The 71,687-nt window shown below is 45.9% G+C and overlaps 3 protein-coding genes and 1 long non-coding RNA gene across 6 annotated transcripts; 3 read left to right on the forward strand and 1 right to left on the reverse strand.

Moving 5' to 3' along the window:
* The first annotated feature begins 16,513 nt into the window (after positions 1–16,513).
* On the forward strand, positions 16,514–20,959 carry LOC123044978 (probable LRR receptor-like serine/threonine-protein kinase At2g16250). Its single transcript, XM_044467885.1, has 4 exons — positions 16,514–18,265; positions 19,164–19,292; positions 19,926–19,948; positions 20,053–20,959. Exons 1-4 carry the CDS (start codon positions 16,713–16,715, stop codon positions 20,619–20,621), a joined length of 2,274 nt encoding a protein of 757 aa, XP_044323820.1. The 5' UTR covers positions 16,514–16,712; the 3' UTR covers positions 20,622–20,959.
* Positions 20,960–21,074: 115 nt separating this feature from the next.
* Positions 21,075–25,130, forward strand: LOC123044979 (transcription termination factor MTERF2, chloroplastic). The gene is made up of 6 exons (XM_044467886.1): positions 21,075–21,679; positions 22,247–22,652; positions 23,628–23,843; positions 24,135–24,242; positions 24,385–24,659; positions 24,743–25,130. Exons 1-6 carry the CDS (start codon positions 21,129–21,131, stop codon positions 25,005–25,007), a joined length of 1,821 nt encoding a protein of 606 aa, XP_044323821.1. The 5' UTR covers positions 21,075–21,128; the 3' UTR covers positions 25,008–25,130.
* Positions 25,131–26,937: 1,807 nt separating this feature from the next.
* On the reverse strand, positions 26,938–46,401 carry LOC123044980 (succinate dehydrogenase [ubiquinone] flavoprotein subunit, mitochondrial). 3 transcript variants are annotated; one of them, XM_044467889.1, is made up of 17 exons: positions 46,195–46,401; positions 45,787–45,942; positions 34,859–34,946; positions 34,637–34,672; positions 33,323–33,433; positions 33,104–33,244; positions 31,372–31,457; positions 31,185–31,280; positions 31,030–31,093; positions 30,706–30,849; positions 30,423–30,610; positions 30,163–30,337; positions 29,923–30,093; positions 29,606–29,675; positions 29,394–29,514; positions 29,275–29,312; positions 26,938–27,253 (listed from the first exon to the last, which is right to left on the reverse strand). In XM_044467889.1, exons 1-17 carry the CDS (start codon positions 46,267–46,269, stop codon positions 27,151–27,153), a joined length of 1,863 nt encoding a protein of 620 aa, XP_044323824.1. In that variant the 5' UTR covers positions 46,270–46,401; the 3' UTR covers positions 26,938–27,150. The 3 variants fall into 3 exon arrangements, with proteins under 3 accessions (XP_044323824.1, XP_044323822.1, XP_044323823.1); XM_044467887.1 differs by lacking the exons at positions 33,323–33,433; positions 34,637–34,672 and having other exon boundaries at positions 46,195–46,400; XM_044467888.1 differs by lacking the exons at positions 33,104–33,244; positions 33,323–33,433; positions 34,637–34,672 and having other exon boundaries at positions 46,195–46,400.
* LOC123044981 (uncharacterized) lies at positions 27,262–29,476 on the forward strand. Its single transcript, XR_006420861.1, has 2 exons — positions 27,262–27,609; positions 27,711–29,476. It is a non-coding gene; the product is annotated as an uncharacterized lncRNA (long non-coding RNA).
* Positions 46,402–71,687: the final 25,286 nt, after the last annotated feature.

A 71,687-nucleotide genomic window follows, 5' to 3' on the forward strand; every position in this document is an offset into this window, starting at 1 on the left:
ATTTCAAACCATAAAATTCCTTAGACATATCATCAAGTTCTTTATTCATGTAGTCCATAAAGCTTTTTTATTCTTTAAGCTCGTTTCTAAAGAAATTATTATGCTCAAATTGTAAAGTCATAAAGCTTCTAACGTTGTTTTCGATTTCTTCCATCCTTCTAAGGTGAGGATCAACATTTTTAGGCAAGGCCATCAGGGCAAACAGGCACACAAGAAGCAAGCGAAAAAGAGGTGAAGGGTAAAAAGAGGGCGAATAAAACGGCAAGGGTGAAGTGGGGGAGAGAAAAACAAGAGGCAAATGGCAAATAATGTAATGCGAGGGATAAGTGTTTGTGATGGGTACTTGGTATGTCTTGACTTGTCCGTAGACTCCCCAGCAACGGTGCTAGAAATCCTTCTTGCTACCTCTTGAGCATGTGTTGGTTTTCCCTTGAAGAGGAAAGGGTGATGCAGCAAAGTAGCGTAAGTATTTCCCTCAGTTTTTGAGAACCAAGGTATCAATCCAGTAGGATGCTACACTCAAATCCCTCATACCTGCACAAACAAATAAGAACCTTGCAACCAACGCGATAAAGGAGTTGTCAATCCCTTCACGGCCACTTGCAAAAGTGAGATCTGATAGAGATAATAAGATAAATATTTTTGGTATTTTTATGATATAGATTGGAAAGTAAAGATTGCAAAATAAAATAGATGGAAACTTATATGATGGAAAATAGACCCGGGGGCCATAGGTCAAGATAGCATAAGTATTACGGTGGGTGAACAAATTACCGTCGAGAAATTGATAGAAAAGTGCATAGTTATGAGAATATCTAGGCATGATCATGTATATAGGCAACACGTCCGCGACAAGTCGATCGAAACGATTTTGCATTTACTACTATTACTCCACATATCGACCGCTATCCAGCATGCATCTAGAGTATTAAGTTCATAAGAACAGAGTAATGCATTAGGCAAGATGACATGATGCAGAGGGATAAACTCAAGCAATATGATATAAACCCCATTTTTTTATCCTCGATGGCAACAATACAATACGTGCCTTGCTGCCCCTGCTATCATTGGGAAAGGACACCGCAAGATTGAACCCAAAGCTAAGCACTTCTCCCGTTGCAAGAAAGATCAATCTAGTAGGCCAAACCAAACTAATAATTCGAAGAGACTTGCAAAGATAACAAATCATGCATAAAACAATTCAGAGGAGATTCAAATATTGTTCATAGATAATCTTGATCATAAACCCACAATTCATCAGATCTCGACAAACACACCGCAAAAAGAATTACATCGAATAGATCTCTAAGAAGATCGAGGAGAACTTTGTATTGAGATCCAAAGAGAAAGAAGAAGCCATCTAGCTAATAACTATGGAACCGAAGGTCTGAGGTAAACTAGTCACACATCATCGGAGAGGCTTTTGTGTTGATGTAGAAGCCCTCCGTGATCAACCCCCCCTCCGGTGGAGCGCCGGAAAAGGCCCCAAGATGGGATCTCGCGGGTACAGAAGGTTGCGGCGGTGGAAATAGGGTTTTGTGGTGCTCTCGGATGTTTTCAGGGTATATGCGTATATATAGGCGAAAGAAGTCGGTCAGGGGAGCCACGAGGGGCCCACGAAGGTGGGAGGGGCACCTACCCCCTGGGTGTGCCTCCCTGCCTCATGGCCGCCTCGTTGCTTCCTTGATGTCCACTCAGTGTCTCCTAGATTGCGTTTGTTGGGGAACGTAGTAATTTCAAAAAAATTCCTACGTCCACGCAAGATCATGGTGATGGCATAGCAACGAGAGGGGAGAGTGTTGTCCACGTACCCTCGTAGACCATAAGCGGAAGCGTTAGCACAACGCTGTTGATGTAGTCGTACGTCTTCACGATCCGACCGATCCAAGCACCGAACGTACGACACCTCCGAGTTCAGCACACGTTCAGCTCGATGACGATCCCCGGGCTCCGATCCAGCAAAGCTTCGGGGATGAGTTCCGTCAGCACGACGGCATGGTGATGATGATGATGCTCTACCGGCGCAGGGCTTCGCCTAAACTCTGCGACGATATGACCGAGGTGGAATATGGTGGAGGGGGCACCGCACACGGCTAAGGAACGATCCGTAGATCAACTTGTGTGTCATGGGGTGCCCCCCTGCCCCCGTATATAAAGGAGCAAGGGGAGGGCCGACCAAGGAGGAGGAGGCGCGCCCAAGGGGGAAGTCCTACTCCCACCGGGAGTAGGACTCCTCCTTTCCTAGTAGGAGTAGGAGAGAAGGAAGGGGAAGAGAGAAGGGAAGGAAGGAGGGGGTGCGGCCCCTCCCCTTAGTCCAATTCGGACTAGGCCTTGGGGGGGGGGGGCGCGCGGCCTGCCCTAGGCAGCCCCTATCTCTTTCCCGTATGGCCCAATAAGGCCCAATACTTCTCCCCGGCGAATTCCCGTAACTCTCCGGTACTCCGATAAATACCCGAATCACTCGGAACCTTTCCGAACTCCGAATATAGTCGTTCAATATATCGATCTTTACATCTCGACCATTTCGAGACTCCTCGTCATGTCCCCGATCTCATCCGGGACTCCGAACTCCTTAGGTACATCAAAACTCATAAACTCATAATATAACTGTCATCGAAACCTTAAGCATGCAGACCCTACAGGTTTGAGAACTATGTAGACATGACCTAGAACTATTCTTGGTCAATAACCAATAGCGGAACCTGGATGCCCATATTGGCTCCTACATATTCTACGAAGATCTTTATCGGTCAAACCGCATAACAACATACGTTGTTCCCTTTGTCATCGGTATGTTACTTGCCCGAGATTTGATCGTCGGTATCCAATACCTAGTTCAATCTCGTTACCGGCAAATCTCTTTACCCGTTCCGTAATGCATCATCCCGTAACCAACTCATTTGGTCACATTGCTTGCAAGGCTTATAATGATGTGCATTACCGAGAGGGCCCAGAGATACCTCTCCGACAATCGGAGTGACAAAACCTAATCTCGAAATACGCCAACTCAACATGTACCTTCGGAGACACCTGTAGTACTCCTTTATAATCACCCAGTTACGTTGTGACGTTTGGTAGTACCCAAAGTGTTCCTCCGGTAAACGGGAGTTGCATAATCTCATAGTTATAGGAACATGTATAAGTCATGAAGAAAGCAGTAGCAACATACTAAACGATCAAGTGCTAAGGCTAACGGAATGGGTCAAGTCAATCACATCGTTCTCCTAATGATGTGATCCTGTTAATAAAATGACAACTCTTTTGTCCATGGTTAGGAAACATAACCATCTTTAATAAACGAGCTAGTCAAGTAGAGGCATACTAGTGACACTATGTTTGTCTATGTATTCACACATGTATTATGTTTCCGGTTAATACAATTCTAGCATGAATGATAAACACTTACCATGATATAAGGAAATAAATAATAACTTTATTATTGCCTCTAGGGCATATTTCCTTCAGTCTCCCACTTGCACTAGAGTCAATAATCTAGTTCACATCATCATGTGATTCAACACCAATATTCACATCTGTATGTGATTAACACCCATAGTTCACATCTTCATGTGACCAACACCCAAAGGGTTTACTAGAGTCAATAATCTAGTTCACATAGCTATGTGGCTAATACCCAAAGAGTACTAAGGTGTGATCATGTTTTGCTCGTGAGAGAAGCTTAGTCAACGGGTCTGTCACATTCAGAGCCGTAGTATTTTGCAAATATTCTATGTCTACAATGCTCTATATGAAGCTACTCTAGCTAATTGCTCCCACTTTCAATATGTATCCAGATTGAGACTTAGAGTCATCTGGATCAATGTAAAAGTTTGCATTGATGTAACTTTTACGACGAACTCTTTTATCACCTCCATAATCGAGAAACATCTCCTTATTCCACTAAGGATAATTTTGACCAATGTCCAGTGATCTACTCTTAGATCAAAATTGTATTCATTTGTCAAACTCAGAGCAAGGTATACAATAGGTCTGGTTCACAGCATAGCATACTTTATAGAACCTATGACTGAGGCATAGGGAATGACTTTTCATTCTCTTTCTATTTTCTGCCATGGTCGGGTCTTGAGTCTTACTCAACTTCACACCTTTGCATCACAGGCAAGAACTCCTTCTTTGACTGTTCCATTTTGAACTATTTCAAAATCTTATCAAGGTATGTACTCATTGAAAAATCTTATCAAGCGTTTTGATCTATCTATATAGATCTTGATGCTCAATGTGTAAGCAGCTTCACCGAGGTCTTTCTTTGAAAAACTCTTATTCAAGTATCCTTTCATGCTATCCAGAATTTCCATATCATTTCCAATTAACAATATGTCATCCACATATAATATTAGAAATGCTACAGAGCTCCCACTCACTTTCTTGTAAATACAGGCTTCTTCAAAAGTCTGTATAAAACCATATGCTTTGATCAACTCATCAAAGCATATATTCCAACTTCGAGATGCTTGCACCAGTCCATAGATGGATCGCTGGAGCTTGCACAATTTGTTAGCACCTTTAGGATTGACAAAACCTTCTGGTTGCATCATATACAACTCTTCTTTAAGAAAACCATTAAGGAATGCAGTTTTATTTATCCATTTGCCAAATTTCATAAAATGCGGCAATTGCTAACATGATTCAGACAGACTTAAGCTTCGATCCGAGTGAGAAAAACTCATCGTATTTAACACCTTGATCTTGTTGAAAACATTTCACAACAAGTCGAGCTTAGTAGATAGTAACACTACTATCAGTGTCCGTATTCCTCTTGAAGATCCATTTATTTAACATGGCTTGCTGATCATTTGAGCAAGTCAATCAAAGTCCATACTTTGTTCTCATACATGGATCATATCTCAGATTTTTATGGCCTCAAGCCATTTCGTGGAATCTGGGCTCATCATCGCTTCCTCATAGTTCGTAGGTTCATCATGGTCTAGTAACATGACTTCCAGAACATGATTACCGTACCACTCTGGTGCGGATCTTACTCTGGAAGACCTACGAGGTTTGGCAGCAACTTGGTCTGAAGTTTCATGATCATCATCATTAACTTTCCTCACTAATTGGTGTAGTAATCACTGGAACTGATTTCTGTGATGAACTACTTTCCAATAAGGGAGAAGGTACAATTACCTCATCAAGTTCTACTTTCCTCCCACTCACTTCTTTTGAGAGAAACTCCTTCTCTAGAAAGGATCCATCTTAGCAACGAATAACTTGCCTTCGGATCTGTGATAGAAGGTGTACCCAATAGTTTCCTTTGGGTATTCTATGAAGACGCACTTCTCCGATTTGGGTTTGAGCTTATCAGGTTGAAAACCTTTTTCATATAAGCATCACAACTCCAAACTTTAAGAAACGACAGCTTAGGTTTACTGCTAAACCATAGTTCATACGGTGTCGTATCAATGGATTTAGATGGTGCCGTTTTAACGTGAATGCAGCTGTCTCTAATGCACAACCCCAAAACGATAGTGGTAAAACCGATAAGAGACATCATAGATTGCACTATATCCAATAAAGTACTGTTATGACGTTCGGACACACCATTAAGCTGTGGTGTTCCAGGTGGCATGAGTTTGTGAAACTATTCCACATTGTTTTAATTGAAGACCAAACTCGTAACTCAAATATTCGTCTCCGCGATCAGATCGCAGAAACTTTATTTTCTTGTTATGATGATTCTTCCACTTCACTCTGAAATTCTTTGAACCTTTCAACTATTTCAGACTTATGTTTCATCAAGTAGATATACCCATATCTGCTCAAATCATCTTGTGAAGGTCAGAAAATAATGATACTTGCCACGAGCATCAACACTCATTGGATCGCATACATCAATATGTATTATTTCCAATAAGTCAGTAGCTCGTTCCATTGTTCCGGAGAATGGAGTTTTAGTCATCTTGCCCAATATGCACGGTTCGCAAGCATCAAATGATTCATAACCAAGTGATTCCGAAAATCCATCTTTATGGAGTTTCTTCATGCGCTTTACACCGATATGACCCAAACGGCAGTGCCACAAATAAGTTGCACTATCATTATTAACTTTGCATCTTTTTGGCTTCAATATTATGAATATGTGTATTACTACGATCGAGATCCAACAAACCATTTTCGTTGGTGTGTATGACCATAGAAGGTTCTATTCATGTAAACAGAACAACAATTATTCTCTAACTTAAATGAATAACCGTATTGCAATAAACATGATCAAATCATATTCATGCTCAACGCAAACACCAAATAACACTTATTTAGGTTCAACACTAATCCCGAAAGTATAGGGAGTGTGCGATGATGATCATATCAATCTTGGAACCACTTCCAACATACATCGTCACTTCACCCTTAACTAGTCTCTGTTTATTCTGCAATCCCGTTTCGAGTTACTAATCTTAGCAACTGAACTAGTATCAAATACTGAGGGGTTGCTATAAACACTAGTAAAGTACACATCAATATCAAATATACTTATGTTCACTTTGCCATCCTTCTTATCCGCCAATCACTTGGGGTAGTTCCGCTTCCAGTGACCAGTCCCTTTGCAGTAGAAGCACTTAGTCTCAGGCTTAGGACCAGATTTGGGCTTCTTCACTTGAGAAGCAACTTGCTTTCCATTCTTCTTGAAGTTCCCTTTCTTCCCTTTGCCCTTTTCTTGAAACTAGTGGTCTTGTCAACCATCAACACTTGATATTTTTCTTGATTTCTACCTTCGTCGATTTCAGCATCACGAAGAGCTTGGGAATCATTTCCGTTCTCCCTTGCATATTATAGTTCATCACGAAGTTCTACTAACTTGGTGATGGTGACTAGAGAATTCTGTCAATCACTATCTTATCTGGAAGATTAACTCCCACTTGATTCAAGCGATTGTAGTACCCAGACAATCTGAGCACATGCTCACTAGTTGAGCGATTCTCCTCCATCTTTTAGCTATAGAACTTGTTGGAGACTTCATATCTCTCAACTCGGGTATTTGCATGAAATATTAACTTCAACTCCTGGAACATCTCATACGGTCCATGACGTTCAAAACGTTTTTGAAGTCCCGATTCTAAGCCATAAAGCATGGTGCACAAAACTATCAAGTAGTCATCATATTGAGCTAGCTAAACGTTCATAACGTCTGCATCTGCTCCTGCAATAGGTCTGTCACCTAGCGGTGCATTAAGGACATAATTCTTCTGTGCAGCAATGAGGATAAACCTCAGATCACGGATCCAATCCGCATCATTGCTACTAACATCTTTCAACACAATTTTCTCTAGGAACATATAAAAATAAACACATGAAAGCAACAACGCAAGCTATTGATCTACAACATAATTTGCAAAATACTACCAGGACTAAGTTCATGATAAATTAAAGTTCAATTAATCATATTACTTAAGAACTCCCACTTAGAAAGACATCCCTCTAATCCTCTAAGTGATTACGTGATCCATATCAACTAAACCATGTCCGATCATCACGTGAGATGGAGTAGTTTCAATGGTGAACATCACTATGTTGATCATATCTACTATATGATTCACGTTCGACCTTTCGGTCTCCGTGTTCCGAGGCCATATCTGTATATGCTAGGCTCGTCAAGTATGACCTGAGTATTCCGCGTGTGCAACAGTTTTGCACCCGTTGTATTTGAACGTAGAGCCTATCACACCCGATCATCACGTGGTGTCTCAGCATGAAGAACTTTCGCAACGGTGCATACTCAGGGAGAACACTTCTTGATTATTAGTGAGAGATCATCTTAAAATGCCACCGTCAATCAAAGCAAGATAAGATGCATAAAGGATAAACATCACATGCAATCAATATAAGTGATATGATATGGCCATCATCTTCTTGTGCTTGTGATCTCCATCTTTGAAGCACCATCGTGATCACCATCGTCACCGGCACGACACCTTGATCTCCATCGTAGCATCGTTGTTGTTACGCCATCTATTGCTTCTACGACTATCGCTACCGCTTAGAGATAAAGTAAAGCAATTATAGGGCGTTTGCATTTCATACAATAAAGCGACAACCATATGGCTCCAGCCAGTTGCCGATAACTTCGGTTACAAAACATGATCATCTCATACAATAAAATATAGCATCACGTCTTGACCATATCACATCACAACATGCCCTGCAAAAACAAGTTAGACGTCCTCTACTTTGTTGTTGCAAATTTTACGTGGCTGCTACGGGCTTAGCAAGAACCGTTCTTACCTACGCATCAAAACCACAACGATAGTTCGTCAAGTTAGTGTTGTTTTAACCTTCGCAAGGACCGGGCGTAGCCACACTCGATTCAGCTAAAGTGAGAGAGACAGACACCCGCCAGCCACCTTTAAGCACAAGTGCTCGTAATGGTGAAACCAGTCTCGCGTAAGCGTACGCGTAATGTCGGTCCGGGCCACTTCATCTCACAATACCGCCGAACCAAAGTATGACATGCTGGTAAGCAGTATGACTTGTATCGCCCACAACTCACTTGTGTTCTACTCATGCATATAACATCAACGCATAAAACCTAGGCTCGGATGCCACTGTTGGGGAACGTAGTAATTTCAAAAAATTTCCTACGTACACGCAAGATCATGGTGATGGCATAGCAACGAGAGGGGAGAGTGTTGTCCACGTGCCCTCGTAGACCGTAAGCGGAAGCGTTAGCACAACGCGGTTGATGTAGTCGTACGTCTTCACGATCCGACCGATCCAAGCACCGAACGTACGGCACCTCCGAGTTCAGCACATGTTCAGCTCGATGACGATCCCCGGGCTCCGATCCAGCAAAGCTTCGGGGATGAGTTCTGTCAGCACGACGGCGTGATAACGATGATGATGCTCTACCGGCGCAGGGCTTCGCCTAAACTCTGCGACGATATGACCGAGGTGGAATATGGTGGAGGGGGGCACCGCACACGGCTAAGGAACGATCCGTAGATCAACTTGTGTGTCATGGGATGTCCCCCTGCCCCCGTATATAAAGGAGCAAGGGGAGGGCCGGCCAAGGAGGAGGAGGCGCGCCCAAGGGGGAAGTCCTACTCCCACCGGGAGTAGGACTCCTCCTTTCCTAGTAGGAGAGGAGAGAAGGAAGGGGAAGAGAGAAGGGAAGGAAGGAGGGGGTGCGGCCCCTCCCCTTAGTCCAATTCGGACTAGGCCTTGGGGGGGCGCGCGGCCTGCCCTAGGCAGCCCCTCTCTCTTTCCCGTATGGCCCAATAAGGCCCAATACTTCTCCCCGGCGAATTCCCATAACTCTCCGGTACTCCGATAAATAGCCGAATCACTCGGAACCTTTCCGAACTCCGAATATAGTCGTCCAATATATCGATCTTTACGTCTCGACCATTTCGAGACTCCTCGTCATGTCCCCGGTCTCATCCGGGACTCCAAACTCCTTCGGTACATCAAAACTCATAAACTCATAATATAACTGTCATCGAAACCTTAAGCGTGCGGACCCTACGGGTTTGAGAACTATGTAGACATGACCTAAAACTATTCTTGGTTAATAACCAATAGCGGAACCTGGATGCCCATATTGGCTCCTACATATTCTACGAAGATCTTTATCGGTCAAACCGCATAACAACATACGTTGTTCCCTTTGTCATCGGTATGTTACTTGCCCGAGATTTGATCGTCGGTATCCAATACCTAGTTCAATCTCGTTACCGGCAAGTCTCTTTACTCGTTCCGTAATGCATCATCCCGTAACCAACTCATTTGGTCACATTGCTTGCAAGGCTTATAATGATGTGCATTACCGAGAGGGCCCAGAGATACCTCTCCGACAATCGGAGTGACAAAACCTAATCTCGAAATACGCCAACTCAACATGTACCTTCGGAGACACCTGTAGTACTCCTTTATAATCACCCAGTTACGTTGTGACGTTTGGTAGTACCCAAAGTGTTCCTCCGGTAAACGGGAGTTGCATAATCTCATAGTTATAGGAACATGTATAAGTCATGAAGAAAGCAGTAGCAACATACTAAACGATCAAGTGCTAAGGCTAACGGAATGGGTCAAGTCAATCACATCGTTCTCCTAATGATGTGATCCCGTTAATAAAATGACAACTCTTTTGTCCATGGTTAGGAAACATAACGATCTTTGATAAACGAGCTAGTCAAGTAGAGGCATACTAGTGACACTATGTTTGTCTATGTATTCACACATGTATTATGTTTCCGGTTAATACAATTCTAGCATGAATGATAAACACTTATCATGATATAAGGAAATAAATAATAACTTTATTATTGCCTCTAGGGCATATTTCCTTCAGCGTTTGTTCCAAAAATGACTCTCCCGAAGGTTTCATTCCATTTGGACTCCGTTTGATATTCCTTTTATGCGAAACACTGAAATAGGCAAAAAAACAGCAATTTGGAATGGGCCTCCGATTAATAGGTTAGTCCTAAAAATAGTATAAAAGTGTATAATAAATCCCATTAAACATCCAAAACAGATAATATAATAGCATGGAACAATAAAAAATTATAGATACGTTGGAGACGTATCACATACGTTGGGCAATTGGTAGAAAAGCACATAATTATGACGTATTCATGGCAATGATTATGTATATGTGCATCACGTCCATGACAAGTAGAACGACTCCTTCCTGCATCTACTACTATCACTCCACCAATCGACCACTATCCAGCATGCACCTATGGTATTAAGTTCATGACAAACAGAGTAATGCCTTAAGCAAGATGACATGATGTAGACAAAGTAAACTCAAGCAATATGATTAAACCCCGTCATTTTACCCTTAATAGCAATAATACAATATGTGCATCATTACCCCTTCTCTCATTGGGCGAGGACGCCGCAAGATTGAACCCATTACAAAGCACCTCTCCCACTGAAGATAAATCAATCTAGTTGGCCAAACCAAACTGATAGGTCGGAGAGAAATACAAATCTATAACGATCATGCATAATAAATTTCGGAAAAGACTCAATTACTTTCACTGAATAATCTGATCATAAACCTACAATTCATCGGATCCCAACAAACACACCGCAAAAGAGGATTACATCGGATAGAACTCCAAGAAGATCGAGGAGAACATTGTATTGAAGATCAAAGATAGAGGAGAATCCATCTAGCTACTAGCTATAGACCCGTAGGTCTGTGGTGAACTACTCACGCATCATCGAAAGGCAGCAAGGATGATGTAGAAGCCCTCCATGAATGACCCCCCCGGCAAAGTACCAGAAAATGCCTCTAGATGGGATCACGGAAGAACAGAAGCTTGCGGCGGTGAAAAAGTGTTTCAGGTGGCTATTTGTTGGTTTGAGAATATTTGCAAATTAATAGAGGTGGAATTAGGTCAAACGGAGCTACATGGGGCCCACAAGCTCAAGGGCGTGCCCTGTGAGGTCGTGGCTCTCCCATAGGTCTTCTGGCCTCCTCCCGAACCTTCTAGGGTCCCTTCTGGTCCAGAAAAAATCACCGTAAAATTTCATCTCGTTTGGACTTTGTTTGTTATTGATTTTCTGAAAAGCCAAAAACAAGCAAAAAACCAGATAACACTGGGCATCGGGTTAATGGGTTAGCCCTAAAAAATGATATAAAATAACATAAAAATGCATACAAAGCATCCAAGATTGATAATATAATAGCATGAAATAATAAAAAATTATAGATACATTAGAGACGTATCATGGAATACCTCGTGCGAGTTATACAAGAGATTAGATGGGAATGAGAGCCCCCCTGTCCTCCCAGGCCTCTCACCGTGTCGACTCCTGATCTGGTGGGCCGGGCTGAGGACCCTGATACGTCTCCAACGTATCTATAATTTTTGATTGCTCCATGCTACTTTATCTACTGTTTTGGGCAATATTGGGCTTTATTATCCACTTTTATATTATTTTTGGGACTAACCTATTAACTGGAGGCCCAGCCTAGATTTGCTGTTTTATGCCTATTTTAGTGTTTCGAGGAAAAGGAATATCAGACGGAGTCAAAACGGTACAAAATCAACTGGAGAAGTTATTTTTGGAAGGAAAGCCACCCGATGGACTTGGAGTGCACGTCAGGGAAGAAGGGAGGTGCCCACGAGGGTGGGGGCGTGCCCCCCTGCCTCATGGCCCCCCTTCGGTCCACCGACGTACTTCTTTCACCCATATATACCTACGTACCCTAAAACTTCCAGAACAAAAGATAGATCGGGAGTTCCACCGTCGCAAGCCTCTGTAGCCACCAAAAACCTCTCGGGAGCCCTTCCCGGCACCCTGCCGGAGGGAGGATCCTTCACCAGTGGCCATCTTCATCATCCCGACGCTATCCATGACGAGGAGGGAGTAGTTCACCCTCGGGACTGAGGGTATGTACCAGTAGCTATGTGTTTGATCTCTCTCTCTCTCTCTCTCTCTCTCTCTCTCTCTCTCTCTCTCTCTCTCTCGTGTTCTCTCTCGTGTTTCCTCTATGGCACGATCTTGATGTATCCCGAGCTTTGCTATTGTAGTTGGATCTTATGATGTTTCTCCCCCTCTACTCTCTTGTGATGAATTGAGTTTCCCATTTGAAGTTATCTTATCGGATTGAGTCTTTTATGAGAACACTTGATGTATGTTTTGTCGTGCTTATCTGTGGTGACAATGGGATATCATGTGCCACTTGATGTATGTTTTGGTGACCAACTTGCGGGTTCCGCCCATGAACCTATGCATAGGGGTTGGCACACGTTCTTGACTCTCCGGTAGAAACTTTGGGGCACTCTTTGAAGTACTTTGTGTTGGTTGGATGAATCTGAGATTGTGTGATGCATATCGTATAATCATGCCCACGGATACTTGAGGTGACAATGGAGTATCTAGGTGACATTAGGGTTTTGGTTGATTTGTGTCTTAAGGTGTTATTCTAGTACGAACTCTTTTATAGATTGATCCGAAAGAATAACTTTGAGGTGGTTTCGTACCCTACCATAATCTCTACATTTGTTCTCCGCTACTAGTGGCTTTGGAGTGACTCTTTGTTGCATGTTGAGGGCTTGTTATATGATCTATCTATATTATTACTGTTGAGAGAACTTGCACTAGGAAAGTATGAACCCCAGGCCTTGTTTCCTATCATTGCAATACCGTTTACGCTCACTTTTATCATTAGTTACCTTGCTGTTTTTATTATTTCAGATTACAAATACCTTTATCTACCATCCATATTGCACTTGTATCACCATCTCTTTGCTGAACTAGTGCACCTATACAATTTACCATTGTATTGGGTGTGTTGGGGACACAAGAGACTCTTTGTTATTTGGTTGCAGGGTTGTTTGAGAGAGACCATCTTCATCCTACGCCTCCTATGGATTGATAAACCTTAGGTCATCCACTTGAGGGAAATTTGCTACTGTCCTACAAACTTGTGCACTTGCAGGCCCAACAACGTCTACAAAAAGAAGGTTGTGTAGTAGACATCAGACCCCCCTTGTCGGTTTGATCCTGGGACACTTTGGGTGGCCCATGGAGATCTACAAGAAAAATCAAGAAGCCTTGTCGTTCAAGACAAGGACTCCTTATCCATGGAGGATTCTCCTCCACCAACATAGCCGACTAGGACTCCTGTAATCCTAGGCCTCCAACATTCTTATATAAGTCGACACTGGGCTAGTCGATAGGACACGATCTCACGGTAGATCACCTATACTTTGTACTCCATTCGAAATCAATACAACCACAAGAAAGACGTAGGGTTTTATCTCCATGGAGAGCCCGAACCTAGGTAAAAACTCATGCCATATTACCATCGTGTCAAGAGCTCAGGACCCCCTATCGGAGATCAGCCGAATTCGACTCCGTCAACTGACAGTCAGGTATTGGTTATGACTTTGAGTGAAACCTCTTCACACAAAACTTGGCATTCAAGGCATTGTCAATTGTCAAGTTGTGAAGGATGTAATTTAAACCTCTTCAAACAAAAGCAATATCAAGCAAATTCTAAATGAATATATGAGATCTAGTGGGCGAATGTTAGAATTAATGGCCTTGGCCCGCGTGTATTTTCAGAAAATTCCTAAATTAATCTCAAAGATCCATGAATAAATGCAAAGGATGGTGTAAATGTTTAGTCTCATACTGCTAGTGGAGGAGGTGTGAGACCTCTTCATATGGTGGGTTCTTCCCACACTAAGTGATTGGTATGAGGATAGGAAAGATGACAACACATGCACACACTAGCCTCGCCTCGTCGGGCATGGGCACACCCACATGACGGGACAAAGGCCGCTAACGTGCGACATGTGCGTGAATGTTCCGCCAAAATATGACCATGGCTTGGGAGGAGCGCAACTTATTTTTGTCGTGTTGTTTTATTTTTAGTTTCTTGGTAGACAATTTGATTGTTTCTTGACCCGTAAGTTGGAAACCAAGTCGGTTGAGATCGTGATCACGACACGATACTACATGGGTTCTCCTATAAATATGACTTACCAGTCATAGTGAAAGATACGCTAAAAACGAGTTAGGAGTTTGCCTTCTTTAGCTACTTGCATTGTAGCCATAGTCTACTCCACCCCGAAGGCCGGTAGCAAGCGGGAGAGCAAGTCTCTGGAACATCTCCCCCTTGTGATCCTGCACCGGAAGAGGGCGAATTAGGTTTATGGGAAGCGTTATGCACGACTACTCAAGTTCGTAGCCACATGTCGTCTTCCATCCAAGTCGAACGACGTCAAGTACCGACATCTTCAACATCATGTGCTTCAGCCGGTCTTCACGAGCGTCGTCTGCTTCAGCCGGTCTTCACCAACGTCGTCGTCAACAACATCGCCTCTGCAACAGTCACCCGCCGCTTCTTCTGCAACTGATTAGTACGCGCGTCGTAATCTGACCCAACCTCTTATTACGGGCAAGTGTTGCATTTGCGATGCTATTGTACACGTTTTTCTTGTTCATCTAGTATGTTTTTTCCACGGATCATCTAGTATGCTAAGTGTTGCATCTAACAATAGTTTTAATCATAATTTATATATTTTAATAAATCACAATCTCTATCTAATAATAAAAAGGGTTATTACTTCTGACGGTACGTCATAAAATTGCCCTTAAAGTTGCCACGAATTAGCCACTATGCCACCCATAAGTTAAAAAAATGATTCATTTTTTCCTTCTCATGCGTTTGCTTTGGTTCATTTAGGGCAAGCGCCTCATGTATGACGAGAATACAATCGGTGCACTGGCCAGCGCGTCAGTCTTGTATCTGAGAGGCCAAGGTTCGACTCCCCCTTTCTCATCATTTTCCCTCCCTTTTCTCTTTAGATGCTGGTGGGCGTAGGATAAAACTGCTCGCCGAAGCATCGATGGGCCTTTCCTTTTACGGGCAGATTCAAAAGTTTTTTTTAAATCATAACTTTCAAACCATAACTCTAAATATAACATGTTATATATGAAAATCCCTCAAAAAATATATGTAGATTTCAGTTATGCTATTATCTCAGTGGTTAATCATTTCTAAAATTGCTTTAGGATGCAACCTTAAATAAATATCTTCACTATATGAGGTATTTGGGAGGGAATGCCTATGTTTTCTACCCTATTTGAATTTAGTAGATGTGGTAGTTCGCGCTCTCACAAAATCTATTATTGGCACCGTAGGGGGTGTTGATTCCTACCAACTACCATGTACTAAAGGTTAAAACAAGTACCTAATCATCCCCTCTATTTCACACAGTGCACTATCAATCCCTATACGATGATTCATATAAACTGCTGTTGTCGATGATACGAACTTTATGTAACCAGTGGCTTAACATCGATTTTCATATTATTTGAAATTGTGCCAGTACAGATTTTTTTAAGAATATTATTTACTGATGTTGTCGGGTGTGTATGAGGGATAATTTCTTTTTCTTTCTGTTGGAACGCACGGGCATGTTTTGCTAATATTAACTAATTATATATCCAACATAAGTGAGGTGCCTCTTTTTTTTCTCTCTTGTTTGAGCTTTCACAAAGTTGCGGTGTTCCGCTTCTTCATTTTTTGAGTTGACTTTCTTTTTCTCTGAAAATGGAGCTTGTTCACTTCCATGTGGACACATCTGCCGTTCTCACATGCACAGCTTCGGCTCCAAGAGAAAAGGACACTGGCCGATAGCTTAGCCGGACGCGTAAACCTAGAGATCTCTCTCCATCAATTCCAAACAGTAATGTGTTTATAAATAAAGAAGAAAAGAAAGAAGCAATGACCCATCAGGACAAGAAGCGGATGGACAAAACGAACATTCCTCGGTCGGTCCGAGCCCACGATCGAGCCCGCAAACCCGACCCCTCACTCCAACGCCTCCATGTGGATCACGGGTCACAGACAGGTGGGCCAGCCGTTCCCGGCATTCCGGCCGCCTTCCCACCTGCAGGACACGGCCCGCATTGAAGCGGGGCAGCGCCGAGCCCGTGAGACGGGCCCACGTGAAAGCGATCCGGGACGGCTGGAAGGGGGCCCCACAGAACATCGCTCTTTAGTTTACTCGCCCGCACACATGCCGGTTTCGTTTCTTGCTTGTCTCGCCTCGCCGCCTCGCTGCCACGGTCAACTCCTCCTTGCTTGCCTCCCCCACGTCTCCGTGCCGCCCAGAGCCAGAAGCATTCCCTCAAACACCTCGCGGGCGCCTCTGACCCCGCCTCCCTCCATGGCCGCGCCCTAGAGACCAGATTGTCGCAGCCGCTTCGGTGCTCCGGCTCCACCCATGCCGCAGTGCCGCCTCCTCCTGGCCGCCGTGGTCCTTTTAGGGGCTGTGGTGGCCGCCGTGGCGCAGCAGCCGCTCGCGTCGCCGTCGGACCTGGCGGGGCTGTACAGCCTGCGGGCGTCGCTGGGTTTGCGGGCGCGGGAGTGGCCCGCGAGGGCCGACCCGTGCACGGCCTGGGCGGGGGTCATGTGCCGCGCCGGCCGCGTCGTGGGTGTCAGCGTCGCGGGGTTCCGCCGCACCCGCCTCGCGAGCCGCGCGCCGGCGTTCGCGGTCGACGGGCTGCGGAACCTCACAGCGCTCGAGCTCTTCAACGCCTCCGGTTTCCCGCTCCCCGGCGAGGTGCCCGCGTGGTTCAGCCGCGGCCTCCCGCCGCCGCTCGCCGTGCTCGACCTCCGCTACGCCGCAGTCAATGGCATGCTCCCGCCCGATCTCGGCTCATCGGGGAATCTGACTAGGCTGCTCCTCTCCGGGAACAGTCTCTCGGGCCAGGTTCCGGAAACGCTGCTCTCCGTCAAAGGCCTTCGCGTTCTTGACCTCTCCACCAACAATTTCACCGGGGAGCTACCCAGCGTCTCGGTCGGCGCCGGTGATGTAGCGGCATCGTTGTTTAACATTTCAGGGAATTCTCTGTATGGTGTGGCCACTGATGCCATTGGGGCACTCAAGACGAGATTCCGGCTGGTGGACGTGTCAAGCAACTACCTCGATGGAGATTGGAATGGATCCGATGCAACGGTGGATGTTAGCGTGAATTGCTTCTCTGGTGTCCCTGGTCAGCGCCGTCGTGTTGATTGTGAAGACTTCTATAGGAGGGAAGGGGTGAGACTTGTTGATAGTCCAGTGCCTGCACCTTTGCCTCAGCCATCACCAGAGAAGAGCCGTGGGATCTCCAAAAATGTACTTATTGGGGTTCTTGCAGCCGCGGCAGCATTGATGGTTATGTTTTTGGTTGCATTGCTTTTCTGTTTGATGAGGAGGAGACAAAGAGGAGGTGGGAGAGGGGCGGAAACAAATGAGGAAGGTGCACGCGGCATGCGTAGGAGGGACAGCAGCGTAAATCCTGTGGCCTCATCACCGGTAGCAGTGTCCCCGAGAGCCGATGCTACTCCTAAGGATGCGATTGCCGTTTTTGGTGAGTTGACCTATGAGCAATTGATCCATGCCACCGGGGGCTTTGGTGATGACAACCTCCTCAAGCATGGGCATTCGGGGGATATTTACCATGGTGTGTTGGAGAATGGCGCACATGTCATCGTCAAGAAGATTGGTACAAAGAGTATCAACAAAGTTTCAAGCGAATTGGACTTCTATTCGAGGTACTCACATGGGAGGATTGTTCCGTTGCTCGGCCATCTGGCCAACAATGACGAAGAATTTCTGTCCTACAAGTATATGCCAAAGGCGGACTTGACCAGCGCATTGCACAAGAAACCTGTGGACACTGAAGATGGCTTGCACTCATTGGATTGGATAACTAGACTGAAGATCGCCACTGGTGTAGCTGAGGCCATGTGCTTCCTTCATGACGAGTGCAGCCCACCATTCGTTCACAGGTATTTTATACTTTTTGTATGCTCCAAACATCTTGCTGGTGCATTTCCCAGTACATGTGGAATATGCTATTGGAGTATTTAATCTTATGGTATAAATTTGTTACATTTACTTACTTTCTGGGGTTCTCTAAGTGGTGGTTGTGCTTTTGACGTTTATGAATACACCAGTAAAATTCATATCTGTCAAGGCATTATTGCTGAAGAGAGAGAAATATTATACTATATGTGAAACTTTTGTTTGACTTATTATTCCCAAGTCGGAACGAAAGATTAGGGGAATATGATTTGTCTTCGTATATGGTTAGAAGAATTGACCTGATGTAGAAGTATATGATTTTGTATGACTAGTCATTTTCTGATTGTTTTGCTGAGTAAAAAGTGTTACATATTTTTGCGTGGAAATAAAAAATGTTACTTGATTGTTTGTTTTTCTGATATGCATGTGGTTCTGTACAAAGCATATATGCTGCACGAAAGAATGTCTGAGGAAGAGTTATACAATGAAGATATATTTGATATATGATAATGTTTTTTTAATAGAAATAAGCTCTACCACAGCCTCAAGTCTCTATTGGAGCGTAGGCGTAGCATTTGTATTCGTATTTTACCAACTGCTCTGTGGACGTCATCAGTTATTCCAGTATTGTATTACTTTTGACATAACTGGTAGTCATCTTCTGTTCCACCTTCCTATTTTGACTGCTTTATCTTTTGCTGCCATCTTACTTTGACTAGTCAATGTTGTCACTTGTCAGTAGGTGAGGTCAAGTATTTTAAGTTACAGGCCTTATCTCCACATAGCTGCATGTTGCTTGATGCCCTAATCTTCTTCTTTGATATCGTTCTTGATATTTTATTTATTATGTTCTGAGTTCTGATTCTTTCATTGTAACTGTAGAGATATCCAAGCAAGCAGTGTGCTTCTTGATGATAAATTTGAAGTGCGACTCGGAAGTATGAGTAACATATGCGCTCAGCAAAGTGCAGGAAGCCAGAATGTTTTCTCTCGGATCTTGAGATCATCAAAGTGAGATTGCGACCTGTTTAATTCTTTTTTCTACATGTTTTGTGTTAGGCTTAGAAGAATCTAATAACCATGCTAATTAACTCCTGAGCTTAATGTTGTAAAGTTTGCTCTGAGTTATCTTGATGTTAAGGCTTTTATAGCATTAATATATGAGGAGCATACATATAGAAATAAATGGAAGGTAAAGCAACTCTACTTATAAATCATCGATGACCCTATGTATAGAAAAGAAGCTAGAGGCATTAATCTACAATAATTTATATTTGTGGTTTTACTTGACTTGTGGTAAGCAATTTGTTTGCCCACTTTCATACTAATTTTACTGGTACTAACTTAAAGGTACTACAGCATGCTAGCAGTGACGAGTTCTGGTATTAAGTGCCTTTTATTTGCCAAATGCACACCAAATAAGGACATAGCAGTAAGGATTTTGGCATATTTTGATTGATTGGTGGTTGGTATAGATCATTGTTTCGTCACACACCTACTTACTGCCCTCTGATTCTGTTGTCTTAGCAAATTCCAATCTTGTCTTTTTTAGAAACTTATGTTAGTAGTATTTTGTTAAGCTTCTTCAGTCTTCTGAACTGACGTTCCTAACTGACATTGATAACTGGCACTTTCTTGTGGCAGGTCTCTTGACAAGAACATATCAGGTGCGTAAATGTTTCACATTTGTCCGCATGCTACTTTCATAATTGATACAAGTCTTATATCAAAAAAAAAATTTATCTCTTTTGTGTGCCTTTCGCACTTTCAGGCCCACCAGCAACTTGTTCATACGATGTTTACTGCTTTGGGAAGGTGATCCTTGAGCTAGTAACAGGCAATTTTGGTGTAAGTGGATCAAATGATGCTGGCTCCGAGGAGTGGCTGACGAACACAATAAATCGCATTAGCATCAGTGACAAGGATAGCATTATTAATATAATTGATCCTTTACTTGTCGTTGATGAGGACCATCTTGAAGAAGTATGGGCAGTGGCGATTGTCGCAAAGACGTGCCTAAACTCAAAGCCGTCAAGGCGCCCCTCTGCTCGCTACGTCTTGAAAGCCCTGGAGAATCCACTGAGGGTGGTCCGAGCGGGTTCCCGGTCCAACTCCGCAAGGCTCAGGAGCTCGTCATCCCGGAGCTCATGGCAGTCTGCTTTTCTTCAGGGCAATCGTTACCAGAACTACGAGGTCATGTCGCCATCAGGGCGAATGCTTGATGGCAGAGGCTCAGTTCGGTCGCATATTAGTGGGGGAGAAGCTTCCTCGTCCTTCAAGAGATCTTTGCGGGAGATAGCTCCTGACCCGCAAGTGCTGGACGAGGACGTCGCTGTGTAGAGAAAAGAGAAGATTTTATCCGGAATTTCTTTCAGGAGCTGGTGATTCTTGCTTACCTGTGTATAATTGTCATCGGATGTGCATGGCTTCGGTTCCTCAAGGTCAGAAGTGTGCATAAAGAGAGGCTAAGTTGTGGGTTTTCCTTCATTGGCACATGGAGATGGTACATGATGTTTGCAGAGTGCACATAGAGCAACAACATTCAGTATGACACAATTAATTTCTTTTCACCAAATCACATTGATTTTTGACATAATCTGTACTAGTTAGTTGGATTAATTTGAGACTTGTTCTGGGAGAAGGTTGAAAAAATAAGTCAATTTGAATTTATATTTTTATTTAAATTTAAATTCAAATGTGACCGTTTGGCAGTTGTCCATGCCAGTTTACCTTGCCTTGTTTCTCTCTCTCTCTCTCTCAAAAAAAAAAGCAGTTAAGCCCCAAACAATTAAAAGAAAACTCAAACAGGATAGAGCTAAACCTCGCTCCACCTTCCACTCGTCTCCAATGGCCACCACCACTCTCTCACGCTCTCACATCCGCCTGCACCTCCCGCTCCACACCGCCAATCCTTCCTACCCTCGCTGCTGCCGCCTCCTTCCCTCCTCCGCCATCTCATCGCGTCTCCAGAACCCCGCCACAACCACCGCCACCCACTATCCCATCCTCCCGCCCGCTCCATCCCCTTCCCTCCTCGCCGCCGAGGAGGCCTCCCTCGCCCCGCGCCGCACCCACCGGTTCCCGGGCTCTGTCGCGCCCCCGCGCATCCAGGACTCCCGGGACGACCTCGACGTCCCGGCCGACGATGACGTCCTGCGGCGTGCGCTCGAGGTGCGCCGCGCTGTGGCCACCGAGGCGCTCGTGGCCGCGCTCAGCGGCGGCAAGGCCGGGGGGCTCACCTACGTCAACAACCTCACTTCACGGATGGGCGCCTTCGTCGACCGCATCGTCGTCGGAGCCGCCGCCATGCGGCGCGACCGCCCCGAGCTCGCGCACCAGTCCTTCAACGCGCGGGCACGGACCTACATCCAGGAATCGGGCGTGGTCGAGCTGGTCAAGTAAACGTCGCAGCGTCCCCTTTCCTTTTCCTGTTCAATTCTTCTGTTTATTTCTTCTCAAGTACTGGGCACATGAACTGCAACAATGCAACTACCAGACACGAATGAAATTTTGTTTTTGTGTGAACAAAAACTATAAATCTATAGGAGTTGTCATTTAACAGAAGCAGACGGAAAAGAAAATCATATTCTAAGTTGGCCCATCTGATCTGAGCAAGAAGCTTGACCATTTCCCACCTAGCTGGTTTCAAGACGGTGCATATTTTGTTAGGCTTGAAATGGAAGTGCCCTCTTATCAGTGACCGACCATGACAATCACAAGCTTGGCTATAACACCCCTGTCAACAAGTTCCATTGTGATTATTTTCCAATTCCTGCTGTTTTGTCTAAACTGCATTTATTTGATGTATTTTCACACTGTTCTATGACTATACCTATTTAAACATTTCACATTGCTCCTATTTGCTAGCAAACTCCTAAGTAATTCACAAACTCTGAAGTAGTGTATTTCATGATACGTACGGAAATAGTTTCCTCGCTAGTATTGAAACAATATATTCACTTCAGGTGGTTCAAGCACAACTCGTTGACATATCCCCAAATCGCGAAAGTAGTTTGCTCCTGTTCTGGTGATCTGGAGAAAGTGAGAAGGATGCTAAAGTGGTTGAGATCAATTTATGTGAAAGGAGAATTTTTGGGACGTGTGCTTGCGAAGGGTGAATCCCTTATGAGTCGCAGTTTCGAAGAATTGGAAGAGATTACTGGCTATCTGGAATGCTGTGGTGTTAGGAGAGAGTGGATTGGTCACGTGGTCAGTAGATGTCCACAGCTATTGAATTTGTCCTTGGATGAGTTAGAGACACGAGTGCAATTTTATACAAATATGGGAATGAATGAGAATGACTTCGGCACTATGGTCTATGATTATCCAAAAGTTCTCGGGTTTTTCAGCCTAGAAGAGATGAACAGTAAGGTGTTTACTGCGCATTAAGTTTTGCTCCATGCTATTTTTCTTTCTGCACCTTGCCCACTTGGAAGAATATTTGACACCATTTTTTCCTGCAATTTATTCCCTTTCTCTTACTATTACTATTATGCAAGAGTCAATTTAATCTTCAGATGATTGAAGATCTATTCATATTTTGTTAAAGAACATTGGTGGAGCAAAACTAAACTCACAGTTCCCTTTTTGGATAGGCATCAATGATCGCGCAGTGTTGACTGCCATATGATTATAACCGATCTAACACTGAACTACTGATGAACTAGTGAAAGTAAATTTCTTGTAATTCTGGGAGATATTGTCATATGACTTTGGATTAATGAAAGTCTTGTCTTGATATGCTAAGTTGTCTCCCCTATAGCTAGTAGGTTGATGGCTTGCACGCCCCACACACATGTTTTGGCCGTGCTTGTGTGTCCATAACTCAAAATAGGTGACCTAAGCCTAAACATACCAATAGTCACCAAATTTATATCGGTTACTAAGGAGTAGGCAGTGATCTTCTTAAGATCGATCTGTCTTCAAGTGGTCAAGGAAGTATATTTTATAGCAATCACGCCAAAATCTCGCTTCAGGAAACATGGTATTGAAAAACTTAGAAACAGGACTCAGTCGTAGGTGCCTCTACATGGGCTTCGGGTAACTAAAAAAGAACTGGTCCATAGGCACTTTGATGACAAAAGAGGGGGAAAAAGCAATGCATAGAAGAATTTGGCGCTGCTCACTAAATTCAGTGGTTAGTAAAATTTGTAAATCTGTGGCTCCTGTTTGTAGAAGAATCAACATAATAGCTGATAGCATAAAAACGGATACAAGTATATAGGAAAAACTGAGTTCTTGAATTCAACATTTCAGTTTGTCATTGTTAATTGTATAGCAATGGTTGTTTGTACTTCATAATTAGAACAAATTCAGTGTTGAAATTAATGGCGTTCTGGCTCACAGGTTCAATATCTGAAGGAGTTTGGTTTGAGCACAGAAGAACTTGGAAAAATGCTGGCTTATAAGCCACAGCTCATGGCCTGCAGCATTGAAGAAAGGTGGAAGCCACTTGTGAAGTACCTATATCATCTAAACATTTCACGGGATGGTATGAAGCGTGTGTTGGTGGTCCAACCTACGATTTTCTGTCTTGATTTAGAGACAGTAATTGCACCAAAGGTACACCCTAAATAATTAGCACTATGCATGCATGTTTTGATGCTACTTGGGCACTCTTTTGTGAGTTATTCACTGCAGGATACTATGATTCGTATGCCTGTTCACAAAATATATTATGATCTGTTAAACATTGTTCTTTAACACTCTGATAGGAGTAACTGCCTTTTTCTTTACTCTTAGGAGTAATTACCTTTTGTATCTGAGAAAAAGTGTACAAATTGGATTTCTAGTTCTGATGTATGGCTTGTTGACAGTTGACCCTTCTCATTTCTATCCGATCAATTGTTCCAGGTACGATTTCTACAGGATATTGGTGTGAGGAATGATGCAGTCGGCAATGTGCTTGTGAAGTTCCCCCCTGTACTAACTTATAGTCTGTACAGGAAGTTACGCCCAGTGGTTTGTTCTCGTATCATTTTATTTCACCATGTTTTACAATGCTTTCAGTAGGATAAGTGTAGGTACATCATAAGTGCAGTTAGTTTCAAATCTCATTAAGCCTTGTTGTGCTCTATCCGGCTCATGTGTCTTGAAACTGCAGGTTATATTCCTGAGGACAAAAGCTGGAGTAACAGAGGATGACATTGGGAAGGTGATTGCGTTGGACCCGCAGCTCATGGGCTGCAGCATCCCACACAAACTGGAAGCCAGCGTCAAGTACTTCCGGTCACTGGGCATCTACCACTTGGTGCTCGGCCAGATGGTTGCCGACTTCCCGACGCTTCTCCGGTACAATGTGGATGTTCTACGTCCAAAATACCAGTACCTCAGGCGTGTCATGGTACGGCCGCTGAAAGATCTTATCGAGTTTCCCCGGTGAGTGTACCACATCCGTATCCTCTTCTGAGAAGAAGATGAGATGATACAGGCTGATGCTTCCCATCCTTGTGCCTTGCCAGGTTTTTCAGTTACTCTTTGGAGCATAGGATAGAGCCTCGGCACAAGGTTCTGGTGGCCAACAGGATAAACATGAAGCTGCGGTACATGCTGCCTGGTTCCGATGAGGAGTTTGCGCAGAGGGTGCAAGAGGCCGTCGAGAGGAGAGCGAGATTCGAAGCCGGAGTGACTACTCTGGAGACATCAGGTGCGCCCGAAACACCCAGCGGCAATGGAAATGGCGTAGCAGCAGCAGCAGTAGCATTTCAAGAGATCGAGGCAGATTAAGGCAGTACCTTGCAAGAAACAAGAAATCCATGTCCTTGGCTTGTACGTACATACGTGTACATGTTCCACGTTTGTGGTTGGCTGTGCTCACTGTGAGCCTATTTGATCCTTTGTGACTCCAAAGTCCTAAGCCAAGTCGACGGAGGATTCTGCTGGAGCCAACGCGAGCACAAAATGCAGAACTAAAATGTTTCACAAAAGAAAAAGGAAACATAACTAAGCTAGATCATCATCCCAGATTATAAGTATCTGGTTCGGCATGAAAGCAGCTCATATAAAATTTCACTAGCAAATATGCCCGTGCGTTGCAACGGGAGAAAAAATTCACACCTCATACACACACTTAACGACATCAGCAAATCCCTTCAAATCTTTCATGATGCCACACAACAAGCTACATGATAAGTGACGTTGTGCAAATTATAAAGGTGTGATGATTTTTGAAGTGTACTCAAGGTGTTTAGAATTAATTATACAACACAAATATCTACCTAGTTTACGCATTTGCTGTTGTTTCTCAGTGATGCCCAAAAAGTATTGCATTAGAATGAAAATAGCAAAGTACATTTTAATATTTAATGACGACATGTGCATAAGAGCATTATTTAGTATTAGTGCTATATATATACATCCATCTGAGGGGACAAGTTTTTCCGGACCGAGGGACTATGTGTTTGCGTGCGCGCAATGTGTGTGTGTGTGTGTGTGTGTGTGTGTGTGTGTGTGTGTGTGTGTGTGTTTGTGTGTGTGTGTGCGTGTGTGTGTGTGCAATCATAATTTATTTAAAGACTTAATTTGGTTGCAAACATATTGGATAGCTCCATCAAAAACAACCAATCTATAAGGACATATGTAATAGGCATTTCTAAGGTATTATTTAAGTTTGCATCCTGAACAAAATTTCAAAAATTAATGATGATGGCATTTTTGGAGTCTACACATTTTTCTGATGAATATTCATATATCACATGTCAGATTTGGAGTTAGGGTTTCAAAGATATGAAAATTCCAGAAAGTATTTGATCTTTTAAAGACAACCAATCTATAAGGACATGTGTAATAGGCATTTCTAAAGTATCTCATCAAATAAAGAAGGTATTACTTAAGTTTGCATTATGATTAATTTTTGGAATCTACACATTTTTTAATGAATATTCGTATATCACATGTTAGATTTGAAATTAGGGTCTCAAAGATATGAAAAATTCAAAAAGTATTTGATCTTTCCAACAAAAAGTTATTGGATAGCTCCATCAAAAACAACCAATCTATAAGGACATATGTAATAGGCATTTCTAAGGTATTATTTAAGTTTGCATCCTGAACAAAATTTCAAAAATTAATGATAATGGCATTTTTGGAGTCTACACATTTTTCCGATGAATATTCATATATCACATGTCAGATTTGAAGTTAGGGTTTCAAAGATATGAAAATTTCAGAAAGTACTTGATCTTTTAAAGACAACCAATCTATAAGGACATGTCCAATAGGCATTTCGAAAGTATCTCATCAAATAAAGAAGGTATTACTTAAGTTTGCATTATGGTTTATGAACATAATTCCAAAAATTAATGATAAAGACATTTTTGGAATCTGCAAGTTTTTTTATGAATATTCATATATCACATGTTAGATTTGAAGTTAGGGTCTCAAAGATATGAAAAATTCAAAAAGTATTTGATCTTTCAAAGAAAAAGGGAGGATGAGGGAATCGAACCCACGATCTCCAGCGCGGATTGTCAAGGTACCAACCAATGCGCTACTCGCATTTTGTTGTACATGAGGGGATCTCCACTTATTGAGCTATGCCGAGCGCGGACAAAAAAAAAGAAACCAAACGTTTTTCTCACTTGGCATTGGTGGGTAATTATTTGCAACCTTAGGGGCAGTTTTAATGACGGACGAGCAGAAGCGATAGCCAGTAAGATAAAGATAAAGATAAAGATTTACACCAACGAACCCAGAAAGGGACAAGCTAGGCACTAGTATTTTTTTTTGTTTTATTTATTTATTTCTCATGAATTACACAGGATGCACAGGAAAAACAAGGACGAAATTCAGCTGCAGCTCTCAGCTAGAGAATACCCACCGCATGCTTTATTAACAACCTCAATTAAATCACCGAGCTGAGACGCATGAATCAGTATACTCGTGCTTTCGGTGGGAACGACTCGATTTCATCATCCAATGTGTTCATATGGACTGGCCTGTATGCCAATCGTACCTTCTCGTTCTCCCAGTACCTGTAAAACACATGACAAATGGCATCAAGTTGCTGAATTTAGGACATCACCAACCCTATACGCCGTACCGCCCCTAAATGTCCGGACACCACAGACGAGGCCAAATTCCCAGAAACCGGCACCAAACCAAGGGGAGGTTGCGAGTCGATAGATATCCGTCACGTAGGACTCTGACACCCCCGACCCACTCAAAACCTCACTCGGAGCTGCGTTTTCCTTACTCCCCCTTCCCCACACTCTGTATCCGCTCCCTCCCTGAGCGGCGGCTACCAACGTCGCCGCTGTATCACCCACGCGCCTACCTGCCTTGAAGTGCGGCACCCTGACCGTTCCACCCTCGTCCGTTCGCTGCCCAGGTATTGTCCGCCCTGTGGCATCCATGGCGGACACCACGCCTGACAAGTGTTTGGCCAAATGCCATAGCCAAATTGTTGACAATTTTTTCCTTCCTTTGAAGCAAACACGATGGATTTGGAGTACTTGTACTACAACTTCATGGATTCATCCTCATTGGATGATGACGAATGGCGATGATGAGGGCGGTCCTTCCAGATGCAGAGCATACAGAGGAGCATGTGCCGGGGAGCATGTTCTCGGTTTCAAGGGATCAGTCAAGGGATGAGTGTTGAATCGGAATAGGGCATGGGGGCATTTGATACTGATGGACAAGTACTTTGTCCCAAATGCCCTATTCGTAGACCATTTTCGCTGACGCTTTCAGATGCAAAAAGATGTTTTTGATGGTCTCTAGAATGGTGTCTGAGCCTATGATGACTACTTCATCTTGAAGGAGGCCGTTATTTTCTGGTTATCAGAAGTGCACGGCTGCGTTGAGGATGTTCTATGGCACGGCCGCAGATACATGGGACGAGTAGCTCCGGGTCAGGTTTGCTACTGTAGCGGTCAAGATGTTTGGACCACAGAGAGAACCAACTGTCCCAGACACCGAAAGGCTCATGGCACTCTCGGAAGCAAGAGGGTGGCCAGGTATGCTCGGATCCATTGATTGCATGCACTGAAAATGGAAAAACTGCCTATATGTTAAACAAGGGCATGTTAAGAAGCCTACCATCATTCTTAAAGCAGATGCATCACAAGACCTCTGAATTTGGCAGTTTTTTTGGCATGCACGGGTCTCACAATGACATCAATGTGTTGCAGCGGTCTCCTTTGTTTGCTAGGTTGACTGTGTGACAAGCTCCTCCGTGCAACTATACCATCAATGGTCATGACTACAACATGGGCTACTATTTGATTGATTGTGTCTATCATCGGTGGGTGACCTTTGTCAAAGACCATGTCCGAGCCAAATACTGAAAAAAGATCTTGCTTTGTCCGAAGACACTACAAAGGATGAAGGCATTTGGAGTGCTCCAAGCTCGTTTTGCAGTTGTTCATGTACCTGCTAAACAATGAGATCCAGAGACGTTGTGGGAGGTGTTGACTTGTTGTGTGATCATGTACCACATGATTGTGGAGGATGAGGGTGAAGAAGTTGACGAAGGTCTAGAAGAGTGTTCCTATCCAACTTCCAGAGCAGAATTTGGCGACGTTTGGAGATTTTATCCAAATGCATCAACATATTCACCATCAAGCCATCAAGCAACTCATGAGCAGCTTCGGAATGATCTGATTGAGCATCTCTTGCGCTTAAAGGGGAGAACTAAACTAGAGCATATGCGTGAATAAGTTGGATTGAAGATTGAATTATTTTATTTGAAAACTTAATGTTTGGAATCATAGGGGAAAAAACAAGGACGGACAAGGGCGGAGGTTTGCTGCACAGGGTTGGGTGGCCGGCTCCCATATTCGGGTCCGCGGACGCATCCATGGAAGTTTGGTGTGTCCAGTTTGGTGGGTCCACGGACATTTATTGTGTCCGATTTGGGGTACACCGTTGGAGACTCCCTTAGTGGGTTTTACACCGATTACACGCTACTATAATTTGTTTCACTCCACAAAATTGCTTGATGTAACCACATTAAGCTTAATAATGAAGAGAAGACTATCAAAATACTTACCCCAGTGAGTGCTTCATCCAACGCTCATCGTCTCTTGTCTGTAAGCAACAAGGAGAAACAATTGCCGTTACTGTGCAAGGAAGAAGAGACAGTAAAACAAACAAAGCCAAGTAGCAAACCGTGAAATCTTCACGAGCATGAGCTCCTCTGCTTTCCTTCCGAGCCTCTGCTGAATACATAGTTATGCATGCATTTATCAACAGATTTTCCAGCTCTATGGTTTCTATCAAGTCTGAATTCCTGCATAAACAAACGACAACAAAAATGGGTGATTACTGCAGGAATACAAGTCAAACTGCTTCATACAATTCCTGCGAGGAATAACATATACCATATGAGGCTTCGGTCACTGATCTTCACGTCATGATAACTTTCCCATGCTTTGCTGATCAGTTGACAACCTAATAAACATATGGCCAATGAGTATTTTTTGATAAATGATAATTATAACCAAGAATAGTGGTTCTTCCTGCTTGTGTATCTTTACTTATGTTGTTCTTGCTTCCTGCTTTTCATGCATAAATAGCTCTAAGAATTTCCCTTACCTCTCAAGGGTCTATGGTGAGAACAGATAACAGACACAGGATAATGATTGTTCGAGAAAAAACACAGGATGGTGATGAACTCTACAAAGGATATGTTCAATACCTTCTTCAAGCGTTTCTTGTGTACGGAAAACTGCAGCATTATTTTGCATAATACGTTGCGTGTTGAGACGGATCTTGGAAGTTGGCAATGAACCATTTGCATTTCTCAGCTTGTCCAACCATGCTATAGTCTTCTCCCCTGCACCTTTTTCCAGAAGTTTCTGCTTGTCACCTGCAATATAGGTACAGTGAGTCAGAGCCAAGAAAGCAATGAGATGCAGAAGAAAAGAAAGGAGCTTACCTGGTTTCGAAATCTCAGCTACCCTGTTTGCACAAGCTCTACCAAACACAACTATGTCAAGAAGTGAATTTGCACCCAAACGATTTGCACCATGAACAGACGCGCACGCTGCTTCTCCAGCAGCCATTAAACCAGGAATAACAGTATCTGGATTATCACCCTTGATATCTACAACCTAATAATATTTAAAACAGAACACCTATTAGGAGAACAGCAAATATGATCCATGATCATGTTTAATATGGTTACTCAAGACGAACCTCCCCATGGTAGTTTGTTGGGATCCCACCCATGTTGTAGTGAACGGTAGGCAAAACTGGAATGGGCTCCTTGGTGACGTCAACACCAGCAAAAATAGCAGCAGTTTCAGATATACCAGGAAGTCTTTCCTTGAGAACTTCAGGAGGCAGGTGGTTAAGATGCAAATAGATGTGATCCTTCAATGGCCCTGCGATAACCAGACAAAAGGATAAGGTTGACGTGAATAAGCCACACAATTTGGCAACTTTTTGAACATATAAAAAGATGACTAAGACTACTTACCAACACCACGTCCTTCTCTAATTTCCATTGTCATGGATCTTGAAACAACATCACGAGAAGCAAGATCCTTTGCAGTAGGAGCATATCGTTCCATGAAACGCTCACCTTCACTGTTCCTAAGAATACCACCCTCACCACGGGATCCTGAGAAAACCATGTGAGATCAACAAGGTAAACACAAGTTGTCAGAGAAGAGAAAAAGGGGGCTTAACAGACAAGTACAACATCAACTCCAGAAATACATCATCCATAGATTAGAGGGTTTTATGATCAAGTTGCTTCCCTAATGATAACAACAGGGAGAAATAGTTGAATATATACAACCTTCAGTGATGAGGCATCCAGCACCATATATGCCTGTAGGATGGAACTGGACGAACTCAAGATCCTGCAATGCATATATCACACAAGCATAATCAAACAGGATAATGGAAGAGGAGGAACTTAAAAATTAGCATCAGCATTAGACAAAAACTAACTTGAAGAGGTAAACCAGCACGTGCAACCATGGCATTGCCATCTCCAGTACATGTGTGAGCTGAGGTTGCTGAGAAGTAGGCCCTGCCGTAACCCGACTTCCATAACCCAAAAATAATTTCACGGCTAAAGTAAGCAAGCACAAACAATTTATACCTACAAACGTAGAAATAATAATAATAATATTACCCCGGTGGCTAGAATTGTATTTGTTGCACGGAAACGGTGAAGCGTACCATCCTCCATGTTTAAGGCAATGACTCCCTGGCAGTTGCCTGAAATATCATTATGTGTTAATTACTAGTATTGACACCATGGAAAGCTCGAAACAATCTTCATGAGTCCAATACAAAAGCTCCAGAAGCAGCAAGAAGCATGTCAATGTCGCTATGGAACAGAATAACAAAAGGAGGCAACAAACACTTAGGGAGAACTATAACAAGCAGGCTTGGGTTCATGGGCAATGGCATAGAGAATAAAACAGACCATGTTAACACTTATGGACAAATCCCCTATAAGTCCATAACGCATAAGCAACATTATGGTTAGCGCAACAAGAACACCACAAGCTCGGAAAACAAAAAATAATAATCAAACAATGCTTCGAATTCATAGACAGAACCATAGCTAGAAAGTGTAATATGAAGTGCTCAACATGTCTATGGGAAGTGGGTTAATTTATTACTCCCTTCGTTCCTAAATATTTGTCTTTTAGAGATTTCAAATGGACTACCACATACGGATGTATATAGACATATTTTAGAGTGTAGATTCACTCATTTTGCTCCGTATGTAGTCGCTTGTTGAAACCTCTAGAAAGACAAATATTTAGGAACGAAGGGAGTACATCATAGCAACAATTTGAAACACATAAGATGAATATGATTGTTTCTAGATACGTTTATCTTTGTAATATTCTGAAATTGGGATGTGTGGCTGCAGGGCAATACATGGGCTGGAACTTGCCCTGCCTGGTTTTGCGTTAGTTGCTTGGGCGATATGGATTGGTATGAACCAGCTAGTCTTTGAATATTCGCCACCAGAAATAAGCTGATTATGAAGTCATATTTTGTTTGACCGGAGGAAGTTGGCTTCAATAACAATCATATTTGCAGTGGATCAAGCAATTGAAGATAGTGGAAGAACAATTGCTGTGGTCTAACAATCATATTGCAGTGGCTTTGTTAGCTTCGTTGGCTAGGAGTGTGCGTGGCCTCAGGACCGGTGTGGTAGTCGGAGTGGCGGCTCTGGAAGTCTCCTGCGCGTGGTGGTGGCTTTGGTCACTTGGGCGGCAGTGCCATCGACTAGCTGGTTCGTGGCCTCGGGGCCAATGTAGAAGTCGGAGTGGCGGCTCTGAAGATCTTCTGTGCGAAGGTGTTGTCTTTGGTCGCTAGGGCGACAGAGACATCGACTAGGCTGGTCCGCGGCCTCAGGGTCGGTGGGGTCATGGGAGCAGCGGCTCCGAAAACCGGTGTTGAGTGATAGGGTGTCGTCTCTTGTCACTTAGGTGGCAGTGTCGACGGCTCGGTTGGTGCGCAACCTCAGGGCTGGTGTGTGCACTTGTCGCAGATGTATCAGTTTTCTGCCAGATTTCCTTATAAACTGACCAATTCTCTTCTTAATGAAAAGGCAGAGCTCCTGCCGGTTGGTTGGAAAAAAAAGGCAAGCAGAGAAATTTCAGGTGTTCCTTCATTGCTGGTACTTCCACTGAGATGTTCGTTTTAGATCCTGGTGAGTTATTAAGTTCTAACAGATGTCTCTGTTGTACGTTGCCACAAGAAAAAAAAAGTTGAATCTAAGATGTCTGGCAGAGCAATTCATTTCAAATCGAAATAATTTATCTAATTCAAATTGAATCTCGTGTGCTACCAGATATGAGGGGAGAAGATACATGACAATCTGAATAACATAGTTATCTTACCTTCATTGTCCATGAGAAGGTCTAGTGCAAAATATTCTACAAAAAACTGAGTGTTATGCTTCATGGCTTGACCATATAACGTGTGGAGCATAGCATGCCCTGTCCTGTCAGCAGCACATGCACATCGGTAGGCCTGTCCACCTGATGATAGCAGATAGTGGTAGGATGAGGAATAAGATACTATGAAGGTTTCCTTCTTACACTTAAGTTAGAAAGTACCTTTCCCGAAATCTAAACTCTGGCCTCCAAATGCACGTTGGTATATCTTTCCATCTTCAGTTCTTGAAAATGGCAATCCATAATTTTCAAGTTCTATAACAGCTTTTGGTGAGGGTCCGAACCCCCCCCCCCCCCCCCCGTGCCCCCGCGTCGCCCTCCCCGAGCGAGGCGACCGGGGCGGCTCCCCACCCCTCCCCCTCCCCGCGAGTCCCCGCCCCCCTTCCCCCTCGCCGCTGCCGCCGGCGGGCGCGGCCGGGCGTTGCCCGCGCGGCGCCCCGCAGTCCGGCGGTGGCGGCCCTCCTTCTTCACCCGTCGCTGGACCCCGGCTCGGGTGAGCGGTCCTGGCGGCGGAGCCCTTCGGCCGGCGGCGTTCCGGCGCGGATCTGGACGGCGGCGATGCGGAGGCGTTGCCCCTTGGCGGCGGTGACGGCCCATGGCCTGCGGCGGCCGGCGGCGCTCGGCTGGCCCAGATCTAGGCCCTACGGGCCCGATCTGGGTCGGGGCGGGCCTGCTGGTGGCCGCAGTGGGCTGTTCTCCGGTGGTTTCCGGTGAGCTCCTCGTGACAGGGACGGCGGCTGCTGTGCCGCGACTGCTGCAGCACGGCGGCGAAGCTTCACGGGCCCACGCAGGGCCTGGCCGGACAGGGGGTCTGGTGTGCCTCTGCTGCTATGCCCGGTCTGCTACCGCCTAAGCCGGTGGAGGTTGTTCCCTCCCTCGTGGCTGCGGTGCTGCCGGTCCTTGTCTTCGGGTGTCTCGTTTGGATCCGGCCGGCCTCGCTTCGTTGGCCGTGGTGAGACGACGGCGGTGTCCTCGTGACTGTTGGCGCATGTTGGTGGGCGGCGGGTGTGGTGGAGCCGAAGGTTGGTCCTGGGTGGTGGGCGCGAGAGGTCGGGAGAAATCCATGTCGGGTCTTGCCGGCACCAACGCGGTGATGCCTGCGGGCGCCACCATCCTTCTTGAAGGGCGTCGGGTGACCCTCTCCCCCCTCTACCCTCCGTGTACCGGGAGAAATCCTAGGACTCGTCCGGGCAGCAGCGTCGTCATCGTCGCATTCCTTCTTGAAGGTGGTGCTTGGTACACGGCAACTCGGTGGCTTTGGAGCGTGGTGGTTATCTTCGGTGGGCGCAACGATCGCGGTGTGCCGTAGCTTTCGTCGATCCGGCGTTGTTGGCATTTCTTCTCTTATTTTCTCTTGTTATTTCTTTTGGGCGTGCTTGTGCTGTTTGCCCCAGCGTGGACCGGATTGTTGTATCGGGTGGTTGCTATATCAATATAGCGGGGCGTAAGCCTATTTCGGTATAACAGCTTTTGGTGCTTCTCTACACATATATTGGATAGAATCTTGATCACCTGAAAGTGGATAAGAATTGCATATTATAAAGAAATTTCAATGAGGTTTTGTAGGTTCTGTTAAAAATGAATGGGTTTTCACGCCAGTTGCTTAGAAAGATGTCAGTTTGCATTAGCTCTCAAATTTCTATGATTATAACCTCTACGTATTTTCCCTAAAACATCAAAATTTGTGGAGTAGCTTACCAAGCCAGTCGCTTCCCTTGACCGTATCATACATATGCCATCTCCAGTCATCTTCGCTCATGTTTCCTAGAGCAGCATTTATGCCTCCCTGCATACATTCTTGCATGTTAGTGCATGCCCAAAGTCAAAAAAAACTTTAGACAATAGCTCACAACTAAACAGGAAATCTAGCAGTTCATATTAGTAGTGCAAAAGACACAAAGCCTGAAAGTGACCTTACACCTACATGGAAAATGCAACATTACAAGTCAAGCAAGCACAGGTCAGTGGCATAGTAGCACAGAAATTTGTCAGATAGAATGCATGCTGACAAATTGAGAGTTTCGACATTACAAACTTAGGATGGTATGGCATCAATATGAATATTCCTTAACATAATAACCTTACAAGTCAAGGAAAGCACGCAAAAAGTCCTGAACAGCACATCTGCTTTAGCATGAAACACGCATTGCTGAGAAATGCGAATACTACGCCTAATTCAGGGATGGAAATAACAGGGTCACACATAATTCGCAGATTTTAGGCCCACGTATCATTTAATTTTTGGACCAAACACAGCAGAACTTCGGCTTATTCTATACAAGACTTTATTCACTGCCTTACCTTGGTCACCCCTAACAAACTGTTAATTATGAAATCCAGCAGTCTGAGAACAGATGCTCCACTCCTCCTTGCGAACTGCAACAATATTGATCCAACCTAATGCTCAGGCTAGCATCAGCTTAGAACCACTTGGCTGCCTTTCACTCTTCTACTCTCTTCTCACTTGATTAGCATACTACACAAGGAGTACCAGAGAAAAATAAATAGCCCTGCCAAATGGTAATTTATTGGCATGCGAGGGCAGTTCAACGGAGTTTTTTTTTCGCGAATACGCTTTGTAGCGTATCTTTGCATTGATAGAGAGAAAGGAGGAATACAACAGGCCGACGCCACATACACGTACGCAAGAAGGCGTGTCCGTGGCGTTCAAGTGAGCATAGAGTGATGGGGTTGCTCAGCCCCTCATACAAGATCAGGTTACAGGAATAAAAGCACTAAGTCCTTTGGCTCCGGCGATGGCCCAGGAGCGTGCGTCGTCTTGAATAGTGGTGACCACGGTCGGGGTAGACGGGGCGATCTTGTCAAAGATAACCGCATTCCGGTGGCGCCAAAGCGTCCAGGCCACAAGGCCAGCCAAGGTAGTGAGGCCGCGGCGAGTGGTAGCAGGTAACCTGAGGAGGGCCACGGAGAGCCAAGCGAAGAAGCCGGAAGATCCATCGGGCGGGAGGGTGGAGGGGGAGCACCAGCTGAGGATCTCGTGCCAGACAGACCGAGCAAAAATGCATCCCACCAAGATATGATGCAAAGACTCTGGCTCCTGGAGGCAGAAGACGCATGTCGGCTCGTGCTGTAGACCACGCCGAGCAAGCCGGTCGGCAGTCCAGCAGCGATTCAAGGAGGCTAGGTATATGAAAAACTTCACCGAAAGGGGCGCGCCAGACTTCCAAATCAAACTTCAACGGAGTTTGCCATGGGGATCGTCTATGCCTCGCAAGGTCACCACAATAAGGAAATCGAGTCAATGATCATCATGGGGGATTAGGAGCTGTGGCAGGAGAGAAACAACTGCACTTTCAGCGTGGTTATTGCGCCTGTCACCGGTATAGTCGCGGCGATCTTTGGCGTATGGCCGGCGCAAAATGTCCGGAGACCCCTTTCAGGGATCCGTCATGAAAGATTGGGAACTCTTTCAGGCCTTTCCGGGGCCTTTTTATTTTTCTCTTACTGTTCTTTTACTTTCCTCCTTGGATCCACGGATCAGCCTGTTACTGCTTAATATATAAACCAGCGTTTTGCTGGATCGTTCAAAAAAAATTCATCCTATTGTTGACGCTCGAAAATGGCATGATCACAAAGAGTGACAAAGGCTATAATGAGATGATGTTAGAATTATGAGTTCATGTCACCACTGGATGGCTCTCTTTGAGCCGATCGATATAAATATAGAGATGGTCCAAAACGAAGCTCGGATGCAAAGGTTATGTCAATCTTAGAGATGCTCGTATTGACACCAGGTTAAAGAATGACATGAAACCTAATTAAGACCACCTCGGTGGAAAAATTTACAACTGCAAAGTTCTTCGTCTCGTTGAAACGGATGATTTTGATATAAAGATCGTCCCCATCCGAGATCGTATGCAAAAGTTAGAGGCAAAACTGTGCGCTGCAGCAATGTTTGGCCGGATCATCCGGGCCGGGATCCGGATCATCCGGGTAATTGGAGCATCAAGACACCAGAAGGTTGGCGCTGAAGCCGGATGATCTGGGTCAAGTCCCGGATGATCCGGGTAAAGGCCGGACAATCCGGGCAATCGTCCGGACGTCCGGACAAGTTTTTCTGCTGCAGACTTTAGAAAACGGCCCGAAACACCCTCAAGATGGCCTCGGATGAAAAAGTGTTCAACATGAAAGTTGTGCGTCTCGTCGAGACGGTTGATTTGGATATAAAAAACGTCCAAATCCGAGGTCGTATGAGGATTCTAGAGCCAAAACAGTGAGCTGCTATCAAAAAATTGGGCTAGGCCGGATCATCCGGGCCTTGAGCCGGACATCCGGGCCGGGGGTCGTGAATAGTCCGTGTTTTATTAGGTTTTGATGATTTGGACGGCTAGGCAAGTCCTTTTCTTGTACGGGAAGTCCACCCGCCTCTTATATAGACAAGGGGTGACGGCCGATTGAACAACAACACACAATCGCAAACGCATCTACAGCTTTTTCATCTACGTTTTGTTCCTCCCTCGTTCTTGCTCCCTCGTTCTTCGTCGTTCTTCGTGTTGGAGAGCTGCGAATACCGAGGCCCTAGGGGCGGCTTGACCGACCTAGGGCAGCCCATAGCCGCCGCACTCCCCGACGGGGTCCCTCCCAGGAGTGTAGGGTTTCGGGTCTTCAAAAGCTCTCGCCGGTCGACTTGCGAATCACGCTTCCGGTGAGACTCCTTCGACGTGAGCTGCGGTGCACCACCCCCGGCGTCGAGGGTACACGTGACGTGTTCGTGTGCGAACACACTTTTTGGCGACTCCGCTGGGGAACGAAGATCAATCATCATCGTCCACCATGTCCGATCTTCCCAAGCCATCTGAGGTAGACGTCGATAACATCATTAAGCCCAGTCTTGATGAGATATCGGCCGATCATCGCCAAGTCTATGAGGAGTACAAGAAGGCGCGCGAAGAGAAGGATTTGCAGGAGTTCCTTGCAAAGTTCAAGAAGGATCGCCAAGGCAACATCACTCCGATTGAAGAAATCAAGTTCCCTCCTCTTCAAGCCGAGCAGGTTAAACCTTCTGTGAGTACTACCTTTTCTCCTGAGCAGTGGGCTGAGATTGAAAGTCGTATTGCTGATGGTAACAATCTAGTCTATCAAACTTTCATAGAAAATACTAATGCTCAGAAGAATACATCTCAATCGACTAGTGGTAATGATGGTGTAGCTGCTAGTGTGCAAAACCCTAATCTGGCTTTACCTATTGCATCAGCGCCTCCCGTGCCGATGGCTTATTATCCTACCCAAACAAATCAGATTGTGGCTGCACCCATTAATCCTATTATGAGCATGCCAGGTTCGGTGGCAACGCCGAACCCAACCTTACCTACAGCTACAACCACTCGACCACTAGTAAATTATGGGTCGACATACCTGCCACAATTCCTACCTACAGCTAGTAACCATACTCCTCCTATGCCACTGCCACAAGCTTCATCGTCCGCTATGGATGATGGTCTAGCTAATCTTAGAGAGGAGATGGCTAAGATGCTTCGAGAGAATTTTGGGGTTGAGTTACCTCGGAATCGGATTTACCAAAAGCCGTACCCCGAGTACTTTGATGCCATCTAGTGCCCTCCAGGATATAAAATTCCAGATTTTGTTAAGTTCAATGGAGAGGGCACAAAAACCACATGGGAGCATGTTAGTCAATACTTAGCACAATTAGGTGAAGCAGGTTCACTAAATGAGTTGAAAGTGCGTTTATTTCCTTTATCATTAACTGGTACCGCATTTTCATGGTTTTCTTCTTTGCCACATGGTTCCATTCGAGTTTGGTCGCAACTAGAGCAGAAATTTCATGATCACTTTTACAGCGGCGACAATGAACTCAAGTTGTCACATCTAACATTGGTTAAACATAAGCATGATGAATCGGTCTCCGATTACGTCAAGAGATTCAGAGAAACGAAAAACCGATGTTTTAGTTTGGTGATAACCGAGAGAGACTTGGCAGACCTAGTGCTGAGTGGTTTGAGAACTCCCATTAGAGAAAAGCTAGAAGGCGTATGAGTTCTTAAATATTAACCAAGTCTTACAAAGGGCTTTGGCTCAGGAAAGCCGAAGCAAAGATCTCAAAGAAGTGCATAGATACAAAGCTGATCGTCCAAAGATGAATATGGTGGAATATGATAGTGATCACTCGGACGATGAGGGTGATGTTTTTGCTACTGAATTTGTTTGGCCATCTAAGGCCAAACCCTTTACTTGCAATGATCTGAAACCGATTCATAAGAATTGTGATGAAGAGATGAAGTTTACTTTTAACATTGCTAAGTGTGATAGAATATTTGATGCTTTGCTGCAGGCTAAGATTATTAGAATATCTCATAGTTTACCGCCGTTTGAAGAGATGAAACAACGTGCTTATTGCAAGTATCATAATTCTTTTTCTCATGCTACTAACGATTGCAATGTTTTTCGACGACAGATACAATCGGCCATTAATGACGGACGATTGAACTTTTCTGAGATGCAAGTTGATAAACAGCCCTTTCCAATGAACACCATGGATTTAGAAGGGAAGAAGCTGCTCATTTGGCCGGACATAGCCGAATCAGCTAATAAAAATAATATTGTCATTGGTGAGCCCAGGAAAAATGAGGAGAGCAACAAGGTCTTGGGGAGACAAGTTGTGCTTGACAAGCAACCCGGTGGCAAGGAGGTAATCAAGATCACCATCAAGAATCCTACACTCGGGGGGCAATCACAAGTGCAAGAGAACACTCATGTCAAATTTGTTAAGCCCAAGAGTCCATAGGTTGGCAAGTGGAAGACGAATGAAGCTAAAGTGCAGCGCAAGAGAATCAAGCCAACTTTTGATATGTTGTTGTCCAAGTATGCCAATCAAGCGGCCGGTTCTAGCTCTAACCGGTCATCAAATTTGAAGCGCTCAAGATCACCTTCGAGGGAAGAATCTCATCATCATGCAAGGCCATATGGGTCATGGGCACCAGGACCATGGATGGCTCCGCCCCCCTATGCGCCATACTACATGGGAGGCTTCAATGGAGGATGGGGGCAGCCCCCAATGGCCCCTTATGCTTTTCATCCGGGTTGGGCAGAACCAAGGAGGCCCGTTCATGAGAGGCTTTCTTATCCCACACGAGGCCGTTTGAACAATGGTGTCAATCGGCCAATACAAGATAATCAAAAAAGGGTCAACCGACAAGTGTGGCGTGCCAAATCACCAAGTGCTGAAATTTCAGAGCCTAGCAAGCAAAAGGAGAAGAATGCTAATGGTGAAACTATTATGATAGGCACTAAAGAATTAATAATCAAAGAGCCGATTATTGTTGATAATCCGGCTGATTCTAATAAAGATGTGGCTGCAGTCCAGCAAGGCCCCATGGCTAATGATCATGAAGCTAGCATAAGCAAGGCCAAGTCGAGGGATCCAAGATATACTCAGCCTAAGTGGTGTCCTTCTGGTCTGACCAAGGCGCAAAAAAGGAGATTGCAGCGCATGAGAAGTCATGAGAAGGAGGAACAAGAAGCAGAAAAGCTAAGGGATAAATTATTCAATGAAAGCCGTCCCATGGTACCCCCAAAACAAGTGTGGAGGCCAAAGCAAAAGGAAAACATTGCAGCCTCTGCATTGATCATAGCAACACCTACACCACCAACGGAGGACGATGCGGCTACTATTACATCGTCCACTTTGCCTACTACTTCCTCTTCCCTTGAAGATGTTTCGGAGTCAGTGGACATGCTTGCGGAAGGAGATGAAATGATTGATTATGAGTCTACACCAGTTCATGAAGGTATGGATATTAATATGGTGTATTACTTACCCGCTAAATTTCGTGCTATAGATGAAGAAGGGGAAGTAGCTCAGCTAGATTTTGGTCCTAAAAATGCTATATTCGAGAAGCCAAAAGAACCGGTGACGCACTTGAAGCCATTGTTCCTTAAAGGTCATATTAATGGATCGCCGGTTGCTAGAATGCTTGTCGATGGTGGTGCTGTGGTGAATCTTATACCATATTCGGTCTTCAAAAAATTGGGGCTGCGTGATGAAGAGTTAATAAAGACCAACATGGTGCTTAATGGATTTGAAGGCAAAGAGAAAACTGAAGCCAAAGGTGTGATGTATGTGGAGCTTACGGTGGGAAGCAAAACTTTGGCTACCGCATTCTTTGTCGCCGAGGTGCAAGGTAACTACAATGTGATATTAGGCCGCGATTGGGTTCATGCGAACCAATGTGTGCCATCTACTATGCACCAGTTTTTGATTCAATGGGTTGATGATGAAGTAGAAGTCATTCATGCGGATAATTCGGCTTGTGTTGCTTTGGCCGATGCATCGGTGGATTGGCAACACCCCAATGCTACTTGCTTGACGGGGCGTGACTTATCAGAATATGATTTTCTTAGCGCCACAAAAAGTGGTTTCGTGCCCATTTCTTTAAAGCCGGTTGGCGATAATCGGCTCCAAGGTATGATGTACTTAAATGGATCCTAACTCAGAGTGGTTACAAAAGCGTCTTGTAGAATATCGGTCCAATGAGAACGATATGTATGAGTCCATAGAAGAGATAGATGATATGGATAAGTTAGGACAAGGTTTTACATCGGCCGATCCATTAGAAGAGATAGATATAGGAGATGGTTCAATTCCTAGGCCGACATTTGTAAACGAAAATTTAAGAGCCGATCATAAGGCTAAGTTGATTGAGCTATTGAAAGAATATGTTTGTTGCTTTGCATGGGAATATCATGAGATGTCGGGTTTAAGCCGAGAGCTAGTGGAGCATCGGTTACCTATAAAGGACGGTTTTAGACCATACAAGCAATCGGCCAGAAAGTTTAATCCAAAAACATATGACCGGATCAAGGAAGAGATCGGTCGTTTGCTTAAAGCTAATTTTATTAGACCTTGTAGGTATGCCGAGTGGATTTCTAACATTGTACCAGTAGAGAAAAAAGGCTCGGGCAAGTTGAGGGTGTGCATTGATTTCAGAGATTTGAATAGAGCTACACCTAAAAATGAGTATCCCATGCCAATAGCTGATATGCTTATTAATGATGCTTCTGGACATAAGGTCATTAGCTTTCTTGATGGTAATGCGGGGTATAACCAGATTTTTATGGCCGAGGAGGACATGTCCAAAACGGCTTTTTGATGTCCCGGTTTTCTTGGTTTATTTGAGTGGACAGTGATGACCTTTGGATTAAAAAATGCTGGTGCCACGTATCAAAGGGCTATGAATTTAATTTTTCATGATTTACTTGGTGTAATACTTGAGGTTTATATTGATGATATTGTTGTCAAATCGGATGCTTTCGAATCTCACTTAGCCGATTTGCGTTTGGCTTTTGAAAGAATGAAGAAATATGGGCTGACAATGAATCCTTTGAAGTGTGCCTTTGGTGTATCGGCTGGGAAGTTTCTGGGTTTCATTATTCATGAAGATGGCGTGAAAATTGATCCCAAAAAGATAGAAGCTATACAGAAAGTAGGGGCTCCAACATGCAAGAGAGATATGAAAAAATTCCTTGGCAAGGTCAATCATTTGAGGAGGTTCATAGCCAATCTATCAGGGAAGGTTGATTTACTCCTATCCTTCGGTTAAAGAATGATGTTGATTTTACTTGGGGGGCAAAACAGCAAGAGGCATTTGATATGATTAAGAAATATTTGTGCACTCCTCCGGTTATGAAAGCGCCCAGGCACAGGGAGCCATTTAGACTTTATGTTGCAGCGGAGGAAGGTGTTATTGGTGCTGTTTTGACTCAAGAGACCGAAGGAAAGGAGCATGCTATTACTTATTTGAGCCGACGGTTATTGGACGCCGAGACAAGGAGAAAATCAAGACTGGAGGAAACCCATTATTGATTATTTGTGTGATCCTAGTAAAAGGGTGGACAGGACTGTTCGGCGTATGGCTTTCAAATACACAATGAGAGATGATGGTCTCTATCGCCGAACGGTTGATGATGTTCTTTTAAAGTGCTTGGACGAGGACCAAGCGAGAGTTGCTATGGGAGAGGTCCATGAAGGTATTTGTGGCACTCATCAGTCGGCTCCCAAGATGAAATGGCTATTACGACGTGCCGGGTTTTATTGGCCGACGATGGTTAATGATTGCTTCCGGTATTATAAAGGATGTGAAGCTTGTCAAAAGTTTGGTGATATCCAGTTGGCTCCCGTTGCTATGTTACATCCTATTATCAAGCCGTGGCCTTTTAGAGGTTGGGGATTAGACTTTATTGGAGAGATTCATCCTTCTTCTTCAAAGGGGCATCGGTTCGTGTTGGTGGCGACTGATTATTTCACTAAATGGTCTGAAGCAATACCACTAAAAAATATGACGCATACAAAGGTAATTCAATTCATAACTAAACATATTATTCATAGATTCGGCATTCCTCAAACATTAACTACGGACCAAGGTTCATCCTTTATGTCACATCAAGTCAGAGAATTTGCTGAATCATATAAGATAAAGTTGCTCAATTCCTCTCCATATTATGCCCAAGCCAATGGACAAGCTGAGTCTAGTAATAAAATATTAATCAAGCTCATCAAGAAGAAGATTGGGGATAATCCAAGGAGATGGCATGAGCTATTGTCCGAAGCTTTGTGGGCACATAGGGTCTCAAGGCATGGTGCTACAAAGGTGACTCCATATGAGCTCGTATATGGTCAGGAGGCCGTTTTACCAGTGGAAGTGAATTTGAATGCTTTGAGAATAGCCAAACAAAATGATTTATCGGCTGTGGACTTCTATAACTTGATGATGGACAATATTGATGAAGTTGCCGATAAACGTTTGGTTGCTTTAAAGGCCATAGAGAGGGATAAGTTGAGGGTAGCAAGAGCTTACAATAAGAAGGTCAAATTGAAGAATTTTCAAGTTGGCGATCTCGTGTGGAAGGTGATTCTACCAATTGGTTCGAAAGATAGAAAATTTGGGAAGTGGTCTCCAAGTTGGGAAGGTCCTTTTAGGATTACAAGAATAGTTCCCGGAAACTCGTATTTGGTGGAATCCATACAAGGCACATTGTTACCTCGAGCTCTCAATGACAAATATTTAAAGAAGTATCATCCAAGTGTGTGGCAAGAAGCCTAGACAGGCAACGGCCGATATATAACTATCGCCCTGAGAAAATATATGGTCGATATATAACTATCGCCCTAAGAAAAGGTGTGGCCGATATAAAACTATCGCCCTAAGAACATATAAATGGCCGATGGGGTGTTGACATCGTCCTTAGAACAAACTATGGATAAATTATTTTTCGGCATCCAAGCTTTGCCGAAAAACAGGGGGGCATGTGTTGACGCTCGAAAATGGCATGATCACAAAGAGTGACAAAGGCTATAATGAGATGATGTTAGAATTATGAGTTCATGTCACCACTGGATGGCTCTCTTCGAGCCAATCGATATAAATATAGAGATGGTCCAAAACGAAGCTCGTATGCAAAGGTTATGTCAATCTTAGAGATGCTCGTATTGACACCAGGTTAAAGAATGACATGAAACCTAACTAAGACCGCCTCGGATGGAAAAACTTACAACTGCAAAGTTCTTCGTCTCGTTGAAACGGACGATTTTGATATAAAGATCGTCCCCATCCGAGATCGTATGCAAAAGTTAGAGGCAAAACTGTGCGCTGCAGCAATGTTTGGCCGGATCATCCGGGCCGGGATCCGGATCATCCGGGTAATTGGAGCATCAAGACACCAGAAGGTTGGCGCTGAAGCCGGATGATCTGGGTCAAGTCCCGGATGATCCGGGTAAAGGCCGGACAATCCGGGCAATCGTCCGGACGTCCGGACAAGTTTTTCTGCTGCAGACTTTAGAAAACGGCCCGAAACACCCTCAAGATGGCCTCGGATGAAAAAGTGTTCAACATGAAAGTTGTGCGTCTCGTCGAGACGGTTGATTTGGATATAAAAAACATCCAAATCCGAGGTCGTATGAGGATTCTAGAGCCAAAACAGTGAGCTGCTGTCAAAAAATTGGGCTAGGCCGGATCATCCGGGCCTTGAGCCGGACATCCGGGCCGGGGGTTGTGAATAGTCCGTGTTTTATTAGGTTTTGATGATTTGGACGGCTAGGCAAGTCCTTTTCTTGTACGGGAAGTCCACCCGCCTCTTATATAGACAAGGGGTGACGGCCGATTGAACAACAACACACAATCGCAAACGCATCTACAGCTTTTTCATCTACGTTTTGTTCCTCCCTCGTTCTTGCTCCCTCGTTCTTCGTCGTTCTTCGTGTTGGAGAGCTGCGAATACCGAGGCCCTAGGGGCGGCTTGACCGACCTAGGGCAGCCCATAGCCACCATACTCCCCGACGGGGTCCCTCCCGGGAGTGTAGGGTTTCGGGTCTTCAAAAGCTCTCGCCGGTCGACTTGCGAATCGCGCTTCCGGTGAGACTCCTTCAACGTGAGCTGCGGTGCACCACCCCCGGCGTCGAGGGTACACGTGACGTGTTCGTCTGCGAACACCTATTCCCAAACTGACTAACCAACGGAAATTAGCACCAAACGGCACACGGAAAAAGAAACAGTTTCTGTCTTATATGTCTTACAGCGAATTTCATTTCATTAATTAAATAGAATAACAGGATACACAGATACCCAGGGTTTGCGACGATAATTGTACTATACCTGAGCTGCGACGGTATGCGACCGCGTGGGGAAGAGCTTGGTGATGCAGGCGGTGCTGAAGCCGTGCTCCGAGAGCCCGATGGCCGCCCGGAGACCTGCGCCTCCTGCGCCCACCACCACCGCGTCATACGAGTGGTCCACCACCGTGTACGAGGACTGCAAATGCTCACAGGCACAGAAGAACAATCAATCGTCGTGCATTCCTCGAACACTAAGCCATCTCATCGCATAGAAAACCAAGATTACTCTCTTTGTTTTTGCGGAAGGAAAACCAAGATTACTCGAAGAAAAAGGTAGAATTTCCACCTAAAAACCCCCAGCTCCGCGATCAACTATAAGAATACTCGAAAATTTCGGGGAAACTACGTCGATCAGATGAAGCAGAAAGAAAGAGGGGATCGAGGGTACCGAGGTCGTGGAGAAGAGCCTAGAGGCTGAGGCCTTGGCCTTGGAGAGGCCGCGCGAGACACAGCCGCGCCACATCTCGAGTAGATCTCAGGGCTCGCAAGTGTTGGGGGGTTTCGAGTGGCGCTGGCGGTGGTGCGCGCGGAGAGAGGTGGCGGTGGCCAAGAGAGAAGACGAAGGGGAGATCGTTTATGCAGGGGTTTAGATGACGGTTTTGCACTTGCGGCTGGTAACTTTTACGATACTGCCACTGCTTTATTTCCCTTCTTCCATTTTCTTCTTGTTTGGGTATCGTTTTAAAATAGTTTACTATTAGAACAGTAAAATACTACTAATGTTTTGCATCATCTGGTATTAGATCGTTTAAAATAAAATCAAACGGCTGATAACGCTGCTTCTTCCTCTTCTTACTCTTGTTCATTCCTTCATGTGACCCCCCCCCCCCTTAATATTGTCGCCCCCGCCAAACGGTGCCATGTCCGTCTCACCACCCGGCCATGCTTGATCTGCCTCCTATGTCCGCCCAGAGCCCTGCCCAGGCCCAACTCTCGGTGACTGCACCCCGCATTGCACCCACACCATCACTCTGGATTGTGGATTTTCCATACTTCCATGTAGTTGCATCTTCTATTTAGGTCATCCAATCTGCATCAAGACCTGTATTAATTATCTTTCTATAGAAATTTCTCCGTTTTGTTTTTTGTTTCTTCCAAGTAAGAAAACATCTGACCTTGGAACTTTGCAGGTCAACGATATACAAATGCCACTATGCGTATAAAATGATTTTTTATGAAACATAAATTTGTCAAATTTCACATTTTAAATGAGTTGCATCATTTCTAAAATAATCGGTTCCGCATAAAAACCTGGAAAAAATTATGCACATGGTAGTATTTGTGTGATATTGATCTACAAAGTTTCGGGTTCTAATGTTTGGACGCGTCTAGCGAGCGGCAGGGTGCTCGCTAGCGCTCGCGAGCGGCCAGGCAAAAAAGAAAACTCCCTGTCCCCCCTGTCCCAGGAAGGAAAGCGCTCACCCCCACCACTTTTCGGCCGCCTTTTTCCTGTCGAGAGCGCACAACAGAAACAGTCCCGAGCGGCCGGCAAAAAAGGAAAATTTTGGTCCCCCGTACCAAAAAGGAAACCGCCGGTCCCCCACGACCAGCGCGCACCAGGCGGGCGTCCTGGAGCGACCAGCTCCGCCAACCGATCATGCCTCCACCCCAGCGCTACAAAAGCTCTCTCTCCTCTCCTTTCCTGTCCTTTCCTCCTTCCCGAAAGATCTTCTTTTACCCACGAAAAATGGTTGTCTGCTAAGGAAAACCCCTAGATCGTCATGGCAAGGAGAAGAAGCTGAGATCCAAACTGAGGAAATCAAGGGAAAAAGCTGCAACAAAAACCCTGTGAGTTTCCCCTTCTCATATCCCTCCCCTTCCCCTCTATGCATGTTGATCCTCCCTACCTGCTGTTCTCTCAACCTCCTTGTGGAGATCTTGTTACCAGCAAAAAAAATCCCCAGGCACTGAAGCCAACAGGCTCCCCTTTACTATGTGTTATGTATGAACTCCTGTACCATCTTTTGCATAGTATGTGCAATTCTGGGGGGTGAAAAAGACAGAAGATTAATGGACCATAAAACCAGCAAAAACATGTGGAACTAGGTGAAAACCTTCATGTGCCAACTTTTGCATACTATGTGCAACTAGAGAAGCCTTGATGTACCAACTATACTAGCAAACATGTGCAACTGTGACAGCTGTGGTTTTTGAAGTTTCTGTTTTGTAGCACTGCACTAGGTACTTGGTCAGCTCCGTAGGCAGCGTCTCAGCTACGTTCAGAAGACCCCCCGAATAGCCTCTCACACAAATTTGCTCCTTGCATTGGAGTCAGTTCTTTATTCAACTTGACAAATCTCCCTAGGGACGCCATTATCCTACCAGCCTGTGACGGGCAGTCTGGATTCTCTCCATTCATCTCAACTTCTGCGTTGACATTCTGGGCATTAAAAAAAGAACAGTTGAGTGAAAACTTGTGCAAGTATATAACTAACCATGCCAACTAAAAAAGGCTGGTGATACCCTTCATTTGATATTTTTAAAAATACAACTAGAAAATGAGATACTGTTGGATAATGTTGATGATGCCAACTAATGAGATATTCTTGTGCGACTAGAAATGCTGATGATGCCAACTAATGAGATATTCTTGTGCAACTAGAGAGGCTGAGGATGTCAACTACTTGGATAATGTTGTCCAACTAGAATTGCAGACGGTGCCAACTAAAGAGATACTCTTCTGCAACTAGAAAACCTGAGGGTGCCAAATCATTAGATACTGTTGGACAATCCCTCAAATTTTTTAAGATGGGATTAATCTGAATTCTTGTGCAACTAGAGAGGCTGAGGATGTCAACCACTTGGATAATGTTGTCCAACTAGAATTGCTGAGGGTGCCAACTAAATAGACACTCTTCTGCAACTAGAAAATCTGAGGGTGCCAAGTCGTTAGATACTGTTGGGCAATCCTCAATTTGTTTTAGATAGGACTAATCTGAGTTCTTGTGCAACTAGAGAAGCTGAGGATGTCAACTAGTTGTATATTGTTGTGCAACTAGAATTACTGAGGTTGCCAACTAATTAGATACTATTCTGCAACTAGAAAGCCTGAGGATGCCAAGTCGTTACATACTTTCGGGCAATCCTCAATTTTTTTAAGATGAGACTAATCTGAGTTCTTGTGCAACTAGAGAAACTGAGGATGTCAACTAGTTGTATATTGTTGTGCAACTAGAATTACTGAGGTTGCCAACTAATTAGATACTATTCTGCAACTAGAAAGCCTGAGGATGTCAAGTCGTTACATACTCTTCGGCAATCCTCAATTTTTTTAAGATGGGACTAATCTGAGTTCTTGTGCAACTAGAGAAGCTGAGGATGTCAACTAGTTGTATATTGTTGTGCAGCTAGAATTACTGAGGTTGCCAACTAATTAGATACTATTCTGCAACTAGAAAGTCTGAGGATGCCAAGTCGTTACATACTCTTGGGACAATTCTAAAAAACTTGAAGATCACAATTCTAAAAAACTCTTGTACATATCAACACTCCAATCATCAAAAATTCAAGCATCATACCAGAGATTGGCTAGCAGGATCACAAAAGTGATGCATCTGTACAAATGAATTTGACTGTTTTTCCTAGAAAAATACCTAGAAGGGGTTGAGTTAACAATCTGTGAGAATGAAAATGTTGTTAATATTTCAGTACTGGTACTATTTGGGTAAGGTAGCAGACTATACACGCATAAGTGGAGGTGGATTAGATGACTGAATGAAAAATTATCGATAACATAGATGAACTGCATAGACATCAAAAGTCTGATTGCTCCCATCAATATCTGGTAAGATAAGATTACAACTGTTAAGCTACAAAATTTGCATTTTCTACTTCAGCTGCCATAGAAACCCAAGTTGAATCAACATCGCAAGTAAATTTCCCAAGTCTAAATATCATCGCTTGTGCAACTGGTTAGCCCTTAGTGTGCAACTTCATAAGTTGGCTAGCCAAGTGAGATATGTATATGAGTCATCCAACTACGTTTGCGTTCCTGTGCAACTATTACAACAAAGTAGCCAACTAGTTACTTACATGTGGCAACTTACGAGAAAACAGAGAAACCACACAGATGCATTTACAAGAAAAAAAGAGGTACATAATGTAATGAAGCTCTAGAGAGAGTATCATGTTTAACGGGACAATTGTAGTCTAGGCAAAAATAGATGGATCAAGATAGGATGCTGAACCATATCAATAGTTGCGAAATTAGAACAACCCGCCGCGAAAATCCAACTCAACCCTAATCGTTGTACAAACTCACCACTAATCCTAATCACCATAGCTCCTTGAGCAAGATGCCGAAAGTACTGTACATATGCGGACGAGAGTATGCATGCTTCTAGTTTACAAATAGTAGTTGGTCGAGCTTACAATGACCCGCGTCTAGCTAAATTGAAGTAAGCAATGTGAGAGCTAGATTCATCTAGCCAATTTAGTATTGTTGTGTTGTGTAACTGCTTGATGGTCATATCCAACTGAGAACTATTATGTGTGCAACTACAACTGCTACACATGCCAACAAAAAAATATGAATAGCAAAATAGATCAACTTAAACAAGGCTTAAACAAAAATGTCATCTAGTCTTTGTATCTTCATGAAAGTGGATAGGATTTTCTATACCTGAAGCATACAGAGGCAACAAGCATAGCACAAAAGTAGCAGAATGTAGGACACCCAATTTCATCCAAATCAACGGCCTTCTAGCGAGTGTGCTACAGAGATAAGATTAAGTTGTATCAGAAATGCGTACTGATACAAGTGCCTGTGCAACTTGAGCGGCAGTAGAAAAAACAACTTGCATTTCCTGACATGACATACCAGATATTGATGGGAAGCTGCCATGAGCTCGTACAAGGCCAAGTTCAATCACAGCCGCGCGGAGCTGCCATGAGCTCGTACAAGGCATGTGTGTAAAAATCATCAGTAGCAGCTTGCTAGTATTTCCGTCCCTGCGTTCAAACACCACCTGAAAGACCGTCCAGATTGACGAACGCAAAGCATGCTAGTATCTCCCTTCTCCGCGTTCAACTACCATCTGAAAAGAGACCGTCCAGATTGGTCATTGACCCTGATACAACACAAAATGATGATCCTGATAGAAAGAACACAGAATAATGATCCTGATGAACTTATGCTACTAGTTAACACGAACCACATTATGAATTGATCATTGTGAGATAGTTACACATTAAGTCAGACAACAAACTTGTACACCTAACTCTGGTCGACCATAGCAACTCAAACTAGAAATTGATGTACGAAATGCAGACTAATCCCATCATTGCAATGGAAGGAACACCCATGTCAGGTATAAATGCATCAGATCAAATACCAGAAACAAAAAAGCAAATGATGTTCCTGAATTACTGCATCAGGTGATCTGGTGCTGGATTCTGTTGATCCCTTAGCTAGCTCGTACTTGTTCTTAAATTTTTTTGCAGGCATCCATTGCAACTATGGAGAGAGAGAGAGAGGAGAGGCCGCAGGGAGCACCTACACGTCCTCCATGTAGCCGAGTGACGGGGGAGAGGTGGTGGTGTTGGTGGTGCACGGCCGTCCGTGTGGACGTCGTCAATGGCGGAGGAGGCAGCCGGGTTCACGTGGTGGTGGCGCGACACCGCGGCCCGATCTGGATGAGGCGGGTCTTGGACCTCATGCCTGGAGCTCGTGGGGGAGGCGAGTGCTAGGGCCTCGTCTTCACCGTGGTAGAGGGGATGGAGGTACGAGCAGGGAGGGCCATGGCCTAGATCCATGGCTCCACGGCGGCCTGGACCGCACCGTCGCCGGGAAGGTTCCGGGTGGGGGATCTCGGGGTCGAGCCAGAGGAGGAGGCCGGCTTGTGGATGCGGTCATGCGGATCCGGAGAGGGCCGCGCTCGGAGGAGCCGACGGCGACTGGATCCAGATGAATTTGGGGAGATGCGAGACAGTGAGAGACAGCAGGATGGATGGTGGGCAGGCCGGCTGGCTGGAATGGGATGACGATGTGGGCTCCCGACCAGATGACATCTGGAGTGGGGATGCACGCGTGTGATTGAAATCGTGTGGTTGACAGCCGGCCGCTCGGTCTCGCAAAAAAGTGCGCGTGCACTTTTGAGATTTCGGGCTAATGTTTTTCCATGTACATGAAAAAAAAAGTTTGCCCACGTAAACTTTGATGCAAATCAACCTATTTCTTGTCCTACATCGGCACGCCGCGACATCCCCATCTCCGGCCAAGTCCATGCTAATCATAGTGTGAGAGGCCCTGGCCTCATCGTCTTTGATTCGGCGCCACGTCTTCTCTAAATCAACTGATGCCGAAACTAATCCCAGGAAAATGAGATTTAGCGTGGATGAGAATGGTCTCAGAGTGTTAATTTAATTTTTATTATGTTTGATGTATTTTATACTTTCGGTGAATTTTGATATTTCCTCCGACCCATATTACTTATCGCTCAGACGAGTGAGTAATTATTCGCAAAAATAAAGAATAAAATTTGGACCATTTTTGTAAAAAAGAAAAAAGAGAATGGTGAAGGGCGAATCCGTAATCCGGTGAGGGCATGTCCAATGCCAGGGTACTTGCACGGGCGCTTAAATAAAAAAAGAGGATAATCTTGTAGCAGCGGCTGTTATCGTGTCCTCCAATGCTAATGACAATATGGAGGCGCTTATACAGCAGAGTCCGTGTCTTACCGCAGAAGAAAAAAGGGCTAGCGCCCGACGCAAGAGGTTGCATCGATGCTAGCATGAATTCTGGTTTTTTTTAGAAAAGAAGGATGACCCCCGGCCTCTGCATCTAGGAGATGCATGCGGCCACTTTATTGATTATTCTGGAGGACCTTACAAAGTATTACAACAATATGTCTGAATCCGTCATCTTGGCCACATATGCCACTACTCCTATCCATATGATGAAGGGGTGCTAGCTGGGCCAAATACCCAGACCACTCACCTAAGCCTATCATCAAGAGCCAGAAGCCCTAGCCGAGCCACATACCGGGTCTGGGGTATAAACTGGTCTGACACACTCACATGTGTCGTCGCCGCCATCTTCCACAGGTCCGTCTTCAGAGCAGATATTGAGACTTCTACCTTGTCAGGCCACTCTGCCATCAATGCCACCATGACACCAGACAACTACCTCCTCCTGTGCGAGTCCATCACCGTGCATTGGGCCCCGAGTCTCCATTACGCCACGCTGCCGAGATCCACTATCATCAATGTGTAGGATGAAGCACCGCTCCACCAAAAAAGCCGCCCACTGGTCCCTCGATCCCGTGTACGACTCCAAGAATGATGCCCCCAAGGAGGAAATGACACCAACGCGCCGACGTCATCCGATCTACTGATCTAGTGTTTCCCCCGGAGGTAGCGGATAGAGGTCTGGAGCTTCTCCATGGCGATGCCTTCAAGAAGGTAATGACACAAAAGAGTGCCGCCAACGCCGGTCTTGGCATCAAGTCGAGAATGAGGTTTTCACCCGGATCCGCTCGAAGAACCTCCGTCAAGCATCGTGTGTATGGGTCGCGGTCGATCTGAGCCGCCGCACATCGAGCAGGCCGCATCGGCCAGATCAGATCTACCCGGAGGGCAAACCACGCATGGCGCCGACCCAACCACCAGACCCTTCATGTCGTCACCGCCGATCCGAGGTCAGATGGTCCATCACCGCAGGACCGGCCGCCGCCGCCGAACGCAGCCAAGGCCGCTGCCCGAAGCAGGGCCGGCCGCCGCACCCCGCCACCATCGCCGCCCTAGGCCGAGGCGACCGCCGCGCCGCCGTCGGTCAAGGCAGGCCCGCCACGCCACCAAGGCCAGATCGGCCATGCCACCACACGTCGCGGGGCACCGCACCGCCCCATGGCGCAAGAGAAAGGGAAGGCCCCCGCCACTGCCGTCAGCCTCCGGGCTATAGGCCGGCGGCGTCCTTCGGCAGCGGCAGAGGGAGGGATGGAAGGACGGGGAGCCCCTGACGGCTAGGGTTGTGATCCCGCCCGAGTTGCCCGAGCGGGGGCGACGCGGGCATGAATCCTGGGTTTGACCAGGAATAGGAAAAAATGGCTAGGATCTTGGGCGTAATGGCCAGGGTTTTGTGCCTAGCACCTAGGCTAAGCACCCCCATTGTAGATGCCCTGAAAGCGTGAGGTTCCTTGTGGTGTTGTGAGGAGAGGTCAACTGCCTCATTCAAGTTGAGCGCACCATGTCCACGAATATGGCCAAGGAAAGCGAAACGCGGCACATCCCGCATCGAGCAAACAGACAAGCCGATGGTCCGCCGCCGCCGTCATTAATTTTTTATCGAAACAGAGGCATAAGATTTGCCTCATCTATTAAATAAGGAGAGAATGGAGTTTAGAGAATTACAACACACCCACACATTCGGCATGACAATTACTCGCCCAAAAAAATATTCCCTAATTTTTTTGCACCCGCGGCCATCCAAAGCTTGGCCTCGTCGACGATGGCGATGAGTAGAATGGTCGGTGGCACACTCTTGTGGCGGAACACCCATGTATTTCTTTCATTCCAAATGGTCCACGAGACGAGCATGGTGAGGGAGGCCATAGCTTGCCGGTTGGGGTTGCGATTGTCGGTTCTCTTGTCCCACCACGGGTAGATGGAATCGTCCATGAGCCACTCGGATGTATCCATATGTGCGAGACCTAACTTCTCAATGAGAGACTTCCATAGCTGAACCGTCATTAATTTGACCAGCGAAGCGGTCACATGAAGTGTTGTTCCTCAAAATTTCCTTGTGTAGCTCATTTTTTGTCGACCAACTCATGTGACAGCAAACAGTAATACTCCAGTATATGTATGGTCTATCTTTGTATCGCTCCTCAGGTACCAAATACTATGTTCGCCCAAAAAATCATTGCTTTCAGGTTTTTTGTTTTTGCCAAGCTCTTTTCACGACGTCAGAGCATCTACAACCGGACCCATACTCGCCCCAAACGCCCGGACCAGCTGTCCGGTCAGTGATCGGACGCCAAAATCACACCCGACCGAGCGCCTCAAATTTGGCCCGAATGCCCGGACTGACCGGCAACCCCCAAATCCGGCTCATATATGAGGCAGATATAGGGACGCGCCCGGATGCAGGTGAGCCCGCTAGGGCCCACGACACCCCCACCGATGCCCCCACAAATACTCCACCCCATCGGATGAAACCCTAGTCAAACCCACTTTTTCAGTCTACACGCGTCTTATCCGTTTCCCTCGGCTCCTCCAATTCATTCCAAACCCTTCCCCTCCTCTCCGCCATGGCCAACTTCGGTTAGGACTCCGGCAGCGAGGCCGCCCCATGGATCGGGACGGTCTCGTTAAGAAGGAATCCGATGAGGAGGCGCTCGTGCTCTGCATCGTCATCCAGCTCTCGCGCGTGGACACTGACGGGAGCTCGAGCTCCATCTCGCCCGCAACGAGCTCCTCCTAGTCCCTCTGGCGGAATGCCAGCCGCGCCCACCCTTCTAGCTCCGCGGAATACCAGCCGTGCCTGCTCGTCCCGCGCTCGCCCTTCTAGCTTTGCGCCGCTCCAGATCCGAAGCAGGGTCTCCCCTTCCCTCTAGCGCCAGCACCGCCCAGCCAGCGGCGGGTGCTCGTGCCCGCGTGTCACGCCCAATATGCGATACTATCCTAAAGAGACATGAAGGTCCCACCAAGGATAGAACCGCATATTGATACGCTTTTGCAAGGTGGATATCATTACATCAACATTACATAATAGATGGGGATACATACCAAAGGTATACAATGCCACACGAATACAACATCGTCTGACATAAGAGCACCATCCAACTACGGATGAAACACAAATAGAAACTCAAACGACATCCACCCTGCTAGCCCAGGCTGCCGACCTGGAACCTATCCCCTGATCGAAGAAGAAGCAGAAGAAGAACTCCAAAACAAGCAAACATCGCTCTCGCGTCATGATCGTCGCAAAACCTATACCTGTAACTGTTGTTGTAGTAATCTGTGAGGCACGAGGACTCAGCAATCCCATTACCATGGGTATCAAGACTAGCAAAGCTTAATGGGTAAGGAAGGGGTAAAGTGGTGAGGTTGCAGCAGCGACTAAGCATATATGGTGGCTAACATACGCAAATAAGAGCGAGAAGAGAGCAAACGGAACGGTCGTGATGCTAGCAATGATCACGAAGTGATCCTGAACTCCTACTTATGTCAAACATAACAAAAAAACCATGTTCACTTCCCGGACTCCGCCAAAAAGAGACCATCACGGCTACACACGCGGTTGATGCGTTTTAATTCGAATCTGGTGTCAAGTTATCTACAACCGGACGTTAACAAATTCCCATATGCCACATAACCGCGGGCACGGCTCTCGAAAGTTTATACCCTGCAGGGGTGTCCCAACTTAGCCCATCACAAGCTCTCACGGTCAACGAAGGATATTCCTTCTCCCAGGAAGACCCGATCAGTCTCGGAATCCCGGTTTACAAGACATTTCGACAATTGTAAAACAAGACCAGCAAAGCCGCCCGATGCGCCGACAATCCCGATAGGAGCTGCACATATCTCGTTCTCAGGGCAACACCGGATGAGACAGGCTACGAGTAACACCAGACCTCAAGTTTCCCCGAGGGGGCCCCGCAGGCGGCTCGGTTCGGACCAGCACTTGGAGAAGCACTGGCCCGGGGGGCTAAAATAAAGATGACCCTCGGGTTGGCCGACCCAAGGGAAGGGTATAGGTGGTGGTGAGGCAAATGGTAAAACCAAGGTTGGGCCTTGCTGGACGAGTTTTATTCAAAGAGAACTGTCAAGGGGGGCCCATAAATCACCCAACCGCGTAAGGAACGCAAAATCAAGGAACATAACACCGGTATGACGAAAACTAGGGCGGCAAGAGTGGAATAAAACACCAGGCATAAGGCCGAGTCTTCCACCCTTTACCAAGTATATAGATGCATTAATTAAATAAGAGATATTGTGATATCCCAACATAATCCTGTCCACCATGGAGCAATCTTCAACTTCACCTGCAACTAACAACGCTATAAGAGGGGCTGAGCAAAGCGGTAACATAGCCGAACAACGGTTTGCTAGGAAGGGTGAAAAGGTTAGAGGCTGACATGGCAATTTGGAAGGCTTGAAGAACAAAAGATAGGTAGCGCAACATAGCGATAGAACGAAGCAACTAGCATAGCAATGATAGTAATGAGATCCAAGGTGACGGTCATCTTGCCTGAAATCCCGCAAGGAAGAAGAACGAGTCCATGAAGAAGACGAACGGATGAAGACGAACCAAGCGTAGACGAACAAATCCTCACGATCGCAACGAAACAGGAACTAACGAGAAGGAGCACAACCGGAAAGAAGCAAACAACAAGGTAAACACACAACACATAGACATGGCATGATGCTCAACCAAGCATGATGCATAACAAGGCTAGATGATGCTACTCATGGCAAGAGATGATGCATACAAAAACAACACATCAAAGCAAGGTTAAATGAGGCTGGAAACAACATATAATATGACAAAACTCCCTTACTGAACTAATTCCAAAGATCAACAGAAAAGATGGCAGCATCCATGCAAACATGGCAAATGATATGACAGATTCAGAATAACAGTACATGGCAGAAACAACGATAAGTAGGCATGTTGGTGAGCTTGTACAACTCACCACAGAGCAACACATAGCATGACAAGGTGACCAACAATAAGAAGACACATTTATGAAGCTAAGCATGGCAAGAACAAGTTCATAGGGTGCATGGATCACTAGAAAAGCTCATGGCAAAACTGAACATAATGTTAACAAGCTGACAACAACATTATTTAGCAAGTTTGGAGCAAGATTACAACAAGCTACAACAGGCTATAAATGCAACCCGGGGCATGGATAGATAGAGCATGACATGCATACCAAAACATCCTTAGTGAACATATCCAGATTATGCATAGAGTGACTTGTAGCAGCAGGTTTACATAGCATCATGCTATAACAGATTCAGCCTAGCAAAACAGTAACAACAAGTACCCTACTTCACGAGCTCGATGCACTCACTACAAGACTCAAATAAAAATACATGGATTGCACCACTGTAAAGATGGCATGATGTGGCTCAAAACTCATGTAGATATCAAGCTCATAGGATGCACACACAAAATGCAACGAAAAAGACAAATCAGCAAGTTCTATTAACAGACAGCAGTTAACATCATTTAGCACTCTTACAACGATGATTAGGGCATTAAGATGGACTCAAACAAGCATGGCGCAATGGAATGAAATGAAGAGCATCTCACAATGAATATTTTGATATATTATATGCATGAAACGGAGCAACACACATGAAGTTATGGCATATCGAAGTATGCGCCAGAATGTTGAAAATCTCAGGGACTTGGTGGAATTCTCACCCCGGGGACAAAGTGGACGGGGCGATCCGGGACGGAAGTGTACAGGGCGGGGGAGGCGTGTTTGGTTCCCAGGGTTGGTGGATCTCATGCACCTTCCCCGGATCCGGCGAGGCTGCGGCCTCCGGCGAGGCTCCGGCGAGGGAGGCACGGGGAGGAGGCCGGCGAGGCTGTCGGCGGCGCGGGGCCGACGAGGGAGACGCGGGGAGGCGCGGCCGGGCGGCGGAGGGGCGCCGGCGCCGGGGCGGCGGCTGGAGATGGCAGGGCCGTCGAGGCCGGGGCTCGGGATCCTCCCAATCCTGGCGGCGGCGGGGAGCCGTGCTCGCCGGCGGCAACGAGGCAGGGGCGAGGCGGAGGCTGGGGTGAAGCGGCGGTGGTCGGGATGGCGGGGCCGGGCGGCGTCGGAACCGGGGTGGTCGGCGGCGGGGTCAGGCGAGGCGCGGGGCGTGGGGCGGCGGCGGTCGCCGGCGGAGGCTGGCGACGAAGACCGACAGCGGAGCGGACGCGGAGGCAGCGGGCGGCTTCGGGCCTCAGCGGGCGAGCGGCGGCGGCGCGCGGGCTTGCGCGGGCCGGATCTGGGCCCGTGGGCCATGCGGTGGTGGGAGGCGGCGGCGACAGGTGGCGGGCGCCGGTTGGCCGGATGGTGGAGGCGGACATGTCCGGCGGCACGAATGAAATGTACGGCGGCGCGAGGGGAGCGGGGCTAGGGTTTGGACTGCGAAATTTCGGGGGAAGGCACATATTTATAGGTAGAGGGAGCTAGGAGAGTCCAAATGGGATGCGCTTTTCGTCCACACGATCGTGATCGAATGACCGAGAGCATGGAGGGGGTTAGGATGGGCTCATGGGCTGTGGTGAAGAGGGGCTGGGCTGCAAAGAGAGAGGGTGATGCGGAGCATCCTTCCATCATCCCCATGGACTCTACTTCGACCACACTTGCTCCAAAAGGACCCATGACAAGAGCCCGAGCACGTGCCATCCAATCCGAGGTTAACTCTCTCCTTGTTGAACTTCCCTTTGACCCATCTGAGACATGGCTACTACCTCAAACGGAGACACTTTGTGTGCTCAGGTACCATGAAAGCAGCCAAGGAGAAGGAGTGGTGCAAGATGGACATCAAGATCAAGGAGACATTCCACCCAGCCTGGGAGGACCGGTACAACCGCCCAACCACCGCCCGGGCGGAACAACCGGCCAGCCACCGCCCAACAACCGGCCGCTATTCTGTGATCAAGCGGTGCAAGGCCGGTACAGCACCGGTTCTACCGGTTTCTGCCCAAAGACCGGAACAACCGCCCCAACCTCCGGTACAACCGCTGGCTCTTTCGACGCCCACCTCCAGGAGCCAGTGCCCGACCTCCCAGCGGTAGTACCGCCTTCCTCGACCGGAACTACCGCCCCTCATGAGCTCTCAGCGGTACTACCGGCCCCGTGACCGGTACTACCGGCCTGCCTGCGCGCAGTGCACTTACCCCTTCGTGGCTTAGCACTATATATACTCGTCTCCTAGCTTCGTATTAGGGTTAGCATTGGATTAGCTCATATTTGTGAGAGAGCCTTTGCTCATCCACTTGGATACTTCTCCTCGGAGTTCAGGACCTCTTCGGAGAAGATCCCCCAAGCGGATTCAAGACCCCTCTCGAGGGAAGACCATCAAGACCTCCGTTAGGAGATGAACTGTCCTTTGTATCCTTACCTTTGTTGACTGTGGATCATATGTACCTCTTTGTGTTCGGTGATCTAGCACTCGTGTGATTGATTCTTGTCGGCTTTCGTGATTCTCTCTCGTCCTCCCCGTGATTTCCCCTTTGTGCTTCCGCGTGTTCTTCGTGTTTCTCCCGTGGGATCCCTCCAAACGTGAAAGATCATCCACCTAGGGTTTTGCCCTACATCATCTTGGTATCATGAGCCACGTTGATCACGTTTTTGGAGCCCCTACCCCGTGTTTTCTAGCTTGATTTTGTTGTTTTCGTCCTAAATCCGAAAATCCCCACCAAAAATAGCCCCAATTTTTTTTGTGATTTGTTGGTTTGATGAAGTTTTGTTGATTTTGATCCGTGGATTTGCTTGGTTTCAAGTGGATTTAGCATTCCCCCAAGTTTCCCCTCTTTCCATCCACGAAATCCACCGAATTTTGCCCCGAAATCATCCAATTCCGCCCCAAAATCGCGACCCGTTTCGTTCTGTGTCGAATCCCGACACAAGCGGTACAACCGCCCCACCGAGCGGTACCACCGCTGAGTACCACAAGCGGTACAACCGGCCGTCCGAGCGGTACTACCGCCCAGGCCAATTTCAGCATTCTGAATTTCACCATTTCCATCAACTTCCACTTTTCGCTTCCACCATTGTTGCTTTGGTCTTTGAGAATTTGAGTTGTGGTTCCCGTGTCCTATTGTGTTTCGGCTATATAGGTACGGTTCGACGTCAACATCACCACCGCTCATCTTCGCCAAGGACTCATCATCGTCAAGGACGGTAACCTCGACGACATCTTTGCCATCTCTCGCAATTGCATTGATAACCACATAGCCTTACTTTTGCGTAGCTTACCCATCGAGACTAGCCATTGAGTATTGCCGGCAACGTGACTTGTGCACATTAGTGATCATACACCATAGCATACATATCATACCATAGTGGTGCATATCTTGAGATCAACTTGTGTGTCACAAAGTTGTCATAGCATACGCAATTGCTATCTTGGTTCGTGAAGTTTTGCATGAGAAAAGAGCTCAAAAGTTAAGAGCCACCCAAGCTTTTAAGCAAAAGAGAAAGATAAGCAAAGAGCTTATAAGCGAGAACCATAGCATCATACAACATTAAGATTGTCATATCCGATCATCTTGGATCATAGCACCGAAATATCATACATATAGCATACTTGGGATAGAGATCGTTGCATTTTTGCCTAGTAGGTTGTGCACAAGTTTGTGTATCCGCCTATTGTGCAATCGTGCTAGCGTCTCTCTAGTATTGTGCAACAAGAGCATTTCGTGGTTTCCACATTTTGGCTCACTTTTGGTTTGCACAATCCCACTTATCTATTTGCGTGTGTGTTTCCGTGTACCATTACTTGCTTGGTCTACTTGTTACATTTGCGAATTTGCGAATCTTTTTCAACATCGGTGAGTCAAACTAACGATTGCAATCAATTTTGTGCCACCATACTAACCAAGCTCCACCATAAGCTTTTACTTGTGTAGGTGTGAGAACCGACAAGAATTGGTACCAACAGTGCTATTTCATTGTCCGCATTTGAGTGAACTTGATTCATCTTCAACATCGGTCAAGGTACATTTGGTACACGTTCTTTTCCTTCTACCACTTACATTTTGCTTGGTATGATGGATAGGCCAAGTTCTTCTACAAATCCACCTCTCATCGAGAACGGCGACGACATGTCATCATTCGTCACAAAGAGCCACCTCTTTGGTGCTCAAAGGGCGTTACACCAAGAGCAACAAGCTATGAGCGACCGCATCGACAACCTCGCCACCGACTTGCGACTCTCCGAGCAACGTACAAGAGACTACTTCGACGACAAGTTCGACTCTCACAAGCAAGAAAATGATGCAAGAATGGACGAGATCCGCGCCTTGATGAGGAACCGGCATCATTCCACTTCTTCCTCCTCAAGACGGAGCCGCTCGAGTCGACACTCCGATGACACCTTCTCCAGCTCAAGTACACCGTCTTCGACCATTCTTCGACGAGCCGTGAATCAAGACCGTCATGCACCTCGCAACCCGCTACATGACAAGCATTCAAGACAACAAGACGATGAGCAACTCCCTCGTCCTCAATCAAACCAAGTGGCTTTTGCTCAAGCTCAAGAACGGCAACGACTTCGGCGCCAAGAAGAAGAACAAGCGCGTCTACACCAAGAAGAACAAGACGCCGAGGCTCAACGTCTTCAACAACAACAACGAGAAGTGCAAGCGCTTGAGGCGCAACGTGCCCTTCAAGAATCAAGTCGAGCCATCGCCAACCGCAATCGCGAACCGCGCAATCAAGAGGAAGCTCTTCGAGAAGAAATCCAAGAGAGGAACTACCAACCGCGTGTGCAACGTCAAGCTCCCAAGCCCTCCACAAGCTCGTCAAGCTCCACTTCAACCTCAAGTTCAACAAGAGCAAGTTGATCATGGACTTCCTCCGCGCCAAGAGCAACATGAGGATGACTACCCTCCACGTCAAGGGCGTCATCATCACCATCGCCAACAACACAATGAAGAGCAACGCTATGGCAAGCTCAAGTTCACAATGCCCAAGTTCAATGGAAGCAATGATCCCGAAGAATACCTCTCATGGGCATTGAAGGTCGACAAAATCTTTCGTTTGCACAACTTTGAGGAAGAGAAGAAGATCGCTATGGCATCACTTGAGTTCCAAGACTATGTGCTCATATGGTGGGAACAAGTCCTTGAACGCCGTGAAGCAAGAGGTGAACCACCAATCACCACTTGGACTCAAATGAAGGATGTCATGCGGGCACGCTTTGTACCAACCTACTACAACCGCGATCTCTTCAAGAAGCTACAACTCCTCAAGCAAGGAACAAAGAGTGTTGAAGAATACTACAAGGAAATGGAGATAGCCATGATTCGAGCCAATGTCAAGGAATATGATGAGAAAACAATGGCACGTTTCTTGAATGGACTCAATCATCCCATCAAGAAGATCGCCGATTTCCAACCATATTCCAACCTCATTGAGCTCGTGCATCAAGCAACCAAGGCGGAACGTCAAGTGCAAGATGACTTCAAGTACGCCAAGTACTCATCCAAGACCTACGGCTTCTCCAACATCCAAGCTTCAACGACTCCTCCAACATCTACGTCAACCAAACCTTCTCCAAGCAACGACGACAAGTCAAGTTACAAGAAAACTTCGACAAGTTCAAGTCGTCTTCCTCCTACTACAAGCAACTTCAAGCCGCGTGCTTCATCATCTACTCCGACCGATGAGACCGTCAAAACAAGCTCCTTCAAGTGTTTCACTTGCGGCGGCCGAGGCCACAAGTCCTATCAATGCACGAACAAGCGCACCATGATCCTCAACGACGACGGCACATATGACTCAATGAGTGAAGAGGAGATGGAAGCCCTTGAGCAAGTGGCCATGCACCGGCGCGTGAACGAAGATGAAGATGATCAAGTCTTTTGTGATGAGGATTCGAGCCCCGCTCTCGTTGTCTCCAAAGTCTTGACACTTCAACATCAACAAGAAGAAGACCAACGATGCCACATCTTCCACACAAAGGCCGGCATCAATGGAAGGTCCGTCAAGGTCATCATCGATGGAGGTAGTTGCCACAACTTGGCAAGTGAAGAACTATGTTCAAAACTTCAATTGGTCAAGAAGAAGCACCCGCACCCCTACAAGGTTCAATGGCTAAGTGACTCCGGCACTATACGAGTCGAGCATACGGTCCAAGTCTCTTTCAAAATAGGTGCTTATGAAGACACTTTGGAATGTGATGTGGTCCCAATGACCGTTTGCCACCTCCTTCTTGGTCGACCATGGCAATTCGACCGTGGTGTCATCCACAATGGGCGCACCAATCACTATAGCTTCAAGATGAAAGGGAAGGAGTATGTGCTACGACCTATGTCTCCTAGTCAAGTGATAGCCGACAAGCAAACCACCCACCATGGCGAGAAGAGTGAGAAAGTTACCCACCCAAAAGTGAGTGAGAGCCACAAGCCAAATATGAGCGCCTCTTCGCCTAGAGAGAAAAACCTCATCCTATTTGCCACCAAAAGTGAGATAAGAGAAGTGTGTGAGAACCCATCGAGTGTGATGCACTTCGTCCTTGTGTGCAAAGATGGAGAGCCAACAACTAACACCTCTCACGAGTTACCTTTAGTGTTTCAGTCTCTTTTGCAGGAATTCAAAGATGTCTTCCCCGATGAGCTACCTCCGGGTCTACCTCCCTTACGAGGCATTGAGCATCGAATCGACCTCATCCCCGGAGCGCCACTTCCAAACAAAGCCCCATACCGTGTCAATCCCGAAGAAACCAAGGAGATTCAACGACAAGTACAACAACTCATCGACAACGGTCAGGTACGTGAAAGCTTAAGCCCATGTGCCGTTCCCGTTATCCTTGTACCTAAACCCGATGGCAGTTTTCGCTTGTGTTCCGATTGTAGACCCATAAACACCATCACCGTTCGTTATAGGCACCCCATTCCTCGCTTAGATGATATGCTTGATGAACTTAGCGGAGCCAACTTTTTCTCAAAAATAGATCTTAAAAGTGGCTATTATCAAATCCGCATTCAAGAAGGTGATGAATGGAAAACCGCTTTCAAAACCAAATTTGGCTTATATGAGTGGTTAGTGATGCCTATGGGTTTGTCGGAAGCACCCGGAACTTTCGTGCGTCTTATGCATCATGTGCTTAGACCTTACATTGGAGTCTTCGTTGTGGTTTACTTTGATGATATCCTTGTGTTTAGCAAAACCATGAAAGAGCATATTAATCATGTTAAATCTGTGTTGCAAACTCTTCGCAAGGAAAGCCTTTATGCAAACTTGAAAAAATGCACTTTTGGCGTTGACAAAGTGGTTTTCCTGGGTTTTGTTGTCTCTTCCAAAGGGTGTCCATGTTGATGAAACTAAAATTGAAGCAATTAAAACTTGGCCCCAACCCACCAATTTGCAACAAGTGAGAAGTTTTCTTGGTCTCGCAGGATTTTATCGTCGCTTTGTGAAAAACTTTAGCACAATTGCCACTCCTTTACATGCTTTGAGTAAGAAGAATGCTCCTTTTGTTTGGGGATCTTTGCAATCCACCGCTTTTGATGAACTCAAGTCTTTGCTTACTCATGCTCCGATTCTTGCTTTGCCCAATTTTGACAAAACTTTTGAGGTTCATTGTGATGCAAGTGGTACCGGAATTGGCGGAGTTTTGATGCAAGAAAAACGAGCCATTGCTTATTTTAGTGAAAAACTCTCCGGTGCTCAACTTAATTATCCCATCTATGACAAAGAATTGTATGCTTTAGTGCGTGTGCTACATGTTTGGGAACATTATCTTAGACCTCATGAGTTTGTCATCCATACCGATCATGAAACGCTTAAGTACTTAAAAGGTCAAACTAAATTGAACAAGCGTCATGCCAAATGGAGTGAATTCATTGAATCTTTTCCTTATGTGATCAAGTATATTAAGGGTAAAGAAAATGTTGTTGCAGATGCGCTTTCACGTATATGCATGCTTATCACTCAACTTGAGTTGAATGTTATTGGTTTTGAGCATATAAAAGACTTGTATGAGCATGATCCTTCTTTTGCTACTCCTTACGCTAAGTGTTTGACACACACGTCTTGGGAACGATACTACATAAAGGATGATTATCTTATGAGAGCTAACAAACTTTGCATTCCTGAGTCTTCTCTTCGTTTGCTCCTTTTGCAAGAGGCTCATGGAGGCGGACTAATGGGACACTTTGGACGCGACAAGACTTTCGCCACGTTCTCCAAGAACTACTTTTGGCCCAAGATGTTTCGTGATGTCTCACGCTTCACCAACCGTTGCTCTACATGTCGCAAAGCTAAGTCAAAAGCTCAATCCCATGGTCTTTACATGCCCCTTCCCATTCCTTACCAACCTTGGGAAGACATTAGCATGGATTTTATACTTGGTTTGCCTAGAACTCAAAATGGCAAGGATTCCGTCTTTGTTGTTGTGGACAGATTTTCTAAGATGGCACATTTCATTCCTTGCAACAAGATAGACGATGCTTCACATATTGCAAATCTCTTTTGTAGGGACATCTTGCGACTTCATGGATTGCCAAAGACGATCGTCTCCGACCGTGACGTCAAGTTCTTGAGTTACTTTTGGAAGACGCTATGCGCCAAGCTCGGAATCAAGCTCTTGTTCTCATCCGCATACCATCCTCAAACCGACGGCCAAATGGAGGTGACGAACCGGACACTATCCACTCTACTTCGCGTGTTGATCAAGAAGAACATCAAGGAGTGGGAGGCGTGTCTACCCATCACTGAGTACGCCTACAACTGTGCAAGACATTCGACTACCGGCAAGTCTCCCTTCGAGGTCGTCTACGGCTTCAACCCGTTGTCACCATTGGACATTCTACCTCTTCCTCTACAAGAGCGCACCAACATGGATGCGAGTGCACGGGCAAGCTACATCAAGAAGATGCATGAAGATACAAGACACACCATCGAGCGCCAAGTACAACGACTAGCGACCAAGCTCAACATCAACAAGCAACCCATGGTATTCAACATTGGAGACCTCGTGTGGCTACACCTTCACAAGGACCGCTTCCCCAACGAACGCAAGTCTAAGCTTCTCCCTCGAGCCGACGGACCCTTCAAGGTGCTAGCACGCTACAACGACAACGCCTACAAGATTGAACTCCCACGAGACAAGTACACCGTGAGCGACATCTTCAACGTCAAAGACCTCTCGCCTTTCCATGGTGATGCAGATTTTGATCCGACGTCGGATCTTTCCCAAGGGAGGGGAGATGATGCGGAGCATCCTTCCATCATCCCCATGGACTCTACTTCGACCACACTTGCTCCAAGAGGACGTATGACAAGAGCCCGAGCACGTGCCATCCTATCCGAGGTTAACTCTCTCCTTGTTGAACTTCCCTTTGACCCATTTGAGACATGGCTACTACCTCAAACAGAGACACTTTGTGTGCTCAGGTACCATGAAAGCAGCCAAGGAGAAGGAGTGGTGCAAGATGGACATTAGGATCAAGGAGACATTCCACCCAGCCTGGGAGGACCGGTACAACCGCCCAACCACCGCGCGAGCGGGACAACCGGCCAGCCACCGCCCAACAACCGGCCGCTATTCTGTGATCAAGCGGTGCAAGGCCGGTACAGCACCGGTTCTAGTGGTTTCGGCCCAAAGACCGGAACAACCGCCCCAACCTCCGGTACAACCGCTGGCTCTTTCGACGCCCACCTCCAGGAGCCAGTGCCCGACCTCCCAGCAGTAGTACCGCCTTCCTCGACCGGAACTACCGCCCCTCATGAGCTCTCAGCGGTACTACCGGCCCCATGACCGGTACTACCGGCCTGCCTGTGCGCAGTGCACTTACCCTTTCGTGGCTTAGCACTATATATACTCGTCTCCTAGCTTCGTATTAGGGTTATCATTAGATTAGCTCATATTTGTGAGAGAGCCTTTGCTCATCCACTTGGATACTTCTCCTCGGAGTTCAGGACCTCTTCGGAGAAGATCCCCCAAGTGGATTCAAGACCCCTCTCGAGGGAAGACCATCAAGACCTCCGTTAGGAGATGAACTGTCCTTTGTATCCTTACCTTTGTTGACTGTGGATCATATGTACCTCTTTGTGTTCGGTGATCTAGCACTCATGTGATTGATTCTCTGTCGGCTTCGTGATTCTCTCTCGTCCTCCTCGTGATTTCCCCTTTGTGCTTCCGCGTGTTCTTCGTGTTTCTCCCGTGGGATCCCTCCAAACGTGAAAGATCATCCACCTAGGGTTTTGCCCTACATCAGAGGGGTTTTGGGCTACGCGGTTAACCGATGGGGCATCAAATGATCTCCAAATGGAACGAAATTTGACGGGCGGTCTACCGGTGATATACCAAGGCCACTCGGCAAATCTCGGTCCATTCCGAGAACGTTTTTAGCCCGCTCACGAAACATGGTCTGAGAGGGGCGACGGGCGCGCGCGAGTGTGGTCTGGACTCCGAACAGAAAACGGAGAGAACCGGGAGGACCCGAACGGATGCAAGTTTTAAAAAACATGCAGATGAAATGCAGATGATGACATGGCAAAGTGCAACACGCAGGCAAATGACATGGCAGCAACGACAAATAAACGGAAGACACCTGGCGCATCGAATCCGGGCGCTACACCGCGGCTCCCAGGTGTTCGTTTTAGGCTGAATTTGGACTATCTCGACCCTTTTGGATGAACTAATTGCATGTCTGATGTGTGAATTGCTTAATTTTTATGTTATCTATATGATCTACCTAGACTGCATGGTTTTGTATGAAATAGAGTATCCAAATTTGGTGTTTGTGGTTGTGGATAGGGCAAATTGGTTACTATCCGGGTACTGCTAGCGGACACGCCCGCGGGCGTATATGGCACCAAATTAGGTGATCCTGGTTGTAGATGCTCTCATGAAACTCATGATGGAGGTCGCTCTCATTTGATTGGCACCACCTCTTCTGAAAATCGAGGAATTATTTTTATGTTTTGTTTGTTTGATCATCAATCTTGGGAACACCTCTGCGCTAAGCTAGCATGTTCCTTCTTAGAGTTTTCTTCTAGAGGACATTATATTAATCAATCAGTAAAATTACACAGAGTTCCCTGGATACAATTCGGAACATTATAAAAAAATACTAAGACTTATAGAGTACATACACTATTTAGCTATAAATGAGCCGCTACATTACAATGCCGACAAACATGCTTGAACATCATAGAAGCAAAGCCACCAGAGATGAGGTTAATATCAGCAACCACCGCACCAATTGGAGAACGATCTAAAGCTGAAGAGTTTAGCCTCTGCACCAGGGAAAGGCAATTGGAGGCAAAGATAGTATCTGAAATTTCTTCATCCCGCGCCAACTGAACAACGCACCGAAGGATACATCCCAAATATCTTTAGCATATGGGCAAAAAAGTAAAGCATGTACAATAGATTCGAACCAGGCACAAAAACAACAAAACTCAGATGTAGGTACATGACAACGCAAAAAGTGAGAACCAGTATGTAGACAATCCTAAGCATAACCCCACAAGACTACCTTCATTTTATTAGGAGCCTTAATCATCCAAAGAGACTTCCATTGCTTCTCTGCAACGACCCTTCCAAACATTGGCCCTGCACATTTTTTTACTTTGAGACATCAGAAAATAGCTAGTGCGAGTCATATATGATCTTCTTTCTGAATATTTCCCTCATCCTTGCACCATGAAGGCCTTGGAGGACAAGCTCGCTATGTGAATCCATGACGTCCTCCAGATTGTCAAATCGAACAATATGGTCTGGAGTGTGGTTCTCGACTTGGCGATGTGGTTGGTCAAGTTGGCGACAAAAGTCATGGCACCAGAGACGAAGAGCTGATCTGACACGTAGATCATGTCGGCATCTGATCTATGAGTTCACCACGTGGGGCCTGTATGGGTCACTGATGTCCTGCAAGTGCACAATGTTTAGTTGTAGCTTTTTCGAAGCAAGAGTATCGATCCCACAGGGAGCACATGAATCAACATTTTTGTCTCTTGAATGGATCGAGTAGAATGCGTGTAAATTTTAGCGATCCAAAGCAGTGGTAAAGTGATGGAAATGATGTTGCGAGTGTAAATATAAATAATTCAACAAAAGTAAACTACTAGAATTGTAAATGAGAGACTCAAGACAGGTGGGATTAAAGCATTCCCAGGGAGTCCGGAATCCCCTTCGATGTGCATCTATAGCGGTGCCTAAACACAATACTACTTCAGATTTATAAGCCACTTTACATGTTTCTTTTTGTGGGCAGAGCCGGTACAAATACATGCATACACTGGCAGCTCCGTATCACATACACCACCATCGTTCTTCCCTACTCCAGTTATCAAACTTTAATTAAGGGGAAAGATGTCCCCGTGGACGTAGCCAAAGTGGTCTCCGTTTTACCCCTTGTTGCAATGATCCGCTACGAAGGGAGATGGGGCCAGTCACGTCACCCACCTTCGCAACCACACGGTTCGCCAACAATAATAACCTTCCGTCCAAAGTTGCCATGCATTGGATGGTCGACTTCACCCAATGTCAAGAAGATCACCAACATAAAACATGCAAAGAGGATGTTAAATCCTAATATCAATCAATATATTACACAGTAGGGTTCATCCATGTCCTCGAGGACTAAGGGAACTACTCACACATGAGGCAACAAACATCATACCACCAAAGATGGGAAACATGAATGAATCGCACATGTAATACACAAGTTATTCCTCCAGGGTTCTTGATATTACAATAGGGGGAAGATAGATGGTGATGATGATGACAGTGGGGATGATGTTGGAACCTTCTTGATGAAGACGGTGGAGGCGGCGGCATCCTCCTTGCTGGTTCCTCCCTTTGGATCACTCTGACGGCTAGGGTTCCTGCTTTTGGATGAGTTCCTGGTGTCTCTGGGCGTCTGATCTATTGGGGAACACAGTAATTTCAAAAAAATCCTACGATCATGCAAGATCTATCTACGTGATTCATAGCAACGAGGGGGAGAGTGTGTCCACGTACCCTCGTAGACCAAAAGCGGAAGCGTTATGTAACACGGTTGATGTAGTCGAACATCTTCGCATCCAACCGATCAAGTACCGAACGCACGACACCTCCGCGATCTGCACACGTTCAGCTCGGTGATGTCCCTCGAACTCTAGGTCCAGCTAAGACCAAGGGAGAGTTCCGTCAGCACGACGGCATGGTGATGGTGATGATGAAGTTACCGGCGCAGGGCTTCGCCTAAGCACTACGAGATATGACCGAGGTGTGTAACTATGGAGGGGGGCACCGCACACGGCTAAAAGATCAACTTGTGTGTCTATGGGGTGCCCCCTCCAACGTATATAAAGGAGGGAGGGAGGAGGAGGCCGGCCAAGGGTGGCGCGCCCAAGGGGAGGGAGTCCTACTCCAAGTAGGAATCACCCCCCCCTTTCCTATTCCCACAAGGAGAAGGGGGGGAGGAGGAAGAGGAGAGAAGGAAGGAGGGGGGCGCCCCCCCTCCCCTTGTCCAATTTAGACTAGGGCAAGGGGGGCGCGTGCCACCTCCTGGCCGGCCCTCTATATTCTCCACTAAGGCCCATGAGTCCCAATAGCTTCCCGGGGGGGGGGGTTCTGGTAACCCTCGATACTCCGGTTTTATCCGAAACTTTTTCGGAACACTTCCGGTGTCCGAACATAGCCGCCCAATATATCATTCTTTATGTCTCGACCATTTCGAGACTCCTCGTCATGTCTGTGATCACACCCGGGACTCTGAACAACCTTCGGTACATCAAATCACATAAACTCATAATACCATCGTCATCGAACGTTAAGCGTGCGAACCCTACGGGTTCGAGAACTATGTAGACATGACCGAGACACGTCTCCGGTCAATAACCAATAGCGGAACCTAGATGCTCATATTGGTTCCTACATATTCTACAAAGATCTTTATCGGTCAAACCGCATAACAACATACGTTGTTCCCTTTGTCATCGGTATGTTCCTTTCCCGAGATTCGATCGTCGGTATCATCATACCTAGTTCAATCTCATTACCGGCAAGTCTCTTTACTCATTCTGTAATACTTCATCCCACAACTAACTCATTAGTCACAATGCTTGCAAGGCTTATAATGATGAGTATTACCAAGAGGGCCCGAAGATACCTCTCCGAACACGGAGTGACAAATCCTAATCTCGATCTATGCCAACCCAACAAACACCTTCGGAGACACCTGTAGAGCACCTTTATAATCACCCATTT

Source organism: Triticum aestivum, chromosome 2B, assembly GCF_018294505.1.
Source record: "Triticum aestivum cultivar Chinese Spring chromosome 2B, IWGSC CS RefSeq v2.1, whole genome shotgun sequence".
NCBI lineage: Eukaryota > Viridiplantae > Streptophyta > Magnoliopsida > Poales > Poaceae > Triticum > Triticum aestivum.

Excerpts from the sequence above, each read along its gene's own strand:
- LOC123044978 (XM_044467885.1), top strand. The coding sequence starts at position 16,713 with ATGCCGCAGTGCCGCCTCCTCCTGGCCGCCGTGGTCCTTTTAGGGGCT. Across the intron at positions 19,293-19,925 it reads CGGATCTTGAGATCATCAAA|GTCTCTTGACAAGAACATAT; the intron begins GTGAGATTGCGA and ends TTCTTGTGGCAG. Across the intron at positions 19,949-20,052 it reads TCTTGACAAGAACATATCAG|GCCCACCAGCAACTTGTTCA; the intron begins GTGCGTAAATGT and ends TCGCACTTTCAG.
- LOC123044979 (XM_044467886.1), top strand. The coding sequence starts at position 21,129 with ATGGCCACCACCACTCTCTCACGCTCTCACATCCGCCTGCACCTCCCG. Across the intron at positions 23,844-24,134 it reads AGACAGTAATTGCACCAAAG|GTACGATTTCTACAGGATAT; the intron begins GTACACCCTAAA and ends CAATTGTTCCAG. Across the intron at positions 24,660-24,742 it reads GATCTTATCGAGTTTCCCCG|GTTTTTCAGTTACTCTTTGG; the intron begins GTGAGTGTACCA and ends GTGCCTTGCCAG.
- LOC123044980 (XM_044467889.1), bottom strand. The coding sequence starts at position 46,269 with ATGTGGCGCGGCTGTGTCTCGCGCGGCCTCTCCAAGGCCAAGGCCTCA. Across the intron at positions 30,850-31,029 it reads TGGATGCCTCATCACTGAAG|GATCCCGTGGTGAGGGTGGT; the intron begins GTTGTATATATT and ends TGGTTTTCTCAG. Across the intron at positions 30,338-30,422 it reads CAACAAACTACCATGGGGAG|GTTGTAGATATCAAGGGTGA; the intron begins GTTCGTCTTGAG and ends AAATATTATTAG.